General features: G+C 50.3%; 1 protein-coding gene across 1 annotated transcript; it reads left to right on the top strand.

Moving 5' to 3' along the window:
- The first annotated feature begins 20,619 nt into the window (after positions 1 to 20,619).
- On the top strand, positions 20,620 to 30,733 carry LOC121157043 (N-acetylneuraminic acid phosphatase). The gene is made up of 2 exons (XM_040981027.1): positions 20,620 to 20,742; positions 28,654 to 30,733. The coding sequence occupies exons 1-2, from the start codon at positions 20,653 to 20,655 to the stop codon at positions 29,308 to 29,310; spliced, it is 747 nt and encodes a 248-aa protein (XP_040836961.1). The 5' UTR covers positions 20,620 to 20,652; the 3' UTR covers positions 29,311 to 30,733.
- Positions 30,734 to 71,061: the final 40,328 nt, after the last annotated feature.

The following is a 71,061-nucleotide window of genomic DNA, read 5'->3' on the forward strand; positions in this document are numbered from 1 at the left end:
GGAGCTACAGCCTAGCAAGCAAGTTTCTCAATTTCCATAAATTCCTCTATCAAGCCATTCCCCAGCCCAGGATCTCATTTGTGCTGGTGGATGCTACAGCACAGCCTGACATGGCCGGCCCCCAGTCCTGGCACTCACCAGTGACCACTGTGGCCTAGCCTGACTGGTTCACACCTATTCTGGCTCTCACCAGTAGGTATTACAGTATAACACAGCCTGGCCCATCCCAGGTCCAGCAGGTGCCACAGCTCAGGCTTACCTGTTTTACAACCATTCACGTGCTCTCTAGTGCCAACAAGTGCTTAGAGCCTTAGCCCCGTCTGGCCTGCCTCCAAACCAAGCCCACACATAGTACCCGAGATGGCTGCTGCAGCTATGCCAGCCTGGGCTGCCCATAGCCCTGGCTGTCACATTCACCAGTGAAAGTTGCAACACAACAAGGGTATCCCCAAAGTTCCCCTACCGGGCCTATCTCCAGGCCTGCACCTTGTGCATGTTGGCAGATACTTCAACCCATCCTGGCATGGCCCATCTATGGTCTCAGCCCTCACTGGCAGATGCTGTAGCCCAGCCCAGCTGGGCATGGCCCACACCCTGTACTGGCTCTCATGCATGCCAGTGGTTGCTACAGCCTGGCCCACACAAGTGCTGAGGAGTGCTGTAGCCCTACCTAGGCTGGTCTGCCACATTCCTGACTGTTTGGCTCCCCAGTGGAAGTGTGGCCTAGTAGATATCACTCAGGTTCCCCTCCCAAGACCAGTCCCCACCCCAGATCTCATTTGCACTGGTGGGTGGCGTGGCCCTGCTCAGTATACTCAGCCTTCAGCCCTGGCCTCTGTATTGCCAGCGGGTGCTGCAGCCTTGCCCTGCCCAGCCTCTCCCCAACCCCAGCTCCCAGAATGTCAAGTGAGCTCTACAGTCCAGCCTGGCTCAGCCAATCACCACCCTAGCTCTCTGCACAAACTGAGCAATGCCGCAGCCCTCCAGAGGTGAGCCCACAGATCCCTGCACAATGTGCCCCAAGATCCAGTCCTCTCTCAATCTGGTGGGAACTGTGGGCCATCCTGATGTGGCCCTACCCCCTGTTCCCAAACTTGCACAAGGGTACTGCCACCTGCCCCACCAGGCACTCCCTGCAGCACTACAAGGCCACAGGCAATGGTGGATACCCCACCCTGACCCAGACATGCCCTCTTGCCACCCCTTCTGATCCAACCATTCTCAGCTTCCTCATCTACCAGTAAGTTCAGTGGCACAGTCCGTGGAAGATGACAGAAGGCATTCCTCCCCTGTCAAGCATGCCCTCGGCTGCTCCCATTCCAATATGTCCAGAGACCCCATTTCCAAAGTAATCTGCAGCCCACACCCCCCGCATTGGAACTGCAGATGACACGTCCCAGCCAGCGTTCTCCACCCTGCCCACATATCTTAGAATAAGTAACCGTGTGGCACAAATGTGACATTAACCAGACCCAGAACGCCCACCACACACTGGCTGCTTCTCTCCCAGCAGAGTAACACTTGCGAATGTGTGTTGACAACTAGGACCCACTTGCTGTGTGAACAGAGGTTCATCTGGGCCCTACTCTTCCGACCTCCTCTGACATTCCAGTGAATTGGGCGCACCAAGCCAGCTCCAGAGGCTCCTTGTGCCTGCTCTGCCCCTCCTGCCTCCCACACAAATGAAGCTAATTGACAGTGCTGAGATGATCCATAAGTTCCCTCCTGCCCCCTAATGGGCTGCTTTAATTACAGGGAAACTTGGGGTTCCTGCAAAGCCCCCTTCCTAACTCCTGACACTTAGTTTACCCAATGCATGGAAACTGTGGACTACATGGCTCTCAATTTGATTGGAGGATGGGAGCTTAAAAGCTCCCCCGCCCCGACTTGGAGGCTAATATGGTAGCCTAGTAGCTAAGGTTTTTGCCTTGCATGTGCAGGGATCCCATATGGGTGCGGGTTTTAATCCCGGCAGCCCCGCTTCCCATCCAGCTTCCTGCCTGGGAAAGCAATCGAGGACAACCCAAAGCCTTGAGACCCTGCTCCTGCATGGGAGACCTGGAAGAGGCTCCAGGCTCCTGGCTTCGGATTGGTGCCACTCCAGCCGTTGTGGCTGCTTGGGAAGTGAAGATCTTCCTCTCTGTCTGTCCTCCTCTTCTCTGTCTGTCTGGCTCCTGGATGGGGTAGCAGGAGCTGCTGCCACCAAGTGTGGTCAATAACAATGCCTGCTAACACGCTATCCTTGTGTCCAATGTGATCCCCTGTTCTCTGTCGCACAACCTGTAGTCACCTGCAGCAGGGCATGCAAGGATTTTTAAGTTAAACCTTCAGAATTCACTTTATAGTCACTAATTCTAAAAAAAAAAAAAAAATGAAATGTCTCACCCTGGATTTCACAGAGTGAAAACCATAGACAAAAAAGGTCATGTGGTCTCGGTCACTGGGGTTCTTCTCCAAAGGTAGAAGCCCTGCTTTCAAACACAACTCCATCCTAACAATTGCACACATGTTCCAGGTCTGTCAACCAAATTCTCATAGAAAATACCGCCCCGTGTGGGCAGCCTGGCCCAGTCTTTGTCCCAGCCCCCTTGGGGTCCTCCCATCGCATCAGGTACAGGAATAGAAACCCCCAGGACTCAGAGGTCCTGCGGGTGCTTCGGGGCCCACACACCTGAGGGCACACTCAGAAGCAGTTGCTGTAATGACACCCTAGTAGCAGAGGGCAAACGTGAGCGGAGCAAGGATCAGAGGACAGAGGGGCTGGATCTGTCCCCAGCCACACAAACGAGCTTTGTGTACAGCGCTAATGTGACCGTGTGCACATGGCACCTGCGACCCACCTTAGGGAGGGCTTGTCTGAGGCTTGGATGAATTCACTGAAGTCATTTCCTGTTTGACAGCCACCACAAAAGTTCAAACTAACTATTCAGGTTCTGGCGCCGCTGGCTCAGCCAGCCAGGTCAATTGGCCAGAGATTTCTGAGACACAAGAATTCTTGCTATCTCCAACCACCCCAAATCTTAAGCCTCTGGCCATCTCCCCAGTTGGGAGTCTTCTCCAAACTGCAGACCATGGGACATTCCTGGCTACCACTCGCCTGGGTGTCACAGTCAGAGAGAAACAAAAGTTGACATCAGAGCAGGGCAACCTGCACTGGCGTGCCCTGTGGTCCTACTGTGTGTGTTGAGGGTGTGTAACATCTGGGGTCACAGTGCCCCCCCTGAGAAGAGGCAGGTGGTTGGGAGTGCTGGGGCAGCCCCTCTGAGCCTTGTTTGTAACAAACTTCTTGTCTCAGTCTAGAATGACAGTTACACATCCTGGATGACACCAGCAGAGTGGGGACAGTCAGCCGGAACAAAACGTTCAACTCCAGTGAAGCCAGATCCGGCCGAGGCGCCAGCAATGAAGATGGAACCAGGACCCGTCCTAGAGCCAAAGCAGCCAGGAGCCAACTGTGCGTGTGCCCCCATTCTGCTGCTAACGAGCACAGATCCTCCAGGCACCATGGTACTGAAGCTGGTGAATAAGCTGTTGCCTGCCGGGAAGAGAGAGGACCACGGTCCCTATCACCTATCACAGAAGGTGCTGCACCTGCTGTTTGAAAGGTAAGGGGCGCCACCTGCAGGCACGGGGTGATTCGCCACTCTTGGCAGAGATGCAATGATGCCCTAGTCTCTCTCAGAGCCCCAGTTTGATTTCAGAGCATCTCTGTCCTCAGAAGACCTACCCCAACGGGAGAAATGGCTTCCAGGAGCCTGGCCCCAAGGGTAGGCTGCCCAGAACTGGGCGTTTTCGCCCTCCCATAAGACGTTTCTGCATCTCAAGATACACATCCCATGACCAAAGTATCTCTCACATTAAAAAAAAAAAAAAAAAAAAAAAAAACCTTCCAGGTTCCCTACGGTAGAGGCCAAATCCAAAATCCTGAGGGTTTTCGAGGGGACCAGGTTAGTGAAATATTGGGGAGCAGTTGCTTGAGGTCAATCATATACAAACAAAATGGAGTGTGGTGTGCAGGCACTTGTGCAGATGAAGAGCATAACCGGAGACCCCGCCCATTTCCTAGGACTCCTGGCAGGTGGGACACAGGACAGCACAAGTGACACCTCCACTTCTCCTCTGGGTTCCCATTCTTTCAAGCCGGATGTAAGGAAAATGAATTTAAAAAGGAGTGAGTGGGCTTGGAACACAAAGAAGGATCCATTATCCACAGCTGGGACATTGTGGCTGACTATGACCCAGGCACCCAGGCTTGCTCTGATTCCTGCTAGAAGTCTGAAGTTGAGAGTGTTGCCCACATGTGGAGAGAGCGTTGCAGGGGGTGGTTCTGATAATTCAGATTTAGGGTGAAATCCTTCACCACCAAAACCTGTCATGGTCAGGCTGGCCCACGCTGTTCAATCTCAGTGACAAATGGAACACACAAGGGGCAGCTGGCTCAAATGAAGGCCTGCCAACTGCACCTCTGAAGGCAGGCCTGAACATCCTGTTCCCGGAGCCCAAAACCATGGGGCCATGAGAGGGTTGATGGACACCTGTCTGTCCCCGGCACCCTCTTCTTATCCCCAGGATATCGCCAGCATGAACCAGCTGGTGGCATGAGTATGTACCCACATCCCTTACAGTGAGTTAGAATTCCAAGCTGTAGAGCTCCTAACCCAGCTGGAGGATGCAGAGCCCAAAGATAGTGAGGGTGAGCAGGGATGGGCTGGTTATGGATGGGCCCACACTGGGACGAGGCTCCAACGGAGAGGTGTCCATTAGCAGCAAACACCAGGCTCAGAGCCTTTAGGGACTAAGGGACATTGGCTTCACTGGAAGGCATCAGGGCAGCTTCTGTTTTGTCACAGAAAATAGGAAGGACCGTGGAGTTGACGATGTTTTCTGCTCCTGTAGTGACTCATGAACTTCTCTGCTTCCATTAGGTGCCAACCACAGCAGCTGCTCCCTAGCCTGAGGCCTGGGCACCATTTGTGGCGCAGGAGCCCCTGAGTGTACACGTCAGGACCCACACAGGCACTAGAGCATCCATCAGTTGTCATACCTGCACACTGTTTGCCGGTAGTCCGCAAGGTGGGGACCCCAGAGGCCAGGCACAGTGCAGGTAGGTGAATCAGCTGGTACCTGCCCAGCAGAGAGGCAGCATCCATAGGAGGTTCACCAACACCCCTAAGATGCTTTCACCTGTATTTCTGAGCAATAGAGCCCCCAGGTCCACGGTGGAGGAGGGAACAGACCAGGCATCTGATTTAGGTTTTCCTTACCCCATGAAGAGGCCCTGGACCTCAAGCCTCACTTCTCATGTCCTCAAGCAAAGCAGTTTTCCTATTCACAAACACCTTCCCGATTCTGGGGGGCTGGGGGGTAGAAGGGGCCTCTGTCCGATTCTTGACTTGAGACCCCCGAGGCTGGCAGATAGTCTCAGACCTACACAGATACCTGCACAGCAGCTGTCTAAGTTTGCTTACTCAACCAACAGACAGAGGGAAGTGTTCCCCTGTCCAGCCCCTAGCCATCTTCAGTGCATAGCACTGACCAATGTTACCCAGGGGCTACCTCCTGTCCTCCCCTCCTGGGTCCCCATTCTTTGTACCTGTGAGGAGGAAATGCACTAAGCCAGTCAGTGGACATAGGGCATAATGTACACTGCCATCTTCCCAGCTGGGGACTTGGGGTGTGGCTGGGGTCTGGCCATGACCACAACTCTTAAGGAATCTTGTGATTCCTACTCGAAGGCAACTTCAGGGGCATTGTCTTCAGGAGGGAGACAAGATTGTTGGGTCCCCCAGCACAAAGGGGCACACCCTGCAGCACACATTTTCTCTCCCATGATCCCATGTGAGGTGGAGAGCAGCAAGCCCACCTAGATGGCTCCCACTGCCCCCCTGCCCATAAAGCTGAACCTCCTCTGCCCAGACACCAGACCCACTGGGACAAGGGTGGGCTGTGGGCCAGGAGACGTCAGATCTCCAACTCTACTGTCCCCAGAGTCCTCTGCTCCCCCCGGAAACCTTGCAGGCTCAATACCTCCTCCAGACCAAACCAGCTGCTTTCCTATGGCCAGTTAAATATGCTTGTCTCCTGTCACTCCCAGTGTAACCTGCTCTTGAGCCAGCTAGAGGACCCAGGGCCCAAAAAGGCAGAGCTCGAGTATAGGATAAGGAGGGTTGGGTGGATGTGTGGGATGTAGGAGGGGGTTCGGGGCTGCAGCACACACAGTGGAAGCACCAAACCTCTGTTGGCTCAGAGCCCTCATGACAGCAGCCTCCTGCAGCTGCTACTGCTGCAGGTTTTGCTCTGATTTGGTACCAACTCCAGCAGCTGCTCCCCAGCCAGCACTACCAGGACTGCCTCAATCCATGCACATCTCTCCAGCTCAGCCAGGAAGGAGTCAAAACATTCTCACCTTCAGTTCAAGACCCTGCACTGGACCTGGAACCCCCTGAGTATGCGTCAGCTAACCCAGCATCTCCTCAGCTGGGTGTGCACCTGGCCACCTGCTTCTACATCCTTCCCCCTGTGGTGGCAGCAGAACAAGCTCCTGGGTCCTCCCAGGGTCACCTCCAGCCATAGCCGTCCTTCCCTCCCCGCCATAAGGTGCCTGTAGTGCCCTCTCCTTTTCCCTATAATAAGGAACATCATGCCCCTCTGATTTCATAATACAGTGTCGTTGCCTTTATGTTGGATTCCAGTGCTCTGTGCTCCACCTCTGCTCTCTGCTGCACAAGGAAGCCCTCTTCCGCCCCCACCTCAATGAGCACACAGATATCTTAGGGAGCTCTTGGGCTATTCCACAGCATGGAGAGGGAAGCGCTGATTACATGGAAGAATGAAGAATATAGGCAACCAGGGACTCTGCCATGGGCTGGGGCAGTGACCCCTGGTGGCTAAGCACATGAGCTCCAAGGGGCTCCCACGTGGCTGGTATCCCCCACTAGCGTCCCAGGACTCCATGGGGTCCAATGAAGTGAGGCACACTGAGGCACCCTGTAAACTCTGAGTTCCCAGTTCCAAAGCTCCTTGCTCCTGGGTCATGGGTTGTCACTGTCCCATGGGGCTCATCCTCTGCATGTGGCGAATCACGTCACCACCCATCACTTGATTGCAGTTGGGACAGTGTTTGTCCCCACGCCCGTACCTGTGCCTCTAACACCAGAAACCCAGCAGTGGCACAACACAGGAGACACAGTAGGTCAGGCCAGGACCTACCCCAACTGCTGACCACCCAGTATCCAGGCCAGGCAGAGCCAGAAGCCAAGAGCTTCATCTGATCCATCCATGTGGGTACAGGGCCCCAACACTTGGACAATATTAATTTCCTTTCCCACGCATATTAGCAGGGAGCTGGATGGAAAGTAGAGCACTGGAATGAATTTAAAGCAGCACCATTTCAGGCAGTGGCTTCACCATTATATCACAACGCTGTCCCCAGCACTGAGGTTCTTTGGGACCAGACACGAGCCTCGTCCTGCTCACCCATGTGCTGGTCGCCCCCCCACCCCGACTCGGGGGGAGGTGATCAGGACAGAGCCCAGTGTGCAAAATCAGAGAAGGGGTCCTTCCCCTCTCATTTCTTTGGGGGAAAATCATTTATTTGAAAGGCAGAGCTACAGAAACAGGAGAAGGGCCGCAGAGAAGAAATCTTTCATCTGCGTATTCACTCTCCAGATGGTCACTACAAAGGCCAGGGCTAGGTCAGGAATAAAGGAGGTTCAGGAACTTCCTCCATCTCCCACATGAGTGTAGGGGCCCAAGCACTCAGCTCCCACTGCCTTCCCAGGTGCACTAACCGGGAGCTGGTTCCAGTAAGGAGCAGCTCCTGGGGTTGGTATGACCTGAACTAGTGCCCACATGGGATGCCGGCACAACGAAGATCCAATTCGTTCTTCCACAATGCCGACCCCTATTCATTCCTTTCTAGATATGACTTCAGACGAAGCTTTTAGACTCAGTTTCCCCATTTGTTCATCTGCAAAAGATCCAGACCTGGTTGGTGGGTTAGTGGGAGACTTCCCTGAGACGTGGCTGGTGGGATCTCCCTGTATTGTGTACTCCTTAGGGGCCACCTGCCAAGCAGTGCACAGGGCTTTGAGAACCCCCCACACGTGGTCCTCATGCAGCCTGGCCTCATGGCAAGTAGTGCCACTGAGTGGTGAAGAAGGTTCAGCAGTTTAGTCCATCCCAGGGCTCAGCAGAGCAAGGACAGGTGGGTGTGCTCTGTGTTTCCTAAAGGGCCTATGCGAGGACACCCCATCGTCTGTCCACCAAGGTATTTCTTTGATATAATAAACTCATATATGTGGGTATATACCCAGTAGTAGGATTGCTGGATAATACTGAAGTCATTTTATTCATTGTTATGCTTCTAGAAATCTGTAGGACCAGTAGTGTAGCAAGTAAAGCCACAATTTGGGATGCCAGCATACTTTTATGGTCACCAGTTCAAGTCCCAAATGTTCCACTTTCCATCTAACAACCTGTTAATGACCCCCAGAAAATGAAAAAAAAAAAAAAAGAGGGAGGGTTCAGGGGGTTGCAGCCCAATGCTTGGTCCCCCTGCACACACATGAGAAACCTGGAGGAAGCTTCTAGATCCTCGTTTCCGTGTAGTCTACCGCTAGCCGTTGTGGCCTACTGAGGATGACATTTAATGCAGTGTGTCCCCACACTTTCCCTACTTGCTATTCTTTGTCTTTTGGATGAGTCCTTTTAAAGGGGTGACGAAAAACCTCATTGAGGTTTTCATCTGTGTTTGCTTGATGGCCAGTGGCAATGAATAGTTTTTTCAATATTTTTAATTCTTCTTAAATTTATACAAGATGAATAGATCTCACATTTTTCCCAGTACAGATATATAAACAGAGATTCCTCCTGCCTCATCCCTGTTCTGGCTCTGTACTATTTTCCCTAAATTCATATGATAGCGTATTCAGCTTCTTCAAAATAATAAGCTAAACTTTTCTGTATCTAAAGGTGCCACTGACATAATAGTAAACTAAAACGAAAATTCTCTGGACTCTAGACATGCTTTAAGCAGGAGTTAATGCCCCGCCTGTTAATCCCGTAGAGATTATACTTTTTATGCCTTGTCTGCCAGCTGTCACAGATCACAGACATGATACTTGCCTTATTTCAAACTAAGCACAATGGAGCCACAGTTCATGTGTCTATTAGCAATTCATATTTCTTGGGAGAATTGAATATGCAGGCCTTTCGACATTGATTTCTCTGTGGCTGTGATATATTTTGAGGGTTTTTTTTTAATATATTCTGGTTATTAATGCTTTGTCAGAGAAGTAGCTTTCAAATATTTTTTCCCATTCCGAGATGGCTCTTTACCATCTGCTTCCAGTGCTCACCCAGTTTTACTTTGGCTGTCTGCACTGTGGAAGTCTTATCCCATAAACCATTGCCTATAGCACTGTCTTGAAACACTTTTTTTCTCCAAGTAATTTAATAGCTTCAAGTCATATGTGTGACTAAATTTTACCCTCATACATCTTCATTTCTGATTTATGTATACTATCAGGTTTTCCAGAACTCTTTTTTTTTTAATGACAGTCCTTCTAACACGTTCTTGGCAGCATTCTCAATAATCAATTATCTGTATTATATGAATTCATATCTGTGCTGTCCACTCTGTTCCATTGACCAATGGGTCAGTTTTTGTTTTTGCCACCGTCATGCTGTTTTAAATGACTTCTTAGTGTTCTTTGAAATCAAGTATACTGATGGCTTCGTGATAATGAATACTTTTTTCTCAAAATCGCTGTAGTGCAGGAGCTCCTTCTAGGCAGAGCAGGCTCAGATCAGATGGGCCAAAGAAAGGATGTGGGGCACACTGCAGTCTCATGACGTCAGCCAGGAGATGGGCCAATCAGCAGTTACATCAGTTAGGAGGCAGTTAGGGCAGTTAACTGCACCTGATCTTGCCAAACTGGACAGGACTGTCATTGATGATGAGCTGCTGTTCTGCTCCAGCCCTGATTGGCTAAATCCAGGTTTGATTTTTTTCAGAAAGAGGCCAATCAGAGAGCACCACTAAGCATATGAAAGAGCAAAGCACTGGCAAGCTCCTCCCTCAAAGACCCCTCCCCACTGCTGGTTACTTTCAATAAACTTCACTTGATTCAGTGTCCCTGTGTGCATGGCAATGCCCCCGTCCTCTGCTGCCCCAGGGAAGTCAGCTGACAAGGGCTGGCTCACACCTGTGTCCTCTACATATGATAATTCAGAGACTACTCCACATGGGAGGAATGGCTGTGTTCTTATTTTGTTGTGATGTCCTTGTGACGTGTGAATAAACCATGATTTAATTCAACATTGCCCTAATACTGGTAGCATTTCTTCATTTCCTGTTTCTGCAAAAAAAAAAAAAAAACCTGCAATAATTATGAATCATTGCTATAGCTACAAAGACTTGGTCATTTGGACCATCTTCTGCCTTCCAAGCCACCAGGATCAAGCACTGCACCAAAACTGGAGCAGCTGAGACTTCAGTCGATGCTCTATTGATGCTGTTGTCATGGTGGCAATTAACCCACCACTCCGCAGTGCCGGCTCTCAATCACAAATTTTCACAAATTAGAAGACACACAAGAATACATTATTCTTTTCACCTGTTGCTGACAAGAGTATCCCTTCCCTATAGCCTCACATGCCCATCACAACTTGGCCAGAAAATTACAAGAAATATGTTATGAAGCTGTAGGAAAAGCACAAAATCCACATATTTCCTGTGCAGTGGGAGGTTGCCCTCACTGTGGGATGGGGATCCAACTTTAACATTCCCTGTGTTCACCTACAGAACGTACAGGATGCAACTTCTGTTGTCCATGTGTGAGGAATATGAGGAGGAAGTGTGTAAATGTGTTATTGGGTTTTATTGTCCACTGATATCCTTGGGGAAGTTAGCTGATATGCTGGGACTATGACTCCAAAAGGAGGTGCTTTGGATTCAAAAAGAACAATAGCCCCTGACCACAGGCCAGTCAAAGGGGACCCCTAGGAGGAAGGAGAGCTGGGCTGATGTCAAACGTGGTTCGACTACCCTCAGCAAATGCTACACTGAGGGCTGCAACATCAGCTTGTGCACAAAGGAAAGGATTTCTGAGCTCTCAGAGAGGGGACTTTTGGAGACTGGGCCTGGAGGGAAGGGTCCTGTATGTGTCCTTTCCCTCCACATGGCACATCCTACCCATCAATCCAGGCACCCCACACTGGCTTCAGGCTGTATGAGTACATGCCACCCAGGCTTGTACTCTCCCTGCACCACTGCCGCTCACCATCACTGCCTGGGTCCTACCGCTGGAGAGAGACACCTTCTGTAAAAACCATCAGCACCTACATCTTTGCAGGAGTCTGTGTCTGTCTCCTCCCAGCCCTCTGTGTCTGTCAGCTCCCGGCCCTCTGTGTCCGTCACCTCCCGGCCCTCTGTATCCCTCACCTCCCGGCCCTCTGTGTCATCACCTCCCGGCCCTCTGTGTCTGTTACCTCCCAGCCCTCTGTGTCTGTCACCTCCCGGCCCTCTGTGTCTGTCACCTCCTGGCCCTCTGTGTCCATCACCTTCTGGTCCTCTGTGTCCATCACCTCTCGGCCCTCTGTGTCCATCACCTCCTGGCCCTCTGTATCCCTCACCTCCCGGCCCTCTGTGTCATCACCTCCCAGCCCTCTGTGTCCATCACCTCCTGACCCTCTGTGTCCATCACCTCCTGACCCTCTGTGTCCGTCACCTCCTGGCCCTCTGTGTCCATCACCTCCCAGCCCTCTGTGTCCATCACCTCCCGGCCCTCTGTGTCCGTCACCTCCCAGCCCTCTGTGTCTGTCACCTCCCAGCCCTCTGTGTCCATCACCTCCCGGCCCTCTGAGTCTATCACCTCCCGGCCCTCTGTGTCCATCACCTCCCGGCCCTCTGTGTCTGTCACCTCCTGGCCCTCTGTGTCCATCACCTCCCAGCCCTCTGTGTCCATCACCTCCTGGCCCTCTTGTCTGTCACCCTCCTGGCCCTCCATTTCCATCAGCTCTCCTGGTCCTGTGCAGCTGAAGCTCAGGGGAATCCACCCGATGCTGCAGGGTACCCCTCTGCCAGTGCTGTTTGGGTGCAGGTCCTCAGCGCTTTACAGGAGCTATGCCGCACGCGAGTGTCAAATGTGGTGGGCTGATGGCAGAGCGCAGAGCACAGTTAAGGATTCTGAGGCCCAGCTAGGAAGTGAGAAGGTGTGTGTCCTAAATGCATTTTCAGTTTGCAATATTTTCAACTCCCCAGGACGTGACCTCATTGTAAGTCACAAGCATCTGTACTCAGCTGGCAAGATATGCTAATCCCAGGCCCAACTCCCAAAACTCAAGCCTCCCATGTGGCCAGTTGTTTGTTTTTAATAACTACATTATACAAAAAGAGAGTACACATCACAGAAATAATCACCTATTTCTCCACAGTTATTTCAGTCCTCTGCCTGGCATGCGTCCACAGCAAGCATCCTGCCTCCAATGATTTCCCTTGTGCATGCTCTGTGACTGACGTGACATAACTAGCACAGCACATCTCCCAGTCTGCAAGCCTGCTTCTTCCTACACTGTTCTTTCCAAACCTTACACTGTCCCCATTGCACACTGGGGCAAGGTTTCCAAACATTTCACACCGGGATAGAGTGAGATTTAGACACAGTGATTCCATTCCTGGGACTGAGGACTCAGCTGCATAGGCATCCAGGTATTTTGTTTCTAGAAAGACCTTCAGCCAAAAGGGAAGTTGTCTGGGGATGCCATGGCATCAACTGGCTCATCCTCCACCTGCAAGCACCAGCATTCCATCTGGACACCAGTTCATGTTCCACTGCTCCACTTCCCAGGCAGCTCCCTGCTTGTGGCCTTGGAAAGCGCTACAAGATGGCCCAAAGCTTTGGGATCCTGCACCCACAGAGAGATCCAGAAGATGATCCTGGCTCCTGGCTTTGGATCCACTCAACTCCAGTCATTGAGGCCATCTTTAGAATGAGCCAGCAGATGGGAAAGCTTTCTCTCTGTCTCCTCCTTTCTGTAAAATGGCTTTCCAATAAAAATAAATACATATTTAAAAATGACAAAGGTAACAAATAATAAAGAAGTTGCTTCTGGGTTATTTGTGTTAAAGAAATAACGGTGACATAAGCATGTCTTATGTCATGCACTTACACATGATACACACACACAGACACACCCACCTCACATTCACACACATACACCCCACAGCACACACCTCACAGAAACACACAAAGCTCCTCCTGCCCTAACCACACCCACCTCACATTCACACACATACACCACACACCACACACACCTCACAAAAACACACAGGAGGCTCCTCCTACCCTAACCACACCCACCTCACATTCACACACATACACTCCACACCACACACACCTCACAGAAACACACAGAGGAAGGTGTGTGTTTGTGATACAATTGATGCTCCTCTGCAGTTATGTGGCTGCATGGTTTCTTTTCTTTTTTTTTTTTTTTAAGATTTATTTATTGTTTTTATTGGAAAGGCAGATATACAGAGAGGAGGAGAGACAGAGAGGAAGATCTTCCGTCCGATGATTCACTCCCCAAGTGGCCACAATGGCTGGAGCTGAGCTGATCCAAAGCCAGGAGTCCAGAGCCTCTTCCAGGTCTCCCATGTGTGAACAGGGTCCCAAGGCTTTGGGCCGTCCTCGACTGCTTTCCCAGGCCACAGGCAGGAAGCTGGATGGGAAGCGGGGCTGCCGGGATTAGAACCGGCACCCATATAGGATCCTGGCGCATTCAGGGTGAGGACTTTAACCACTATGCTATTGTGCCAGGCCCGGCTGCATGGTTTCTTAACATAAATGAACAAATATTCTTTCCTAAATCAATAAAACAAATATTATTTTCATAAAAATGACATTTTTCTGTCCAAGATTATCAGCCATTAATTTTCCTAATATTACCAGAGTTTGACCTCAGATAAACTGTTCCAACATTTAAACCAATTACTTTAAAATGTGACCTTTAGAACTTATTTATAATCAATAATTCTAAGAAAATGGTTTCTGATTTATTTTTTGAGTACCTTTTACAGCCACCTGTCACCCTGGCTTTCACCAGGAACTCTACAACTTTGACCCTTGGGGACCTATCCCAAAGGGTAGAAGCCCTGCTTTTAAACACATCTACATCATAACAATTGCAGACATGTTCTGAGAAAACCAAGATGGTGAAATGGGGTAAGGACACATTAAAACAGAAAACCATTAGCCAGGATGAAGCAGAGAGGGCGCATTCTAGGAAACAAGGGAGGACAGGCCAGTGGCAGAAAGGCACCTAGGGACTGGTGCACACGGGAAAGCAGAGGAGACAACGGTGTGGTGTTGCAGTGGCAACCAGTGGCAATCAGCAGGTGGTAAACTGAGCTCTACAGGAGGCTGGGAGCTCCACCAAATGCCAGGTGGGAAGGGGAGTTCACCACGAGCTCAGGAGGTGAACCCAAAGAATTGTCTGCCCTGCTGCTTTGCATGATTCAACCAGGAGCAGAGACAGAGCAGCAGACCCAAACAGGCTGTGCGGGAACAGCCCAGACACCCACTAGGGCCGCATCAAGCACCATTTTGTGTAGAGAGGCAAAGGCGGGGCACAGGACTGTGTGTGCACTGACCTTGGAGCAAATTCATTTCTAGCTTACTGCATTGCACTGCCATGGCAAACGACAGGATCCACTCAAAATACGTCTAGGTAGCCCCAGACCAAACAGCCAGCACATCCTGAATTCCACCAGTGGCACATCAGGCAACATTTTGTAGAGTGTGGCAATGCTGTAAGAAGACCGGTGGGACAACAGTGAGCTGCACATGTATTGATCTGACAGCGAACTCACTGAGCTCAGTGCCTTTCACTGGTCCCACAGGAAAATAATACCAAAAATATTTAGCATCCAAAATAGGTCTGTGTGGCCCTCAGATCTAACAGCCAACAGGTTCCAACAAGATCAGCATCAAAAACAATCTAACCATTTAGGATACCTGGTGTCTCCCTGATCCTGGGAACTGCTCAAAGCAGGAGAAAAGTCATACAGACAACGATGCAGCCTCAGCACAGTGTCACAGGAGGTAGAGAGTGGTGAGCCAGGAGCTGGGGCTACAGAGACCAGGGTGGAAATCTAACATGAGAACCCAGACCTGGAACTCACTGGAGGAAGTGGCACACGTGACTGCAAAGAGCCATGTACCAACAACAATAAGTAAAATCGCACTGTAGACCTGCGGGTGACACAGCTTAGAAACCTGCCCCCAGGAGAAGAATCTGATAACCAGAAGTACAATGACCAAGAGCAAAAGAAGAGACAGAGGCACAATGAATATTACTGAAGACTCTCCTGCAAAAGAGCAAAAGCCTTCCCCAACCTCAAAGCTAACTGAGGAAGACGTTGAGAAAACGGGAGATAAAAAACTTAAAACACTTGTTATAAACCCTCTTATTACTTACGGAAAGCACATACAGGAGTTCAAGGAATTTAAGGACTATTTTGTACAGGAAATAGCAGCACTGAAACAAAATCAAGCAAAATTTTTGGAAATGAAAGACACAATACAGCATATAAAAATTCATAATAGATTGACTAGGCAGAAGAAAGAATCTCAGAATTGGAAGATATTTCTTGCCACAATGGTGAAACAATAAAAAAGCTGGAAGCAGAGCTGGATCAAACTTTAAAAAAATCATTTAAGAATTAAGAGACACTATTAAAAGGCCAAATATATAAGTTATGGGAGTTCCAGAAGGTGGAGAAAGAGAAGCATACATGCACCAGGATCCTGGTTCATGTCCCAGCTGCCCCAGTTCCCATCCAGCTCCCTGCTTGTGGCCTGGGAAAACAGTCAAGGACAGTCCAAAGCCTTGGGACCCTGCACCCATGTGGGAGACCCAGAAGAAGCTCCTGGCTCCTGGCTCCAGATCAGCTCAGCTCCAGCCATTGTGGAGATGTGAAGAGTGAACCAGCAAATGGAAGATCTTGCTCTCTGGCTCTCCTTCTCTGTAGATCTCCCTCTCCAGAAAACTCTGTTTTTTAAAAATAAATAATCTGCTTTTTTACTTTTTTATTTTCTTTTTAATATTGTTTACGTAGTTGAAAGGCATACACACCCCCATATAGGCCTCTGATTAGGATGGGGAGGGTCGGGTATCAAGGACGGTGGGTAGGAAAATATTTCAACTTTTTTTCTCCTGTGTGCCCAGGTGTGGAGGGGAAGGCAGCTGGCCCTTGCTGTCAGGCTATATTAACATCAAGAGATAAAGGATGATCCTTTAGTGACTATAGATTCCCATGTGGGGAAGAATGTCCTGCAAGTACTTGAGTGGTTTCATAGTTCTGAGAAGTTGTTGGTTTTGTTGCTCCAGAGTTGAAGAAGTTTCTGCAAGGTCTGTTGGTTGGCAAAGTCCATCTTATAAGGGCTTCCACAGACCCAGGAACACACTGCAAAGTTTGGCCAAAAGAACTGTCCAACCTGTTCTGCTTTCCATCCTTTGAGGAGTCAGTCAACATCCCCTGCTGGCCTGGATGAGCTGGCTATCACCCCGAGTGCATCAGGGCCTGCTGTCCACCATACAGGCATCAGCAACTGAGGAGGCCCAGTCCCGGTATAGGCACTCCAAGGTCAGAAACACATCCTGTGATGTTTCCCTATGGCTAGGGTTTCAGTTCAGTGGCCCAGCTGGGAATCCCCCAAAAAACCTCAGACTTGATTCATGTATGTGCCAGCCAGTGCAGGCTCAGGTTTAGCTAATGCAAATAATTGTAGATATAGCTGTCTGGTCAGTTCTGCCTCAGTCCCATACCTCACACAAACTGTTGAGTGCCGCAGCCCAGTCCAGCCAACCGACCACAGACCTGTTCCTCATGTGTGCCAGTGGGTGTCGCAGCCTGGAAGGAATGACCCCCATAACTCCCACCAGGCCTGCTCCCAGTCCCAGTTTTTGCACATGCCAGCCTGTATCCCATCCAGCTCTCCTTGTACACCTGTGGGTGCTGTGGCTTAGCTCAACGTTCCCTGCCCCAACTCCTGACCCATACAAAGACAGGTGTTGCCACCTTGTTCAGCATGGTCTACCCTAAGTTCTGACTCTTGTGCTCACCAGCGGTAAACATAGCATTCCAGGGGAATGCCCGGAGTTCCCCCTGCCAGGCATGTACCCAGTCCTGGATTTTTGCACCTGCCAGGGAGTACTGTGGATTAGACTGACATGACTTACAACCAGTCTCAGCACTTGCCAGCTGGTGCTGCAGCCTAGCTCAGCTGGATCACAACCATTCCAGGTCTTGTGCATGACAGTGGGTATGGCAGCCTAACCCAATCTGGCCTGCATCCAGACTGGTCCACTCTCAATCACAGCTCTCACAGTCAGCCAGTGGAAGCAGTAGCACAGCATGAGAGATCCCCTGCTCCCAGCCCTGGGTCTTGTACCTAGTTCACCTAGCTGCAGCCTAGCTCAGCTCAGCCCAGCCCAACCCAGCCCAGCCCTAGCTAACCCCCAGTCCAGCTCTGCTTATCGGCTATAACAGCCTAGCCCAACCTGGACCTCTCCCAACATTAGTTTTCCTGTGAACTGGCAGGTATTACAGTCCAACCAGGCCTAGTCTGCACCCTGTCTTGGCTTTCCATCATGCCTGTGTGTGCTGTGAACTGGCCCATTATGACCTGCCCCTGGCCTGGCCCACATAAAAGCCAATGGATCAGCCTGATCTGACCCACCCCTTGTCCTGGCTCTCATGGTCACCAGCAGGAGCCACGGTCTAGCAGGGGAGTTTCCCAAGTTCACTACCAGGCCTGCTCCCAGCAATCAATCTTGTATGTGCCAGTGGGTGTCATTGCCCAGGCTGACATGGCCAGCCCCCAGTCCTGGCATTCACTAGTAGGCATTGCAGCCTAAATTGACTGGCCCAACCCCATTCTGGCTGTCACCAATGGGTGCAACAACTAGCCCAAACTAGCCTCCCCCAAGCCCAGCCCTCATGTAACCCAGTAGGCATAGCCTGACCTGGTCCACACTCATTCTGGAACTCATGAGCACCATCAGGTGCTAGAGCCTAACCTAATTTGGCCTGCCCCCAGACCCACCCTACACACATGCCAATGGGTGCTGCAGCCTTGCTCAGCCTGGGCTGTCTATAGCCCCTGGATCTCATGCCCACCAGTGGGAGCTGCAGCCTGGCAGGGGAGTCTCCAGAGTTCCCCTACCAGGCCTGTTCCCAGCCCTGATTCTTATGCTTGCTAGCAAGTGCTTTGACCCAGTCTGCATGGCTCCTCTGCTGTCTCAGCTCTCAATGGCAGGTGCTGTAGCCTAGCCCGGCCATGCACAGCCCACACCCTGTCCTGGCTCTTATGAGTGCCTAGTGGGTGCTGAAGCCTGGCCCCAGACCCGGTCCACACAAATACTTTATGCATTGCCTGGCCTGGCCTGGCCTGGCTCACTCCCAGTCCTAACTCTTGTGCTCCCCAGCAGAGCTTCCATCCACTGGCTCACTCCCCAAATGGCCGCAATGGTCAAAACTGGGCCAATGTGAAGCCAGGAGCCAGGAGCTTCTTCTGGGTCTGCCACTGCTTCAGGAAGAGAGGGTCCATGAGGCCAGTCCGACTTGCCCCTTTGTAAACATCCCAAAGGAGTCACAGAACAACCACTTTACCTGCCTCCCCGCAGCAATGGACCCCTGGAGCCACCCAAATCATACTCAGCCGACAGCACCAAAGGACACAAGCCCCCTGAGAACTGGAAACAGAAATTGAAGGCGGCCTGCCATTGCAGAAGAAAGCTCTGCTAACACAGAAAGAAGCCGGTGATGTTCCACAAAACATCAGCAGAGGACCAACCCTGCGTTGCAGACTAAGCCATTGACAACAACATCCCACATGAGTGAAGGTTGGAATCCTGGCTGCTCCACTCCCAATCCAGTTCCCTGCTGATGTGCCTGGGAAAGCAGAAGACTGGCCTGTTGCCCCACCCATGTGGGAGCCCTGGATGCATTCCCACTTCCTGGATATGATCTGGCCCAGTCCCAGCCGTTGCAGCCACTCAGAGAGCATGCCAGTGGAAGACCTTTCTGTCTCTCCCAGTCCTTAACTCTGATTTTTAAATAAGTCTCTGAACATAAAAAATAAAGGCCAGTTGTTAGATGCCTCAAGAGCTGGCTTTTTAATTTGTTTTTTCTGATAAGGTAAGGGCAATAAACACTTTGGGCTTTTGGGATCACCCACTATCGCCTGGAACCACCCCACTCTGCCACAGCAAAAGCAGCATGGTGCATACCACGGTTAAAGGAACACCTGAGCTGAGCTAAATGTAGTAACATTTATTTGAGCAAGCAAAAGGTTCTAGGACCAGGCAGTAATCCACACAGAAGTTGGTTCAGAACACACCCTCCCACCTCAGGTGCCAACTGCTCAGGCTCGGGGGGGGGGGGGGGGGGAGTGAGCCATAGAACACACTTGGTGAAGTGTGATTGTCATGTTTTGGCAGTTTCCTGCTTCTAATGGGCGAAGACACACGGCCCTGCTCACAGTTTATCAACACTCTCAGCAGGGAGTCGGTTCACACTGAGTTGGGAGGCTACTCTGGGACAAACTGGATTAGTAGACCAAACTTGACACAATGAAAAACTGAATTTCATCTAATTTTCACATGTGATAAAATACTTTGTATCAATCATTCAGTAAGTGTAAAGTAGCAAAGTGTAAAGTTCTTCTTTTCGTGCAACTAAGGTCTCTTCAGGGTAAGTTTGCTGCATTCAGCCAAAACAGCAGATGCAGCAAGGCACCTAAGGAGATTACAGCAGGGTAGGGACTAGGAACGAGTGTGGAGGCAGAGGAAGGGAAAAGATGGAAAGGGGGGGGGAGGGTGGCTCCTGCCATGGTGGCAGAAGTGGCTGCAAGGCAAAAGGGAGCAAGAAAGGAGGATGGGGAAGGGCCGGACAGGGGAAGGGGAAGCACGCCAAGCAAGGAGAGACCCTGCCAGAGAAATCTGGCTCGGCCCCGACCCTGGGCAGCAGGAGCCCAGCTCAGCCCCGACCCTAAGCAGCAGGAGCCCCGGCTCAGCCCCGACCCTGGGCAGCAGGATTCCCGGCTCGGCCCCGACCCTGGGCAGCAGGATTCCCGGCTCGGCCCCGACCCCGGGCAGCAGGAGCCCGGCTCAGCCCCGACCCTAAGCAGCAGGATTCCCGGCTGGGCCCCGACCCTAAGCAGCAGGAGCCCGGCTCAGCCCCGACCCCGGGCAGCAGGATTCCCGGCTGGGCCCCGACCCCGGGCAGCAGGATTCCTGGCTCGCCCCGACCCCGGGCAGCAGGATTCCCGGCTCAGCCCCGACCCTGGGCAGCAGGATTCCCGGCTCGGCCCCGACCCGGACAGCAGGAGCCCGACTCGGGCGGGTACAGCCAGCACCGGGCGCAGACAGGACATCCGCCCGCCGCCCGCGCGTTCTGCCCGGCCAGCCCTCGGCGTCTCGCGACATCTCGCGGCTCCCAGGCTCGGCAGGGACATCTCGCGGGACCAGCGTCCAGGGAAGCGGCGCGAGGGCCAGGTGACCTCCGACTCCGCCCTGCTGGGCCGGCCGGCCGCCGCTGCGCGCAGGCGCGGGGCGCGTCGCTGGTGTCCGGCTGCGGGCGCGATGGGGCTGAGTCGTGTGCGCGCGGTCTTCTTCGACCTGGACAACACGCTCATCGACACGGCCGGGGCAAGCAGGCTGGGCATGCTGGAGGTAATGTCCCCCGGCCTGTGGGCTCCTCCGCACTGGCCTCCCCGGGGCCTCGCGTGCTCCCTGCCCCCGGCCTGTGCCCTCCTCCGCACGGGCCTCCCCGGGGGCCTCGAGTGCTCCCTGCCCCCGGCCTGTGGGCTCCTCCGCACGGGCCTCCCCGGGGGCCTCGCGTGCTCCCTGCCCCCGGCCTGTGCGCTCCGGCCGGGCTCAGCATGGCAGTCAGGGCCGGGTGAGCGTCTCGGTGCAGGTGCCCGGGACCCGGAAGCGTGCGGCCAGGTGCCATGCTGGCAGGGTCCCCCCGAGAGACAGCCTGCACGGCCCCGACCCTGGAGCGCTCTCTGCAGGACTTTGCCCGGGCCCGGCACTTGAGGACCTCCCTCCTGCTCGTCCAGCCCTGACCCACCCCACTTTGCTCTTTCTGCCTGCAGCTTGGTAGGTGAGCAGAGTGGGAAGAACTTTCAACTCAGCATCCTCCATGTTTCGCTGGACCTTGAGCCTTTGCGTCGTGTTTTGTTTCCTGATGCCTGTTAATGTCTTTATTACCCATACTTTATTACTTACTGGAGAGAGAGAAAGACAGAAATCTCCCGTTCACTGGTTCATGCGATGCCTGGAATAGCTGGGACTGTGCCAGACCAGGGCCGAGAGCTGGGAACTCCGTGCAGGTCTTCCACAGCCACCTGAGCCGCCACCCGTCTGGGAGCCCACCCAGGCACCCCTATACTACACCTTTCGTGTACTTCATCTTTCAGAGAACACCTGCTTGGACTCTTCCTGCAGGGGAGGTCGACAGCCATGCTTTCCAGCATGAGTCCCTTAGCTCCGTGTCTCCCCCTCCTCTATCCGTGAATCTGTCACAGGGTTGCTGCGTGTTCTCTGGAAAGACAGACTTGCCAGGTCGTTGGGTTCCCCCAAAGCACTGGAACCGGTGGACATTTTCATTCTGCTGGCGTGTGTTCTCAGCTTGACCTCAGCCTCAGGCACGCGCTGTGCTGAACGGCTGTCTTTACTTTATGAATGGGGTTAAAGATAGCTAACTGACTAGCAGATTATAACAAAGAGGAGATGGTTGATTTTACAAAGTTAGAGGATTGAGTGATTTTTTTGAGGATGAGAAAGCTAACCCCGCTGTATTGCAATTAAAACCTTGGCTCAGTCTTAGGCGTAGGCCAAAAGCTCGTGTTTCTCCAAGCTGTAATTAGTCCAAAGACAGAATTATAGGTAAGGGAGACAGAGAATTTTCCACCTGTTGGTTCACTCCCTAGATGACCACAGTGGGCAGCACTGGGCTGGGCTGAAGCGGGGGGCTTCATTTGGGTCTCCCATATAGGCGGTGCACCCAAACACTTGGAGCATCTTCTGCCACTTTCCCAGGTACATCAGCCGGGCCTGGAACCTGCACACATGGGATGCAGGTTTGCAGTGGTTTAACTCAGCGTGCCACAGCGCTGGCCCACCGAGTTCAGACTTCACAGTCACATCCATGGCTGGTGTACAGCACCACAGGTGGATGCCAGTCCATGCCCACCTGCTCCGGTTCCTGTGCAGTTGCCTGTTGGGGCCTGGGAGCATCAGGAGAGACTGGCTTGTTTGCACCTCTGCCACCCACATGGGAGGCTTTAGCCTGGCCCAGTATCGGACACTGTGACCAACCAGGGAATGAGCCAGCAGGTGACACGTCTCTCCCTGTCTCTCCCTCTCTCGGTCACTCCAGTTTTCAAAATAAATGCATCATTTTTTTTTTTTTAATTCAGGCATCTAGACCTGAAACCCAGCTCCCCTAACATCTAGCATGAAAGCACCTTGTTATTTGACACAAGTGATGTGACACTCGAAGCCACAACCCTTCATCGTAAAATTTGAGCACGGTTGTTAGTCCTTAAGGCCTGTTGGAGGGGTTTGCCACCATGGAAAGGTTCACTCAGGGAGCACCCGCCTTGTCCCCAGCCTCTCCCAGAGCACAGCCCCCCCCCCCCCCCCCGTTTTTGTTACCTCTGGTTGGTCTCTAGTTGGAGCTGCTGCTGTGGTCTTGTCTCCAGACTTGCCGGGTCCCCCTCCGCACGCTCCACAGTGAGATTGCTGCTGGGAGAGTGCGCTTCTGTTTTCTCTTTACACTCTCAGTTGGCACTAGTGTCCACCTACCTTCCTTGCTGCTTTCTGCTTTTTAAGACTTACTTCCTATTTTTATCGGGAAGGCAGATCAGATTTTATAGAGAGAAGGAGCAATAGAAAGATCCTCCATCTGCTGGTTTGCTCCCCCAATGGCTGCAATGGCCAAAGTTGAGCCCATCTGAGGCCGGAGCCTCTTCGGGGTCTCCCACGTGGGTGCAGCGTTCCAAGGCTTTGGGCCGTCCTCACCTGCCTTCCCCCAGGCCCCAGGCCGGGAGCTGGATGGGGAGTGGAGCTGCCGGGACATGAATCGGCTTGGATCGCAGCACTTGAGGACTTAGCCATTGCTCTGGCCCCACATATCTGCTTTCTAACTTGCTAAAAGGCCATTGCCATAGATTTTGGTAACATAGAACCATTCAGCCAAGTTTTGAGCTTTGGGAGAGGAAATGTGTGTGTGTGTGTGTGTGTGTGTGTGTGTGTGTGTGTGTGTGTGTGTGTTGGGGGGGGTGTGATACATAGTAAATGTGGAAAGAATGTGGGATAGGTAAATAAAAAATCTGACCTCAAAACTCGGTTCTAATACCGTCTTTATTAATAACATACAGAGTGAGCAGAATTGAATTCTGCTTTTAGCTCTACAAGGAATACCTTACCAGATAAGGATACAACTGCCAGTCCTAAATATTGACTTATTAAGGACCACTGTGGCACAGTGGGCTAAGCCACCACTTGTGGTGCCTGCATCCTGTATCTGTATGTCTTTTAAGTCCAGGCTGTTAACATGTCTGATCCAGCTTTCCATCAGTGTGCCTGGGAAGACAGCAGTGCTCAAGTGCTTGGGCCCCTCTTGCCCTTGTGGAACACAGCGTAGGGTTCCTGGCTTCTGGCTACTGCATGGCCCAACCCTGGGGGTTGCAGCCATTTGAATGCTTTAACCAGTGGATGGAAGATGTTGACCCCTCTCTCTACCTTTCAAATAATAAATCTTCTTTAAAATGACTTATTTAAAAGTAATGTCAGGGCCCAGTGTGATAGCCTAGTGGCCAAATCCTCACCTTGTAAGCGCCGGGATCCCATATAGGCACTAGTTCATATCCCAGCTACTCCGCTTCCCATCCAGCTCCCTGCTGGTGGTCTGGGAAAGCAGTCAAGGATGGCCCTAAACCTTGGCACGCTGCACTCTTGGACTCCTGGCATCTGATTGGCTTAGATCCAGCCATTGCAGCCACTTGGGAAGTGAACCAGCAGATGGGATATTTTTCTCTCTGTATATCTGCTTGAATTTCTAGGATTTTTGCAGGCAGTCATACTGTGTTAACATGTTGGTTTATTTTATTTAATCCATTTTTCACTTTTACCAGAAAGCCAGCAATCTTCCATCTGCTGGTTCACTTCCCAGCTGCCCACAGCAGCCAAGGTCATCAGGCCAGGGAACCCAGAGCCCAGTGTAACTCTCCCAAGCTGTGCTGACACCTGCTGCTTCCCATGATGCACATCGGCAGGAAGCGGTTACAGGTGGAGACGGAACTCACATCAGGCACTCCACTGTGAGATGTGTGTATCCCAAATGGCGTCTTTACCTTTGAGCCAATGTTCATACTGTCAGCGTGTGTGTGTGTGTGTGTGTGTGTGTGTGTGTTTAAGGTTTATTCATTTTTGTTGGAAAGACAGCTTAACAGAGGAGCGACAGAGCTTCCATCTGCTGGTTTGCTCTCCACTGTAGAGCGGCTGGAGTTGAGCCCATTCAAAGCCAGGAGCCAGGAGCTATTTTTGGGTCTCCCACATGGGAGACCTAAGGGTCCTAAGGCTTTGGGCCATCTTCGACTGCTTCCCCAGGCCATAAGCAGGGAGCTGGATGGAAAGTGGAGCAGCCAGGACACAAACTGGCACCCGTATGAGAACTTGGTGCTTGCAAGGTGAGGATCAGCCAGTTGAGCCATCTCACTGGGGCAGAGCTTAGGATTTTAAATAAGTTATATTTGGAATTCAGCTCCTTTATATGTACTGCTATTTGGGAAATGCTTTTCTGAAAGTGCTGTTCAGTATCACATGGTTTCCAAACCAGCCTCCATGGTTATTTAGGACAGACATTGGGCTTTGGGTTAGGGTTTGTTTGGTTTGGTTTTGGCTTTGAGTGGCGTGGGCGTCTGGCATCGTGGTTAGGATGGCCGCTTAGATTAGGATATGCATCCTGGTGGTCTCCAGCACACTGCAGTGTAGGAGTGTTCTGTGAGCAGGTCCTGGTGGTCTCCAGCACACTGGAGTTTGGGAGTGTTTTTCTGTGAGCAGGTCCTGGTGGTCTCTAGCACACTGGAGTGTGGGAGTGTTTTTCTGTGAGCAGGCCCTGATAGTCTCCAGTGCACTGGAGTTTAACTTTTCTTATGTAGCAGCATGTCTGTCGGCCCCGAGTGCCCCTCAGTCACAGCAAAGAGTAATTCTGGGGATGTCGCCACAGAAGATGGTGACATCACCTGGGAGCTGAAATTTCTTGGTTCGTTGATTAAGACTTAACTTGATAAAACAAAATTTGCCAGTATTTTGCCTTCCCTCCAAATTCTGAACTGAGGGCCTGCACGGGGCTGATTCAGCCCGCAGCACTGGCAGTCCATCTCGGTACCAGTTCTCATCCCAGCTGCTCCCGTTCTGCACCGGCTCCCTGCTAATGCGCCTGAGAAAGCACCAGAACGTGGTCCAGGTGCTTGGGCCATTGCAGCCATGTGGGACACGTGGGAGGTCTTTCAGGCTTCTGGTTTGGGCAGGACCAAGACCTCACTGTCACGGCCACGGGAGAGTGAAGCTGCGGGGGAGGCTCTCTCCCTCCTTCACTTCCCTTCCTCCCTCTCCTTTTCCCACTCCCTCTCGCTCTGTAACTCTTTCAAGTAAAACAAATTGATCTTTAAAAGAAAAAGAAAAATTCTTGCAATTGGTACTTGTTTTGCACTCTTACTTTTCTTAATTATTTTATATGTTAATTAGCACATAGAGTGTGAAAAAATCCCTTTTCCTTTGTAAAAATCACTTTCTTTTGATTCTTCCACTCTGATGGAGAAATGACTTTCCCCTTTGAGTGAGTGAGTGGGGTTTCTGGTCCGAGTGGTGTAGCATTTATTTCATCCCGGTGTAGTTTAGCTCAACACAGTTTCACTTGTTTGACCACTTTGCAGCAACAGATGACAATTGGGATTTTTTTCAGTTGATTATTTCAGAGGTAGAAACATACAGAGAGACAGAGCTTGCGTGCAATGGGTTGCGCCCCGAGGCCCAGGCCAGACCAAAGCCAGGAGCCAGGATCAGTCAGTCCCAGTCTCCAAACACTTCCCCAGGAAGCCAGGAACCCACTACCTCCCAAGGACACGTTAGCAGGAGAGTGGACCTGGAAGCGCAGCCAGGACTCAAACCCAAGCCCCACCGTCCAGGAAGCGAACAGCCTGACCAGTGTGCTGACTGCCTGGCCAGATGCCCAGCCCGGCCCACTCGTGGGCGACCGGGCACATTGACTGCACACATCTACAGAGTGCCTGGGCTCCCCTTGGAGGCACACGCAGGCTCTGCCCGTGGGAGGGGAGCCCTGGGAAGCACGGTAGAGGTGTGGGGAGGCAGGACAGAGGCCAGCAGGGTGATTGGTGAGCTGGGGTAAGCAGCCGAGGAGCTCTGGGAGACTGCAGAACCTGTCGCAGCGGAGCTGTGGCCTGTTCCTGCCACCTCTGCCCCGTGTGGATGGCTGCTCCCAGGGCAGCACATTGGCCCCAGACTGTGCGTGTCGGTGCTCCTGACGCCCGCAGGCACGCAGGGTTCAGGACCTGCCTGTGTGGGGCTGTGGGCACCAGGGAGCTTTGGGCAGCTGTGCACGCAGGTTCAGAGGTCAGGCCGTTTTCACACTTCCTTCCAGTGGCCGCTCCAGCTCATCTCTTCACCCACATGCCTTCCATGTTGGCTCAGCTTGACGTCCTGTCTTCTCCAGGTCACAACATTTCGAGTTCTTGGCCTTTGTCCGTGCTGTTTTTAATCTTGTCCTCCTCCTCCCCATTCATCAACTTGGTAACTGCATGGTTTCAGTGTGGTTGCCGTACCAGACCTTACCCAGCTGCCCTCCAGGTTAACTGCCATTTTGTATCTGTAATTCTTGTCCCCCGAACTGTGAGGGCGCTTACCTCCTCCGCTTGTGTCCACGGTGACCCCAGAATTGTCGGGGTGCTTACCTCCTCTGCTTGTCTCCATGGTGTCCCTGCCTCTTCCCACTAGTGAAGTTCCCCAGGACAGGTGTCTCTGTCCGCTGCCCACCGTGCAGTGTAAAGACTTTGAAAGTGTTGGCCGTGCAAGTAGGCAAAAACGGATTCAGATCTCAGATCAGGCTGACTCATGTCGAAAAGTGAATTCCATTGTGGAGCTGTGAAGAAGAATTGGAAATGATGTTGTGTGCATTTGGTACAGTCCTTGGCCACGCTGGACTTTTTACTAAATGTTAGTAGATCAGTAATCTAGCACGTAAGATTAATTCATATGGGAACACAGGAGCACAGCAGGTTTCACCCGGCACAGGAGAGCAGATGGCTTGAAACACTGGAAGTTTCTATCTGGAAAATGGGATTGAGGCAGCACTGAGTCATCAGAACTGAAACTGTAGCTCTCTCTTTTTTTTTTTTTTTTTTTTTTTGAGTATAGGATTGGGTACCCTTCTATGTGATGGTTATTTAGACTTGGCAGATGTGAAGCGGAGGGTCTGATGCAGTAGCCTGATGGTTAAAGTCCTTGCCTTGCATGCACCAGGATCCCATATGGGCACTGGTTCATATCCTGGCTGCTCTACTTCCCTTCCAAATTCCTGCCTGTGGCCTGGGAAAGCAGTCAAGGATGGCCCAAAGCCTTGGGACCCTGCACCCATGTGGGAGACCTGGAGGAGGCTCCTGGCTCCCCGCTTCAGATCAGTTCGGCTCCAGTGAACCAGCGGATGGAAGATTTTTCTCTCTGTCACTCCTTCTCTCTGTAAATCTGACTTTCCAATTAAAAAAATAAAATAAATCCTTAGTTTTAAAAAATGTGAAATGGATTTAGTGATAAAGGTTAGATGAAGTAGCATTAGTTTTCCTGGGAGAATGTCAGAAGTTTAAGATGTTTCACTAAATGAAAGTATAAGTTCTATTTTCCTTTCTTTTTTTTTTTCTTTTTAAGATTTCTTTTTTTTTATTGGAAAGTCAGATATACGGAGAGAAGGAGAAACCGAAAGGAAGATCTTCCATCCGATGGTTCATTCCCCAAGTGGCCAGGAGTTCTTCTAGGTCTCCCACGCCGGTGCAGGCTCCCAAAGCTTTGGGCCGTCCTCGACTGCTTTCCCAGGCCACAAGCAGGGAGCTGGATGGGAAGTGGGCTGCCGGGATTAGAACCGGCGCCCATATGGCATCCCAGCATGTACAAGGTGAGGACTTTAGCCACTAGGCTACTGGGCCAGGCCCCCCCAAGTTCTGTTTTCATATATGAATTAAAGGTGGTGGACTACCAAATGAAGGGTGGTTACCGACTAAAGAATCTGCTTAAAAGAGGAACTGATTTTAAAAATATATATGAAGGAGTTGTCTGGAGAATGGGAAACCTTCATTTTGGTGTCTTTCAGAATATAACCAGTCCCCAGCAGACGGGGCATGGAGACTGACCTACTGTAAGACAGAAGAGTTTTTTGTTTTTGTTTTCTTTAAAAAGAAAAAAAAAATAGGAAGTGGAATCCCTCAGGCAGCAGGCAGAACGCAGCTTCTCAGCATAGCCACAAAAGGCATGAAGTCTTAATGGATTTTTTTCCCCCTCATGTAGGTGATAAAACTCTTGCAATCAAAATACCATTATGAAGAAGAGGCTGAAGTCATCTGTGATAAAGTTCAAGTGAAGCTCAGCAAGGAGTGTTTTCACCCTTACAACACGTGCATCACGGAGCTGAGGACCTCCCACTGGGAGGAAGCCATCCGCGAGACCAGAGGGGGGACCGGCAACAGGAAGCTGGCCGAGGAGTGTTACTTCCTGTGGAAGTCGGCCCGTTTGCAGCACATGACGCTGGCAGAGGACGTCAAGGCCATGCTCACTGAACTCCGGAAGGAAGTGCGCCTGCTCTTGCTGACCAACGGGGACCGGCAGACGCAGAGGGAGAAGATCGAGGCATGCGCCTGTGCTTCCTACTTCGATGCCATCGTGATCGGCGGGGAGCACCGGGAGGAGAAGCCGGCGCCCTCCATATTCTACCACTGCTGCGACCTGCTGGGAGTGCAGCCTGCAGACTGTGTGATGGTCGGCGACACGTTAGAAACGGACATACAAGGAGGCCTCAACGCGGGACTGAAAGCAACCGTGTGGGTCAACAGGAGCGGCAGCGTGCCGCTCAAGTCGGCGCCCGTGCCCCATTACGTGGTTTCCTCCGTGCTGGAGCTGCCCGCTCTCCTACCCAGCATAGACTGTAAAGGCAGCAGGTCAGCCTGAAGCACGGCCGGGGCCACAATGGGGGGCCCTGGGCTCCATGCAACACGTGCCAGGGCGCCCTGGCTCCTGGGGTGCAGTGCTAGGATGGGCTGCTCTGCAGTGTAGGCCACTGCCGAGTGGCCTCGGACAGCCAGCCGGCCGCCGGCGTGCATCTGCGTTAAGGAAAGATGCTTTTGGTAGAATAGCTCAGGAAACTTGAGGAAATACATGATTTGTGAGTCTGTGAGTTAAGATTTTGTTTTGAAAATTAATTTATTAATCTTTTAGTATCTTGACTCTGACGCTGAGCGGAGTAACTTGCATATGAATGCATAGGTATAGATTTTTATGGCTTAAAATTACCATTTAGGATAGATCACATGTAAGGAGAGAAGCAGAAGAACAATTGGATCAAGCTAATACAAGATAAGTATGAAATCATCTGGGCGATTTATGGTGAAATTGTCTGGCATATTTCGCGTCTTATGTAAGTCACGTGTTTGCCTACTTGTTTCCTGTCGTGGCCCTCGTCTCTGTGTGACCTCTCACGGGGCTGGGGCCAGTGTTTGCACGCTGTGTACATGACCGATACATTCCCCAAGGGAAAAGTGTCTCAACCACCTTCTGGTTCTGCTGCTCCACAAACTCACAGCTCCTGGCGGGAGCTCACAGCTTCCGTTTATGGCAATACGTTCGTTTACGTCTCTCCGCAGGCGCACAGTGGGGTTTAGGAGACTGAGCTGCTCAGCCATGGTACCGGACATCGTGTGTCCTACGCAGATCGGAAAGAGGAGCGAGGCCCCCCACAGCCTCACCAGGCAGCTCCATGTCTTCCATAGCCCATCCTGACGCCATCAGAAGATGCGGCTTTGCTGGGAGCTGTTTCCAGAGTGCCATTCTAATACTGAAGTGACTCCTGAGAGTCCTCTTCTGCCTTAACTCTTTCTTGAGTATGTCACTTCACAAATGTCTACAGCCAATCCAGGGTTCGCCTGCAGCTTATTTAGAAGCTCTGGGAGCTGGCACCATGGCGTAGTAGGCGAAGCCTCAGCCTGTGGTGCTGGCGTCTCATTTGGCCCCCAGTTCATGTTCGGCTGCTCTGCATCCGGCCCAGTTCCTTGGTTCAAGTCACTGGGGCTGTGCATCCACCATGGGAGACCCAGAAGAGGCTCCTGGCTGCTGGCTTCGGATTGGCCCACCTGCAGCTGTTGCGGCCGTGTGGGAGTGAACCAGCCAGGTGAAGATCTCTCTCTGTAACGCTGCCTTTCAGATAAAAATAAGTCTTTTAAAAAGTAGAGACTCTGCAAATGTGGCCCAGGCTATTTGTTGATAGGATCCCCTGACTGCACTCCCCAGACTTGGAACAAAGTGGTTATTTATGTAGGAAACATGAGTTAGATTGGCTGTTTTGTTTTGATGGATTTAAAAAGACAAGAAAGTGTTGGGACACGTTGAACTATAGCTCTAAGAGTATACTCACCTTGAACTTACTTAGACAATTTTCTGGCTACCTCCAAGAATAGAATACTCTTATATATATATATATATATATATATATATATTTTTTTTTTTTTAATTTGAAGGGCAGAGTTACAAGGAGAGAAGGAAAGACGGAGAGCTCTTCCATCTGCTGCTGCTGGACTCTGACACCAAGAGCCAGGAGCTCCTTCCCGGTCTCCATTTGGGTACAGAGGCCTAAGCACTTGGTACACCTATGCTGGTTTCTCAGGCCATAAACAGGGAGCTGGATCGGAAGTAGAGCAGCCAGGACTCAAACATGTGCCCACAGGGGATGTCAGCGCTGCCGGCAGTGGCTTAACCCACTGCAGCACAGCACCAGTCCCTAATTCTCTTCTTGATACAGATTTCCTCTTGTGTTTATTTCGTGATTTTTGCAAATCTGGTTGTGTCTGTACATGTCCCAGAGGGCTGTTGCTGTGAGGCTGGACATCTGTGGACAGGGTGTGTCTGTAGCTTCAGCTCTGCTGGCCACATGACTTTGATTCTATCTCAACAATTTCGAAATTGTTCAGGATTGGGCAAAGAGTGATGGACATGCCTTGTCTGGTGGAGTGATACGTGATGCTGAGGGCTTGTCCTTTAGCTCCAGGGTAGATACAGGCGGCAGCGGGTTTGTTACGCTGTCAGCATCATGGGGCCAGTCTCCACAGCAGAGCTCCCAGGTGTTCACTGAGGGGTCTCTGCAACAGTGATGGCGGGGAGTCTAGGGAGCATCTGACTTTCCCCGTCTTCACAGTTTGCATTCTGTATGGTACAGCAACGCAGTCTAACATCCCATGCGCACCTACCTGCAGGAAGAGCTTTGTGGTCTTCTACCTTCTGAGTGGAATGTTACAGAAGATATTTTAAATTACTGAGATAGACCTATGATTTTTTTATTTTTGCTTTAGAAAAATATCCCTTAAAATTAAAGAGTTCTGTAACAGCACTGTTTCGTCATTTGTGTTTTTTCCTAATTCCCTCACAGTGGCTGGTGCAGGGCCAGCAGCTCTTGGTGTCTGGAACCTCAGGCACGGGGGACGCTACGAGGAAGGCTGGTGGCGATGGGTGTGCTGGGGTTCTAGGTGTCCGGGACCTCAGGCGGGCACGGGGGATGCTGCAAGGAAGGCTGGTGGGGATGGGTGTTTTGAGGTTCTAAGTGACCGGGATCTCAGGCATGGGGACGCTGCGTGGAAGGCCTGTAGGGATGGGTGTGCTGGGGTTCTAGGTGTCCGGGACCTCAGGCATGGGGGACGCTACTTGGAAGGCCTGTGCGGATGGGTGTGTTGGGGTTCTTGGTGTCTAAGACCACAGGCGGGCACAGGTGACACAGCAAGGAAGGCTAGTGGCGATGGGTGTGCTGGGGTTCTAGGTTTCCGGGACCTTAGGCAAAGGGGACACTGCGTGGAAGGCTGGTGGCAGTGGGTGTGCTGGGGTTCCACATAGGCATCCACAGGTGACCCAGAGCCAGTGAGCTCGTTGCTGGAGGAGAGCACGTTAGGCTCACAGGAGGGCTTGCTTCACTACCTTCAGACTTCACAGCCCGTGAAAAGAAACGCTTTCCAGCATAACCCCTTAAACGTTTATTTATAGAATGTTAATACATGTGTATTAGATGGTTTATACAAGCCTACCATGCTCTCCATATGATGCAGGAATATTTTTCATTCGTTTTTATGTAATGAAGGAATATGCTTCTGTCTGAACCGGCACACCTGCAGCACCTGCAGGAGTCGGATCAAGGGGTAAGTGGCAGAAAGTCGGCTCGTGTCTCGCAGGGACCCACAGGCTGCACAAGGGCCCTGCTGTTGGCTGGCCCCTGTGTGTGTCTGCATGCTACGTGTGTGACTTAGGCGTCCTGGAATTCAGCGAGATCGTGTGTATATCACAGCTTTAGCAGGCAGCGTTCCTGAGGAGCAGCAATGCTTGTGTGTAAGCCAGTCTGTGTTAGAGACACCTTGGTACTCTTCTCTGCCAAGCACCAAACCCTTACGGATGCCCCCGAGAAGGGTGCTGCTTTCGTCTCGGGAGGGCAGCACAGCTGTGGGGCCCAGGCCCTGCCCTGCCTCCCGATGCCTCGCAGCTTGCGGTCCCTGCTCTGCGTCTCAACTGTTGCTTTTATTACCTTTTTTCTGTCACTGCTGGGTTCACTGTGAGACTTTGATGCTCAGAGTGTCTGAAAGTATCATTGATAGTGCCTATGTGGGGATCATTTTTATTTGGAATTTTGAGTCTTCCAGAGCAATTCATATGAAGAACCTTCATAGAGTCCATAGGAAATGAGTCTTAGGGGGCCCGGCACAGTAGCCTAGTGGCTAAAGTCCTCATCTTGCATGCGCTGGGATTCTATATGGGCATTGGTTCATATCCCAGCTGCTCCACTTCCCTTTCATTTCCTACTTGTGGTCTGGGAAAGCAGTCAAAGGACAGCCCGAAGCCTTGGGACTCTGCACTTGTGTGGGAGACCAGGAAGAAGCTCCTGGCTCCTGGCTTTGGATTGGCACAGCTCCAGGGATTGCAGCTACTTGGGGAGTGAACCAGTGGATGGAAGATCTTTTTCTATCTCTCAGTCTCTAAATCTGACTTTCCAATAAATTTTTTTTAAGTGGGCCTGGCCTGGTAGCCTAACAGCTAGTCTTTGCCTTGCATGCACCAGGATCCCATATGGGCACCAGTTTGTGTCCTGGTTGCTCCATTTCCCATCCAGCTCCCTGCTTGTGGCCTGGGAAAACAGCAGATAACGGCCCAAAGGTTTGGGACTCTGCACTTGTGTGGGAGACCAGGAAGAAGCTCCTGGCTCCTGACTTCAGATTGGCACAGCTCCAGTGATTGCAGCCGCTTGGGGAGTGAACCAGTGCATGGAAGATCTTCCTCTCTGACTCTCCTTATATATCTGACTTTCCAATAAAGATAATTAAATCTTTTTTTTAAAAAGTATTAGGAAAAGCTGCATGGATTTCAACCTTTTTATTAACACCAAAATAAACTGACCTTTGAATTCCATTTCCCCCACGCTGCCTGTGCCTGCCCTGTGCCTGCCCTGTGCCTGCCCTGTGCCTGCCCTGTGCCCCTCAGAACCTTGTTTTCCCTCCAGGCATCCACAGTCCGTTACTGTGGGGAGTGCATCTTCATCCTGTGTGCTTGGCGCTCTCAGCGCCGTGCAAACCCGAGTTCTGCAAGCTCTGGGCCATCTCTCACACTTACAGGGAACGCAGGAAAGGAACAGGGACCCCAGCCTAAGACGGGAGAGCCAGCAGGCTGATGTAAGCACAGCCAGGGCAGCTCTCCCCAAAGGCCCCGCTCTTGCCGAGTTCCTGGGGACCCTGTGCTCGGTGCTCGTCTCCATGACAGCAGAAACATGACTTCACTGCTGTTGCCTGCACTCAAGATGTTCTTATCAGACACTCGACGCGCACTTCATGGATTGAAGAAGTGACTGACGTGCTGTGAAAGTTATTGCAAATTACACTCTTCCCAAGAAATAACAATTCATCAACTAGTTGGTATGTATTAGAATTTTACTTTTTTGGGCCTGGCGTGGTGGCCTAGCAGCTAAAGTCGTTGCCTCACACATGCTGGGATCCCATATGGGCGCCAGTTCTAACCCCGGCAGCTCCACTTCCGTCCAGCTCCCTGCTTGTGGCCTGGGAAAGCAGTCGCAGACAACCCAAAGCCTTGGGACCCTGCACCTGTGTGGGAGACCCGGGTGAAGCTCCTGGCTCCTGGCTTTGGATCAGCGCAGCACCGGTCATTGCGATCACTTGGGGAGTGAATCATCGGACAGCAGATCTTCCTCTCTGTCTATATGACTTTGCAATAAAAATAAAATATTTTTTTTAAATTACTTTTTCTCCCTCAGACATGTCAAGTTAATGATGCTGCTTCACTTCCCGTAATAGGCCTGTGTCCAGGTCCCTGTGCCATCTTGCTCATGCAGAGTTCAAAGTTGATTGCAAATTCTCATTTATTTGGCAGGTCTGTATAATGAGGGGACCCTGCTGGAGTGCATTTACAAAAGACAGCAGTGAGTGTCATGATGGAAATATTCTTAATGCAACTTGAAACATGCCTTTATTTTAAAGCAATTTTTAAAATAAATGTTGTAGGGCCCGGCGCGGTGGCGCAAGTGGTTAAAGGTCCTCACCTTGCCGCCCAGGATCCCATATGGGCGCCGGTTCTAATCCCGGCAGCCCCGCTTCCCTTCCAGCTCCCTGCCTGTGGCCTGGGAAAGCAGCAGAGGACGGCCCAAAGCTTTGGGAACCTGCACCCGCGTGGGAGACCCGGAAGAGGCTCCTGGCTTCGGATCGGCATAGTATCGGCCCGTTGCGCTCACTTGGGGAGTGAATCATCGGACGGAAGATCTTCCTCTCTGTCTCTCCTCTCTGTATATCTGCCTTTCCAATGAAAAAATAATAAAAATAAATCTTTAAAAAAAAAATAAATAAATAAAAAAAAATAAAATAAATGTTGTAGGTTATTCAATAAGTACAGCACTTAAAGCATCTGAGATGGAGAAAGAGAACAAAAATAGCTGGGCTTGGGTGGAAATGAGCTGTGAGCCCTGAAAAATGACTCTTCATCCACCTGTTGTGAAACACACACACACACACACACACACACACACACACACACACACACACTTCACGGATTCATACAACAGTCGCTTGTGACATCAGCTTGGATGTTGCGTATCCTTGAAGGTCCAAGATGTGCCACCGAGGCACCTGTGGCATTCCTGCAGACTGCCAGCCAGGGGCTCAGCTGGCACCCCCATGTATCCATGAGTGTTCCCTTCTGCAGATTTGGTGTTTTCTGCATCTCGTTGCAAAGCTCATCCAGTAAGTGTTGCAGCCTTTGCTAGAGCTGTGTGCTGGGCAGGACAGAGTCCTGGCGAGGCCAGAGGGAAGAAGAGACACGCAGTGCTTCCTCGGAGGGGGCACAGAAGCTGTGTCCTGGCACACCCCTGCGTGCCCCTGCATCTCTGCTTTCCCATTCACCTTCATGACGGCTGTGAGAGAAACCAGCTTCACTTTCTTGTCAAATAAACTGCTGCTAGATTCAGTGTATTTCCTCGCCAGCCTTATTAAGTTCTGATAGGTAGATTTTTTTTTTTAAAGATGTACGTATTTATTTAAAGAAGTTACAGAGACGGGAAGAACAGAGAAAGAGACCTTCCTTCTTGTTCACTCCCCAGGTGGCCACAATGAGCTGGCTGAGCCAAGGCCTCCTGCAGGAACCATCTTCCGTTGCTTTTCCCAGCCGTTAACAGGGAGCTGGATTGGAAGTGCAGCAGCTGGGCATGAACCAGCACCCACACAGGATGCTGCTTCCATCTCTTCATTTTTTCTGAAAAGTCAAAAAAGTGAATGACGCTTTTTCCTCCGAGTATAATATAGTCACACACACAGTGTACTTATTGGGGAGTGGGCATTTCTCCTGGCAGGGCACATACCCCTCAGGAATCCTGCATCCCACATCGGAGCCCCTGGGTCTCAGTCCTGGCTCCATTCCCAGTTCCAGGTTCCTGCTGCTCAGGCCCTGGACATCAGCAGCTGGTGGCTCGCATCACTGGCTGTGTGACACCCACATGGAGACCTGGATGGAATGACAGGCTGCTGGCCAGCCTCAGCCGCTGTGGGCGTTTAGGTCATGAACTAAGGTCAAGGGCTTGGGGGAGCTCTTTCTGTTCTGTATCTCTCTCAAATTAAAAATAAATAAGTCAAAATACATGAGATGCACTCACTGTGTATAAATAAATAAGTTGTTTTCTATTTTTAAAAAGATTTATTTATTTTTATTATAAAGTCAGATATACAGAGAGGAGGAGAGATAGAGAGGAAGATCTTCCATCCGATGGTTCACTCCCCAAGTGGCCACAACGACTGGTGCTGCGCCGATTCGAAGCCAGGAGCCAGGAACTTCATCCGGGTCTCCCATACAGGTGCAGGGTCCCAAGGCTTTGGGTTGTCTTCGACTGCTTTCCCAGGCCACAAGCAGGGAGCAGGATGGGAAGTGGAGCTGCCAGGACTAGAACCGGCACCCATATGGGATCCTGGGGCATTCAAGGTGAGGACTTTAGCAGCTAGGTCACGCCACTGGGCCCATAAATTGTTTTGTAAAGCCTGCATATGGTTTCAAGGGACCACAGAAACCCCTGTAACGCACACGTTTATCCGTTTACCTGCCATATGATAGACTCTTAGCTAATTGCTTGGTGTCTGTCACTGTTATTACACCGAGCTTCTCATAATTAGGAATGTCAATTTAATCCTACTTTGCCCAACTCCAAGCTTGAAATCTGTGCTTGGAATTGTAAGTCGATAAAATCATAGTTAATCAAATACACTTTGAGAACCAAAGGCAAGACTCTGAGTGTCCAAGAGAAGTATTTAAGATAAGATACTTGATACCACTCCCCGAAACAGCTGTTTTTACATTTCCTCTCTCAGAATGAGCAGGCTTTGTGTGGATAGGTGGGTGTCAGAAATGACCGCAGGAACAGCGGCAGCAGGCACAAAGGTTCCTGTGCTGATTGGACACACACCCATCCCCTATCAGTGTCCCTGCTCCATTCTGAGGTCCAGCTCCCCCATGTGCACTCCAAGGGCAGCACGCAATGGCTCAGATCCTGGGGGCTGCGCCTGGCAGCGGGCAGCAGCTCAGGTCATGGGGGCTGGGGCTGCGCCTGGCAGCGGGCAGTGGCTCGGGTCCTGGGGACTATGTCTGGCAGCAGGCAGTGGCTCAGTTCCTGGGGGCTGCACCCAGATGGCTGAGGTCCTGGGGGCTGTGCCTGGCAGCGGGCAGTGGCTCGGGTCCTGAGGTAGATGGCTCAGGTCCTGGGGACTGCGCCTGGCAACGGGCAGTGGCTCGGGTCCTGGGGTAGATGGCTCAGGTCCTGGGGGCTACGCCCGGCAGCGAGCAGTGGCTCGGGTCCTGGGGGCTGTGCCCAGATGGCTGAGGTCCTGGGGGCTGCGCCTGGCAGTGGCCAGTGGCTTGGGTCCTGGGGGCTGCGCCCTGATGGCTGAGGTCCTGGGGGCTGCACTTGGCAGCAGGCAGTGGCTCGGGTCCTGGGGGCTATGCCCAGATGGCTCAGGTCCTGGGGGCTGCGCCTGGCAGCGGGCAGCAGCTAAAGTCCTGGGGGCTGTGCCCGGCAGTGGGCAGTGGCTCAGGTCCCGGGGTGGATGGCTCAGGTCCTGGGGTCCATGCCCGGCATGACAGGCTTGGGTTAGGTTCCATGCTCCTACCGGTACCCTGGCTTAGCCCTGCATATAAAATAGGTGTTGCAAGTGCGGGCCAGCAGTTCTCTCTGTTACTTTGCTTTTCAAATGTATTTGCAAAATAAGATGGCATGGTCTTAAACAAGGACACTGGAGATTACCTAGGCAGGGTGCCCCCACTGGAGGCTGCACTGCCAGGCCGCAGTGCTCACACCAAAAGCATAAGATAACCATCCCCGTGCCAGCTCATCGGGGACGTCCAGATGACGTCAGATGTAACGTGCAGAGCACCCCGGGAAACCTGCCAGTTCCTCTCCTCCCCTCTGAGAAGGGAAAGTGGAAACAAAAACACAAAGGACCAGGCCTCAAAGAAAGCACTCTGGCTCAAGGAACGAAATTCCCCATATGTGCTTTATGTCCGTGACATTTAAAAAATAGGATGCTGGTTCACAAATGGACATTCAAAAGGACAAAATAACAGCAGAACAGGAAAAGAGAAAGTAAACCAAAGACCACAGCCAGACCACTGCCAAAGTCTTCAATAAGTTAAAAACAAATATTTCTCAAAATTTTATTTATTACATAATTAAAAGGCAGAGTTCCAGGGTCAGCATCTTCCACCCACTGGTTCACACCCACCCACTGCAGTGGTCCAGTGGCTAAGAGTGGACCATATGGAAACCAGGAGTTATTATTGGGCCCCTTTGCCTCTGGACTATCTGCTTCCTGGGATGCATTAAGCAGAGAGCTGCAAGGGACATAGCCCAGCTGGGACTCTACCCATGGCCCATGTGGGATGCAGGCAGCCACTTTAGGCTGTGCCACACAGCACAGACCCCTGAGAACAAATCTTGCATAAAATGTAGAGGCAAAACTCGTAGCCAGGGAAACCAGAGTGTGAGCAGGTCTGAGCGTGCTGACCAAGGCTCAGAGAGCAGGATGGAATGGTCCAGAAGACCCCATCACTCACAAAGGGCTCCATCTAGATCCCGGAGAAGGAAGCAGTCAAGATAGAGGAAAGGAAGCAGAGAAAGAAAAGTGCAGCCTCGGGGGAGCCCCGTGGAGGTGCTCACAGGATGAGGAATGCAGAGGGCAGGCCTGAGGGGCTGCTGGCTCTTCCTCCGGGCCAGTTCCCCTGAGGTGTGGGAGGGAGCGCAGCCTGTGAGGTCAGCGAGGCCACTGTGCGGGCTTCAAGATGGAGGGCTGGCAGGAGCAGATGACCATGGCCACCCCAGTCGGGGAGCAGGGACTCTCCGGGTCTCGGCTCAGGGGCCAGCCAACCACAGCGCAGGATCCCGGCGTGTTGCTTAACCTCCTGAGCTGCATCTCTTGCTTTGTAAAATGTCAGTAGCACCCTTGTGAGCTGGGGTTGTCAGAAGGGTCATTCACGGAAGGGGGAACCGCTGTCCCTCGGGAGTCACCGTGGCCTCCTCTCCCTGCGTCTAACCCATCATCCGCCTCCAATCGGAAAGTGCATCCTGCCTGCTCCTCTTAAGGCCTACAGATCCCCACTCTGTCCAGCTCGCCTCTGCAACCCCAAATCCCCCACCGTCCAGCCAAGCCGTCCAGCTGTCACTCCCCGAGGCTTGCACCTCTCCTGCCCGGCCTCAGTCCCTTAGAGATCAGGGTGGAAGGCAGGTCGGTCCGCAGCAGGGCAGGTCTCATACCGCTCGGAGCTGGCTCCAGCCGCACACCTAGCACCCTCCCCCTGCCGCAGGCTCCCTGGTCTGTCTCCTTCCCGCCTCGCTTTACAGGCCGTCCGCATTGGGATCCCCGGCCGGACCGGGAGGACCTGGGCCGGCCAGCCCCGGCCTCGCTCCCCGCCCACCCCGGGCCGGCCCCGCCTCTCCCTCCGGGCCGACGCCACCGGGACGAGGGGAGGCGCCTGGAGAGCGCGCCGAGGCGCGCGGCGAGCCGGGCGGCCAGACACAAAAGAGGCCGGCGCGCCGTCGGAGACGAGACGCAGCTTTCCACCAGGTGAGCCGGGCCTGTGGCCTGCGCGCCGCGGAGCCGTCCCGCCGCACGCCTGGGCGTCCCCGGGCCTCCTCGGGAGCGGGCGCGGAGCGGGCCAACCCGGCACGGTGAGCAGGAGCGCGGGCTCGGGCGCCCTCCCGGGGGAGGCGGCGGCCACAGAGTCCCCAGCGCCGGTCCGCTGCTTGGCTGGGTGGCCTGAGGGGTTTGCTCCACTGCACGGGTTGGCCTCTGGCCTCGAACTCTCTCCGCAGAAGTGCCCTCGCGTGGTGCGTTCCCGCAGCAACGGCACGCTGGAGCAACGGCAGGCTGCGGACTGCGCTTGCATGCAAGTCACTTGGCGGGAGCCTGGTGGGCTGCCTTCCTTGGGACCCTGGAGGTCTCTGGGCCCTGCCTTGGTGATGTCGTGGGGGTCCAGCTAGGCTGAGGCCGTGGCTGGCCCCGGGGGTCATGACTGCTGGAAGCTTCCTCTCTCAGGGGCCTTGACTGTGGTGGCCAGGCTTCCCCGCGGGGGACAGCAAGGTGTGCACCTGGGCGGCAGCCTGGCAGGTGCGGGTGTGGGGGAGCATCTGAAAGGCTTCCTGCTGCCATAGCAGGTCATGGGCAGGGGAGGGTGGGCCTCGTGGGGCCAGGGGCGACAGGAATGAGAAGGTAAACGTGTTTGGGGGTTTTATTTGAGAAGGAGAAATGAGCAAGGCCTCTCTGAGAACCTGAACTTGAGACAAGTTTACCCCCACTGTCCTCACGCCCGCTGAGACCCAGAGCTGCGAGAGTGTAGTCGGCTGGCAGTGTACTGTGGCCCCTTAGTGTTAGCCCGTGCTTTGCTCTGCTTCCTGTGTACAGGTGTTAGACTCACTCATCCCCCTTAGATGCTGGCTCGTATTTACTTGTATTTGAAAGGCAGAGTTACAGAGAGAGAGAGAAGAGACAGATCTTCCATCTGCTGGTTCACTTCCCAAAAGGCCGCAACAGCTGAAACTGGGTCAACCCGAAACCTGGAGCCAGGAATTCCTTTGGGTCTCCCACGTGGAAACAGGGGCCCAAGCACTGGAACTGTTCTCCACTGCTTTCCCAGACTATTGGCAGGGAGCCAAATGAGGTGGAATAGCAGGGACTAGAACCAGCACCCATATGGGATGCCCTAGCCCTGAACGGAGCCTTAGTTTGCTAGGCCAACATGGCTGTCCCAGTGGATGGTTAATCTCAAAGACAGCATCCCTCTGAACACAGGCTTCTAGGAAACCCTTGCAGACATAGGGACCGTGTGCTGGAAGCCTGGGAGATGTGGGCAGGGCTGTGGCCAGGCTCCCTGGCGGAGAGAGGCCCCCCTCGGGAGGGCTGCATTGCTGTCTCATGGCTCGGTTTTTCCATAAGCAGTGAGTGTGTGAGACGGGACTGTAGGTTTGGGCTTGGCACTCCTCGGCTTTAAGTACAAATCAGGAATTCCGGCTCAGGGCCAGAAGTTTGCTTCATCCCATGCAGGAGGCCCCAGCCAGAGCTGTTGGTGGGGTGGCTTGCAATGGGAAGCTTTCCTACTGTCACAGTTGGGGTAACCTCGAGCCCCCTGCCTTAGGGCACCCATCATTTGTGTGCTGCCGGGGCTTCCATAGGGGCACAGGGGTCCTTTGGTGTGAGTTGTGGGTTTTCTCTCTGGGAGTGCCCCCTTGGGGGGTCGATCCGGGTGGCTCCCACAGACGGGAGGATAGGAGGCCTGCTGGGAAGGAAGTCCTGTCCCTTCTCTCAGAGGCCTGGGCAGTGCAGGTTTTGTAGCATTGGCTGTTGCTTTGTATCAATTTTATCTTTCCCAATGTGACACATCCTCTTGGAACCCATTTGCCTTATTTTGGCATCTGCTGTGTTGACTTTTGGTGACTTGCAGTTTCTCATTTAGGTCATTATTTATTGTTATTGTTAAAGATACAAGATAATGGTTCTTCAACGTCTCTAGGGTTTTTTTTTTTTTTAAGATTTTTTTTTAATAGGTTACAGTGCATTGTCTTATTGCATTGGATACTTGTTGTCAGAGGTTGCAATAGTGTTACAATGTATTGGTATTATTTTCCAGATTCACAACCTTTCATCTCAGATTAAGGCAAACATGTGGTATTTAATCTTTTGGGATTGGTTCATTTCTCTTAGCATAATGGATTCCAATTGGGCCCATTTGGCCACAAAGAACTGTATTTCGTTTTTTTTTTTTGATAGCTGAGTAGTATTCCATGGAGTATATGAACCATAGCTTTCCTATCCAGTCCTCTGTTGATGGGCATTTCGGTTGCTTCCGATTTATTTTTTTTCATTGGAAAGGCAGGTATACAGAGAGGAGGAGAGACAGAGAGGAGGATCTTCGGTCCAATGATTCACTCCCCAAGCAGCTGCAACAGTTACACCTGAGCCAATCCGAAGCCAGGAGCCAGGAGCCTCTTCCGGGTTTCCCACATGGGTGCAGGGTCCCAAAGCTTTGGGCCATCCTCGACTGCTTTCCCAGGTCACAGGCAGGGAGCTGGATGGGAAGCAGGGCTGCCGGGATTATAACCAGCGACCATATGGGATCCCAGGCGTGCAAGGCAAGGACTTTAACCACTAAGCTATCGCACTGGGCCCAGTCTCTAGGGTTTTAAGGCCTTAGGAGCGAATTTCACACTCCTAAATGGGCATCGGTTGGGGTATTGAAGCTGCCAGTGCTGGAACCCAGCTCAGTCTGACTCACACAGAAGCCACAATAAAAAGTGCAAGGGCCTCAGGATGACCTGCTTTGTCCCAGAGCCAGCCATTTGACACAAGTCACGCTTCCGTGTCACATTGGTTGTCATGCTGCCTCATGTCTGGCTCTGAGAATGGGAATCGACACACATGCAATGCCTCTGGCCAGGCCAGGTGGAGTCACATGCCATTTGAGCCAGTCGCAGGCAAGGAGGTGGCTTCCCCTGTGGTGTGCAGCAAGCCAGGGACTGGGCCAGGACAGGCTTTGGGGGCCTAGTGCCAGCGGGCCTGTGGGTCCTCCCCTCCCAGATAACCTGCCCACCAGGGCCCTGGTGCCATTGGGCCTATGGGTTCTCCGCTCCCAGGTAGCCTGCCCCGTACCAGGGCCCTGGTCCCAGTGGGCCTGTGGCTCATGCCCTGGACGACAAGCTGTCAGCAATGGAGTCCAGTCGTGGTGTTTTCTTTTTAAATTTTGAGCAAGGATTTGTTGCGTGCCAGGCCTTGTTCTCAGTACTGGTGGTCACTCACAGCAGTTGGTGGGCTAGGACAAGCTGTTGCCTGTCTCACAGCCAGCGATTCTAAGTTTCAGGATGGCTAATGATTGCCCAAGGTCACGTGGAAGTCCCTGCAAATTCCAGCTCCCCCAGCGTGGGGTGTCCTGTTGTCTCTCAGCACCGTGGGGTTCCCGCCATCCTTCCTCGCCTCTGAGCGACTGCATTCCTGGACCTGAAAAAGAAAATTGTATTTTCAGTGCCGATGACCAGCTGTGACGGGACTCTTGCCTGTGCAGCTTGCTAGGTGGGGGGCCGTGCCGGAGCTAGTCGCTCAGATTCCATTTGTGAATTGGGCTTTGCTTTCTGTAGACTACGTGTGCCCTGGAAAGGAGGTTTCAAAAGCAGAATCTAATGCCTCCAGCAGCCTCCTCTGAGCCGTGCCCACCTTGGTGCCACAGAGGGCCTCCTCTGAGCTGCGCCTACCTCGGTGCCACAGAGGGGCCTCCCCTGAGCCGCACCCACCTCGGTGCCACAGAGGGGCCTCCTCTGAGTCCTGCCTCCTCTGAGCCCCGCCCACCTCAGTGCCACAGAGGGGCTTCCTCTGAGCCGCGCCCACCCTAGGGTCTCCCCCAGGGCCACAGAGGGGCCTCCCCTGAGCCCCACCCACCCTCGGGTCTCCCTCAGTGCCACAGAGGGTGTCAAACCACAGGTGAAACAGCCCTGCCCATGGAGCTAGCTTTCAAGGGCGCAGGGATTTACTAAACAGCTACAAATAATTAGTTCACTGTAGATCTTGAGGAACAGGTTGCCAGGAAGAACACTTTTAAAAAATCTTCAATTTATTTACTTATTTTAAGTGTTTATTACATAGGGGAGAAGCTGTGAGGGAAAAGGCCGCGCCTACCCTCCTGTGACTGTGGGGGCGGGGAGCAGGGGTGGGGTGCTGCCAGATCACATCAGGGGACAGAGATGGTCCCCCAAGGCCAGTGAGGGGAAGAGGGTCCTGAAGGTGTTGCTGGAGTATTCTCGATTGTTCTGAGTATTACCATGCCCTGCTTGCCAGCTGTCTATGTCTGTTTTGGGATTGCCATCGTCTCTGTTTGGCCTGTGGTGTTCAGTCAGCTCCTCCTTCCGTCTTTTGGTGAGACACTCAAGGCCCTTTGTTGAGGGACCAGCTGTCCTGTCTTCTGTGTGTATCACAGAGTCAGCAACAGGGGTGCTCCAAGCACAGACCAGTCATCTATGTGGTATTCCCTGAGGCTGGGGAACAGGTGGAGTGCACCCATTGAGCTGACTCTGAAGAGCCCCTAATGAGTTGGTCCTCAGATCCGGCTCTCATGTGCACCAGCAGGTGCTGTAGTCCAGCCCAGCCTGGCCCATCCCCAGACCCAGCTTTGCATGCGCCAGTGGGGACTACAGCTTGGTTGGGACAACCCCCCAACATTCCCAACAGCACATGCCAGCAGTGCTGGGGCCAGACTGGCTAGCTCCCAACTCTGCCCTTACTGGAAGGTGTTGTGGCTTAGTCATGAGACCTGAGGAATCTTTCTAGGCCTGCCCCCAGTCTGGCTCATGTGCACCAGTGAGCACAGCAGTACAGCCTGTGGAGGCCAGCCCCCAGCCCCAGTTCCCTCATAAACCTGCAGGTGCTATGTCCCTGCCCTTGCTGCACCCAGCTCCAGCACTTATTTGTACCAGTGGATACTGTAGCCTAGTGGGGTAGACCCCCCTCCCCCGAGGACTTCTTCCAGGTACATCCTGCGACCCAGCCTTGCATGCTACAGCAGGTGCTTTGGTCTGGTCAGGGTGACCCCCAGGAACCCCAGTCAGGCCCCAACCCTCCCTCATACCCAGCTCTAACCTGTACTGATGGGTACTAGGGGCTAGTCTGGAGTCCCTTGTGGAATCTCTCCAGGTCTTACGCCAGACCTGGCTCTCACATGTGCCAGTAAGTGTGGGAAGACCATTTTTATGACTTCTCCACCTGCTCAGGTGACATGCAAGAAGGGATGAGGAGGCTTTGGCCTCATGTCCTTGTGGCTTCCAGTCACGTGCTACAGGTAAGCAAAACCAGGCATGCAAAAATGAGCCACGTCACCAGGTCCCCAAGGTGAGAAGAGTAGCTAATCCTTGTATAGGTTTGTGGGGTGCGTGAATCTTCTGCCTCCTAAATCCCTAAGGTCAGGCTGCAGGCACTCCCTGGGTCAGCTCGGTTACTATTGGCCCTCACTAAGGATCCAAGGGAAGGGAAATGATGGGGCAGGTGTATGGATGCCCAGGTCCCGGGCAGAGTGCCTCCAGCAGGATGTGCGCATGGCTCCTGCCTGACACAGGCCGGTCAGCTGCCTGTGTGAGCCAGGACCAGCCCAGCCTTGCTCCATGGCAGAAGTCTAAGACAGAGTTACCCTGCTCGCTGCTATGCAGCTTTAGAATTGATCAGTTCTCGATGCTTTTTAAAATCTCCAAGAACTGTCATGATTCCACATGGTATACATACAATAAGATTCTTTGTAGATCTTATGTCATAAAGCTTTTTTTATATGTGATTTATTTTTTTATTTGAAAGGAAGTTACACACAGAGAGAGAGAGAATTTTCTATCTACTGGTTCATTCGTGAAATGTCTGCAGATGGCCGAAACTGTATGGTCCAAAGCCAGGAGCCAGGAGACTCTTGCGGGTCGCTCATGTGAGTGCACGGACCCAAGCCATCATCTTCTGCTTTTCCAGGCACATTAGCAGGGAGCTGGATCAGAAGTGGAGCAGCTGGGAATCAAACTGGCACTCAGCAGAGGCTTAGCTTCAAACACCGTGGTGCCAGCCCCATGGTGAAGTTCTCACCATTCAGATTCATACACCGTATAAATTTTAAAAGAGATACAATGAACTTGAAATTAAAAAAAAAAAAAGATGACCATCCTGTTGTGGAACCCATCTGGACAAGGTGATGGAAGCTAGTCTCTCCAGCGAGGAGGTACAGCAGGCTGCCCTGGGGTCGGGGAGTCCCACCACATCCACCGTAACCTGCATTGACCGGACACAGCTACTTCCATTTCTGGGAGATTCTACAAAGTGCCTGGCCTGTGTACTCTTCAAAGTGTTCCACATTGAAGAAGCCCGGTGAAGGGGTGAAGAGCTGTTCTAAGAGGGGTGTAACAGGACAGGACGATGGCATATGGTGGGGAAAGACAGAAAAAACGGCTGTGGGACAGCGGGCACACCTGGCTGTGAATGGCAGGGGGGCCAGTCGTGCTGTGTCCTCACCCGGAGGTTGGTCATGGTGCAGGTGTGTCCCTGAGCTCAGCACATGCGTACTGAAGTGGTGAGGGGTTGTGGGGCACCGAGCCTGAGCCTAATCTCCCGTGGAAGCCAGGAAATGATCCAGTGATCACCGTCAGTGGGGCAGGGGGACAGAGCTGGGTGGGCAGAATCCCTTTTGCTTGTACTTACAATGGTTTCAGATATTTGCAATGATGTCTTTCTGCCTCCTGGCTGTGTCTCCTTGGGAAGCTGGGGGATTTCCTTCTGCCTCGTGGAAGCTCTTATGGAGGGCGGTCTTGTGTGGTTTCCCCTTGTTTCTTTACACAACATTGGCAAATTGAACTGCTTTTATATTATTTCCCTTTTTGGAATAAATTAGTTCTTTGGGGATCCAGTTATTTCTTTCTCCCTTCCCTCACCGCCCCGGGATGTGGAAAGGATCTGGCACTTTGCTCCCCTGACTGAAGGGGGATGCTCAGGGAAGCCGTCTTAGAATCATGCCTGTGGTGATCTGATGAAATGCAGGGTTGTGCGGGCTCTGTTCTCTAAGGAGGCGGGAGAGAGCAGAGTCCTTCTGGCTGCTGCACAGAGCTGGTTCTGGTCCTGCCCCAGCTGTCCTTCCCCATGCCCTGCTGCCTCCCTGGTACTGCACACTCTCACCTCTGCCACCCCCAGGAGGCTCTGCATCTGTGCCTCCTGCCTCAGGGAGAAGATGCTTGCCATTTTTAAAAAAGATTAATTTGTTTAGAAGGCAGAGAGAATCTTTCATCTGCTGTTTGTTCCCCAGTTGATGGCACCAAGACAGGCTAAGACCCAGCACTGCCTGCAGGTCTCACACTTGGTAGCAGGGACCCAAATACTGGCCTGTCATGTAGAAGGATCTAGACTGGAAGCAGAGCCACAACACAGGCCCTAGAAACTAGGTTTTTATGATTATGATTAACATTATTTTTAAAGGTTTATTTTATACATTTGAAAGGCAGAGTAAGGGGGAGAGAGATCCTCCATCTACCGGTTCACTCCCCAGCTAGCCTTGCGGTCCAGGCTGGGCCAGACTGAAGCCAAGAACCTAGGACTTTGTGCTAGCCTCCCGTGGGATGGCAGGGACCTGGGGCTCTGGGCCACCTGCTGCTTTCTCAGGTGCGTTTGCAGAGAGCTGAGTGAGGAGCAGAGCAGCCGGACTCACTGACACTCCACGTGCCATCCCAGAATCGTACATGGTGACAGTCTATGCCAACGCCAGAAACAGGATTAAAAAAAAAAGATGTATTTATTTTTTTTGGAAAGGTAGATCAGATTTATGGAGAGAAGGAGAGACAGAGGGAAAGACTGTCCATCTCCTGGTTCATTCCCAAATGGCTATAATAGCCAGAGCCGAGCAGATCCGAAGCCAGGAGCTTCTTCTGGGTCTCCCATACTGGTACAGGATCCCAAAGCTTTGGGCCGTCTTCCTCTGCTTTCCCAGGATATAAGCAAGGAACTGGATGGGGAATGGAGCAGCCAGGACATAAACCAGTGCCCATATGGGATCCTGGTGCTTGCAAAGTGAGGATTTAGGCATTGAGACATTGTGCCAGGCCCCAGAAATTTGCTTTTTAAAATCAGCAGAGATCCTAGGATGTCCAAGGGCATTGGGTAGAGGACTTCCTAGCTGTGCAGACAGCCGAGGTGGACTGCTTTCCACTTTACTTGTTTCAGAAAGTACCTTGGGGATCTGGAGGTCTGTGGACATACTTCCATGTGTCCAAGGAGGGTGATTTTTCCCCATCTGGTTCAGATAACAGAGAAGGTACCAAAAAGTGATGAAATTCTGCGACCTAAAATAAGGAAATCTTAAAGAAAAAAAGCTTTGATGCTGGAAAGCTTGTCTTCCAGATACACATTAAGCAAGCAGCTGGCTGTGCTCAGGTGTGTGGCAGCGTGCCACTGCTTTCTCATTCCCAGCCCTTCCCCCCAGGTTTCTTGCCTGCTCTGTTCCTTGTTCCTGAGGCGGAAGGGGGGCGGGTCACACTGGATCCTATTAGGAAGTATACTCCTCACCACCAGAAATAGGCTCAGCGTACAGGGTTTGCAACAGCCTGCTGTCCAGACTCCTGTCCACTCTGCCGGGGCCCTGCCATCCTGACAGTGGTAGTCAGCTGGGTAGCACTGCCTTTCATCAGACCCCATCTGTGGTAGACCAGCAGGGCCTTCATCTGCTTTCTCAGCATTCCCTAATCCTGTTGGACCCAAGAACCTTTACATCAATTCCGGGCTGTGGTGGTTATATTTTAGTTTGTTTTTCTTTGGCGGAACTCAAATAATTGCAACAGCCAAATGCAGTGGTTACTTTATCTCCTGGTGTCTCAGGCTGCTCTTTCTTATCTACAATTAGAGTGACTAATTCTTGGCTAGAAAGGCCTTTGAATTGTCTGTGTTTATCCTGAGCCTCCCAGCAGAATCATTCTTTAGTGGTAGTAACCAGAAGTGTTGAGTCACAGGTCAGTTTCTGTGGGCTGTTAAATACGTGTAGGGAGATGGGCATTGGCACATGGTAATGCCGGGTTCAAATCCCAGCTCCATATCCAATTCTGCTTTGTTGCAGTAGGCTCCCTGGGAACAGCAAGGGTAGCTCATGTGTTCTCGTGTGAAGCCAGATGGAGTTCCAGGCTCCTAACTTTGGCTGCTCCCACACCTCTTGTTGAGAGCATTTGGGAAGTGAATTAGCACATAGAAGATCTCGTTCAGTTACTCTGCATTTCAAATAAATAAAAATTAATAAGTAAAAACTGTAAAAATTTGGGTCCAACGCAGTAGCCTAGTGGCTCAAGTCCTTGCCTTGCACGCGCCAGGATCCCATATGGGCACCAGTTCGTGTCCCTGCAACCTCGTTTCCTATAGAGCTGCCTGCTTGTGGCCTGGGAAAGCAGTCAAGGACGGCCCAAAGCCTTGAGACCCTGCACCTGCGCGGGAGACCTGGAAGAGGCTCCAGGCTCCTGACTTTGGTTCTGCTCAGCTCCAGCCATTGTGGCCACTTGGGGAGCAAACTATCAGAAGGAAGATCTTCCTCTCTGTCTCTCTTTCTCTCTATATATCTAACTTTCCAATAAAAAATGAATCTTTTAAAAAGTTGTAAAAACACACAGAGGGCATGGAAGAGCAGTAGGGTACAGCACACCTTGAAGCTTCTGACCGCCCAGCTGGAATTTCAGATCTGGAAGTTGGGACAGTCTTGAGAAGTGGGGTGCCTTGTGCTTGGGGTTCCTAACAGGTTTAGTGGGCTGTATTGTTCTATTGTCTTGCTTGTTTTATAGCCAGTAGAGAACTGGAAAGCTGGCTGTGGTGGGGCGGAAGTGCCTGCTGTTGCATAACGTGGGGAGAGGGCACTGGCTGTGACATGCATGGTTGCAGTACGGCTTTTAGTTCTGGGGACCATTCAAATTATTCTCTCCTCTTATGATTACATTTGCTAAAAAGATTCGTGGAAGATGTTAGGATTTTCCAGTTTGGTTCGGAGCTGTAAGAGGCTTTTTTTTTTTTTTTCTCGTATATTCTCGATATCAAGTTCTTGTACTTGTTTCCTAAAGAAAAATTTCACAAATATTTTGTGTGTTTGTGCGGTATTAGTACTCATGAGGAAACTTTGAAAAGTCCATGGAAATGGAATTTTCAAAATAAGTTTATCTTGTTGCAAAAAAATTACATGAAAAAAATTTTGATGAGATATAGATTATGAAAATCCATGCATGAAATTTAGAAATTTTTTTGCAGCAAAATCAATGTATCTCTTAAAAAAAAAGATTTATTTTATTTATTTGAAAGATAGAGTTACAGTGAGCGAAAGAGAGTTCTGCTGGTTCGTTCCTGAAATGGCCACCATGACCAGGGCTAGGCCAGGCTGAACCCAGAGCCAGGAACTACTTCTGGGTCTCCCGCGTGGGTGAAGGGGTCCAAGACCTCAGGCTGTTCCCTGCTCCCAGGCGTGTTAACAGGGAGCTAGACCAGAAGTGGAGCAGCTGGGACTCCAGAAGGCACCGTGTAGGATGCTGGCATTGGCAGGTGGGTAGTAGCTCTACCCGCTGCCCCACAGCACCAGCCTGTAACAGTGTCTTCATTCCATGTTTTTCACAAGCCTTTGGAAGTCCTCTCATGTGTGAAGGCTGATGTTGTGGTTCTGCTCGTTTCCTAGCTCTGTGACCTTGAGCAGCTATTCAGCCTGTCTGCGCTCCCTGTAGCATGGGAATGATAACAGCACCTCCCAAGTTCCTTAGAGATGTGCCCAGCACACAGGTGCTCAAGGAATTCTGCTATGTTCACAGGTTCAGGAATACAGGCAGGCACCCAGTCCAGGGACAGCCTGACTGTCTGCGGAAACTGGGGGAAAGGAATGGTAAGAAAGTCTCCTGGGAAAAAAAGAAGAAAGAAAATTTGGGGAGATTTATTTTTTTTATTGACTTGAGGTCCCTGAACAGAATCAATGGCATCAGCTGTCCCACATACAATTCCTGCTCAGAATGGCAAACCTTAGGCAGCTGCCCTAAGCCACACCTCTGCAGCCCCCGTCTGGCCCCCGGGACCGGTGTATGCGCCGCGTGTGTCTGGGCAGGGCTGGAGGCTGTGTGCTGGAGCCCGCTTCATTCTACGTTTGTATTTGGGTTTGTCTTTTGTTAGCCTAAAGTTTTCTGAGCAGTTAGGGATTTTCGAAGTAGCTTCTATGGGGGTTACGCCAATCTTTCTTTTCCCTTCCCTGCAGCCTGCCTCCTTGTATTGTAACTGCCCATGGCCTTGGGGAAGGGAAAAGCTTCCTGCAGGCTTCCGTTCATGCACGTATGCTGGGGACGTCTGGGCTGGCCCTGATCACGCAGGCTCACACTGAACCCTACCGTGCCAACTACAAAATCCTGCGACTTGGCCCCACTGTGGGAAGAGACAGGGCTCTCCCCTCGGCTGTCCCTCACAGGTCTGCGCTTCCTTTGCCTTGAGAATCAAGATCACACCCTTCAGTAGCCAGCCCTTATTGATGGGAGGTGCAGGGGGCTTGGTGTGATGGCCCAGTTCTTCCACAAGTTGCCTGGTCTTGCTTGTAGGAGCCTTCTCTCAGAGAGCAGGCCTCACCCTCCAGATGCTAAGAGCCACGAGGTTAGCAGATGACATTGAAAGGAGGAAGAAATCCAGGCTGTGTTTCAGTAAGTTCTCCCCTGCATCTTAGGTTTGACCATCAGAAGCGCCCCCCTGGCTGAGTAATGGTGCCCTGGGTGGCTCTGGCCATGACATTGCAGTGACATCATGGTTGTCACCTGGCAGCTTTCAGGGCCCTCACCAAGTCTCCTTGTTGCGAGTTGGCTGCTTTGTCCCATGTGAACCCTGGCCTTCCATTTCAAAGAGAAAAATCTAGGTTACAAACCCTTGGCCTGGGCGTCTCTGGCATCTGTCGGTATGCATCTGCACTCAACATCTCACCTGTGTCCTGCAAGTGACTTCCCGAGAGACAGTGGTCCACACACTTCCTTTCTTTTTTTTTTTTTAAAGATTTATTTTTATTATTTTTTCATTGGAAAGGCGGATATACAGAGAGGAGAGACAGAGAGGAAGATCTTCCGTCCGATGGTTCACTCCCCAAGTGAGCGCAACGGGCCGATACTATGCCGATCTGAAGCCAGGAGCCTCCTCCGGGTCTCCCACGCGGGTGTAGGTTCCCAAAGCTTTGGGCTGTCCTTGACTGCTTTCCCAGGCCACAGGCAGGGAGCTGGAAGGGAAGCGGGGCTGCCGGGATTAGAACCGGCGCCCATATGGGATCCCGGGCGTGCAAGGCGAGGACCTTTAGCCACTTGCGCCACCGCACCGGGCCCACACACTTCCTTTCTAACGGGGTGATTCTGTCCTCTCCTGCCCCAGGACTTTGGTGGGGGCCACTGCTGTGGGCTGTGGGGTGCAGGGTGGCCTCTGGGATCAGTACCTGCACCATCACTGCTCCAGATCCACTTGGGTTAAGAACCCTTTGGAAACTAGTGATCACAGATCTCCCAAGGTAGATATAAATCATTTGGCTTAATAAAACTAGATATGAAAACCTTAGCATGAATGAATCAGCCAGCAGTATAATTTACTGAAGTTTAATATGGGAGCTGGTGCCATGGCATAGCACGCTAAACCTCCAACTGTGATGCTAGCATCCTGTATGAGCGCCGGTTTGAGTCTTGGCTGCTCTGCTTCCCTTCCAGCTCTCTGCTAATGTGCCTGACAAAGAAGTGGAAGATGACGCAAGTGTCTGATTCCTTGCCCTGATGTGGGAGACCCAGGAGATACTCTTGGCTGCTGGCTTTGGACCAGCCTGGCTCTGGCCATTGCGGTCATTCAGAGAGTGAAGCAGCAGATGGAAAATCTCTCTCTCTCTCGCTCTCTCTGCAACTCTGCAGTTCAAATTAAAAAAAAAAAAAGATGAATCTTTTTCAAAGTATTGTAGTATGTATCTTACTTTGCTTTTTCCTATCCCAAGCAAGCAAGTAGAACTTTTGCTTCTGGGAAGTCAATGAAACAGGTTGAAGGCAGAGGGCTCAGAAGTGAAGCTCCCTTCCTTTTTTGGGGAAAAAAAAAATTGCATCACCTGTAATTGGCTTACGTGTGCTCGTGCGCACAGTTCAGAGTGGTGACTTCAGAACAGGTGTATGTGTCACCACAAGGAAAACACCCTTGTTCTGTCCCACCCCCCACCGCCTTTGAGGCGCTAACCTTGGCCCATGAAGTTTGCCTTTTGCAGCGTGTCATTTAAATGGAATCTTAGGCATGTGGCCTTCCGGGCTGGCTGCTTCCCCCAGCGCTTAGCATGTTGTGTGTGTGGCCTGCTGACTTTCTCTGTGTGTCTAGTGGATGGCATCCAGTGAGGGCATCCTGTGAACCTGCTGCAGGACCAAGGGTGTGTTAGAAAGCCTGTGCCAGCTCTTTGGCATTGCTTCTGCAGCTTTGTCAAGGCCCGGGTGCCCCTGTTTGTGGGTCTGTTCTGTATTCTCTTCCACGATGGAATCTGCAGCTCTCCCTTCATCAGCACCCTGCTGTTTCACTATTGCGATTATAAAGTCAGTCTCAGGGCCAGCAGTGTGACATAGCAGCCTGCTCTACCTGCATCCCGTAGGTGTGCGGGCTTTAAATCCTGGTTGTCCCACTTTCTTATCCAGTTCCCTGCTGGTGCGCCTGTGAAAACAGAGGAGGATGGGCTGAGCTCCTACATGGACACCCTGCTGGAGCTCCAGGCTCCTGGCTTTGTCCTGTGCCAGCCCTTGCCATTCGTGGAGTGAGTCAAAGGATGGAAGATTCCTTTCTCTGTGTCTCTCTGTGTGACTCGGACTTTCAAATAGATAAATGAATCTTTTTAAAAGAAAATCTTTTAAAAAGAGAATATAGATCCGGGCCCGGTGGCGTGGCCTAGCGGCTAAAATCCTCGCCTTGAATGCCCCGGGATCCCATATGGGTGCCAGTTTAATCCCGGCAGCTCTACTTCCCATGCAGCTCCCTGCTGGTGGCCTGGGAAAGCAGTCAAGGACGACCCAAGGCTTTGGGACCCTGCACCTGTATGGGATACCCAGAAGAAGTTCCTGGATCCTGGCTTCAGATCGGCATAGCATCAGCCATTGCGCTCACTTGGGGAGTGAATCATCAGACGGAAGATCTTCCTCTCTGTCTCTCCTCCTCTCTGTATATCTGACTTTCCAATAAATAAATAAATCTTTAAAAAAAAGAGAGAGAGAGAATATAGGTCCTTCAAATTTATTCCTTTATTTAAAAAAATTAGTTTCCACTATTCTGGTTTCTTTCTCTGATGTGGTTTAAGATCATCTTCTCTGTATCCTTAAAAAATTTTTTTTTTGTATTCTCTGTTGTGTGACACCTATAGCTCAGTTTGGGGAAAGTGACACTTTATCTGTATGTTACCTGCTCCCCATATGCCTCTCCCCTTCACTCAGTCAGATTGAGCCTTCCATCACCCATTCTGCTTTGTCTCTTGTCACAGCACTTCACAGAGGTACTCGTGCCTGGCGACAGGGTGCTGCCAGTCCCTCCCTCTCACTCCTATGGCACTGCTGAGTTCACTCATTTACACACCATAGTTACACATTGCAGCATTACCGTGTTACCGTCATTATTTTTAACAGTTGTCTATTAGACCAATTAACAATAGGAGAAATGGAGGTGGAGTTTAACCTGGTGTTAGGATGCTTCTGTCCCATATTCATGCCTGGGTTTAATTTCCAGGTGAGTGTCCTGAATCCAGCCTGCTGCTAATCCAATTACTTACTTGCTTGAGTAATACGATTCCTGCCACCCACGTGCGACACTGGACTGTGTTGCTGGCTTAGGCCCTAACCTAGCCCAGCTTTTGTTGAGATCTGGGGAGTGAACACGCAGGTGGGGCCTCTCTCTCTCTGTCTCTACTACCTCGCAAAGTGAAAAGCCACAGAAGGTATTATTTTGCATCCATTCTTTCTCTACTGCTTTCCCTTTATATTGATCTGAGTTTCTGACACCGTATATGTTACTTTCCTTTTTCTCTGAAGACTAGTTTGCTTTGGTTTTGTTTTGGCATTTTTAAAGATTTATTTGGGCCCGGCGCGGTGGCGCAGTGGTTAAGGTCCTCGCCTTGCACGCCCAGGATCCGATATGGGCGCCAGTTCTATCCCGGCAGCCCCACTTCCCTTCCAGCTCCCTTCCTGTGGCCCGGGAAGGCAGTCGAGGACAGCCCAAGGCTTTGGGACCCTGCACCCGAGTGGGAGACCCGGAACAGGCTCCTGGCTTCGGATCGGCATAGTATCGGCCGTTGCACTCACTTGGGGAGTGAATCATCGGACGGAAGATCTTCCTCTCTGTCTCTCCTCTCTGTATATCCGCCTTTCCAATAAAAAAATAATAAAAATAAATCTTTAAAAAAAAGATTTGTTTATTAAACTTGAAAAAATTACAGAAAGGAGAGAGAGAAAGGAAGAGAAAAAGAAAGGTCTTTTATCTGCTGAATCACTCCGCAAATGGTGTCAATGGCCAGAGCTGAGCTGATCTGAAGTCAGGAGCCAGGAGCTTCTTCCAGGTCTCCAGTGTGGGCGCAGGGGCCCAAGTCCTTGGCCATGCTCTGCAGCTTCCCAGGCCATCAGCAGAGAGCTGGATTGGAAGTGAAGTAACCTGGACTAAGACTGTTGCCCATAAGGATACTGGCTCTGCCGGCACAGGTAGCATGGTGTGCCGCTGTGCACTGTTTCAACGCATGTGCACAGTGTGAATTTGATTAATTAGGAAATTACATTTGTATTTCTGGTTTTTTTAAAGCATCTCAGTTAAATGTAAAAAAGTTTATTTGGGAAAAGAAATTTACAGAGAGAAGGAGAGACAGAGAAAGATCTTTCATCTGCTGCTTCACTCCCCAAATGGCCACAGAGGGGTAACTGATCTGAAGCCAGGGGCTTCTTCCAGATAGCCTGTGTGTGTGCAGAGGTCCCAAGGCTTTGGGCCCATCTTCCACTGCTTTCCCAGGCCACTAGTAGGGAGCTGGATGGGAAGTGGAACAGCTGGGACATGAACCAGCGTCCAAATGGGATGCTGGTGCTTGCACGGGGTGTTTGGCTAAAGTTGAGCTAAAGTGCCAGCCTCGGTTGACTGCTGTTTTAAGACATTTTATTTATTTTTAATTGTTAATGTGAGAGACAGAGATGAAAGGACACACACACACACACACACACACATTGGGAGAGCAAGGGAGAGGACTCCCATCCTTTGATGGGCTTCCCAAATACCCACAGCGGCTGCAGCTGGGCTGGGCCTGGGTCAGAGCAAGAGCCAGGAACCAGGATGTTCAGAGTGTTAAGAGCTTCATTGCTTGAGGTGTCACTCTTCCCTCCCATGGATGCAGGTGGCGGGAAGCTGGGAAGTTGACTCAGGTACTCTGATGGAGGATGCCGTAGCCAGGCGAGGCAGGTGCTCCTTCCTTCTGTCTACTCCAGGAATGGGCACCACAGATGTTCCACTATGCTGTGGACGCTAAATCCCTTACTTCTCACTGTTTGGCATCTCTTCTGTTCCTTTGAGGAGTAAGTTGATGCTGCCATCCTCTTGTGGTGTGATGGTGTGCGTGCATCTGGTACCTCCCTCTTTTTGTTGCTCTCTCTGCAGTTTTAACCTCTACATTCCTTTCGCTCCGAGTCCAGCAGACGGCTGGTGATCCTGCTGTGATCTGACACAGGACCTTGAGTGAGAGATGAAGCACCTGCTAGCCTTGCTTTGTTAACATTGGTAAAGCCCCCTGGGTGTACAGATGATTTATTCTCTGTTTTTCTTACCTGATGAGGCTCTGTGTGGGTCATTATTAGTTGAACAAGTTTATGCAAACCTCTTGAGACAGATTGCAGCTTGCAGCTAACTGTGGCATGCTGCAAAACATGTGAAACTCTGGAGAATATTCCAAGGCCAAACAGCAGAAGGCTGTTTTTTCTGGAAACAGCAGAAAAGGTAATCCTGCGTTGCTTCTGCTGCTCAATGTTGAGGATGGACATTTGACTCTCCAGGTGTCTGCATCTGGATGGCTATCTCCACTTCTTACTGTTCTGTTCTCAGTTCTGAAAACATACTATGCCAGGCTCAAAAGTTTGTTAAGCAGAAGCCATTGGTGCAAATTACCATGGTCAGCTTTTTCTAGAAAACATGATCAATACAAAGCCTTCTAAGTTCCAAGGAAATAAATTATTTTTATTAATTTATTAATTGCTGCTGACTCTACTCAGCATCTTTATTGATTCCTTTTAAAGGTCTAATTCCATCAGTTGCCAAGAAACCACAGTTAGTTTTAAGCTCGGTTTGTGGAATGATCTGTTTCATCAGTTTTTGCTCTTTGTATTTTGAGCCTATTGTTAGGTACATATGTGTTTATGTTAAGTCTTTGTGTGAATCGTCAGTATTGTGAACAGTTTTAGTAAGGGCTGCTGCAGCATGCCAAGTATTTCTAAAAGATAATAACTGTACTGAGCTATAACTCAAATATCCTACAGTTCAGCTTTCTTTTAATTCATGTTCTCAGAATTCTGCTGCCAGGATCAGGACAGATTAGTGTCCTCATGCTCTGAAGAAGCCCTGTCCCATCCACAGTCACTCTCCATTTCCCTCTCATCCGCTAGCTTCCTGCAGCACTAAGCAACCACCCATCTACCCTCTGTCTCTAGATTTGATGGTTTTGATCACAGAGGCCAAGATTAGCAATGCAGCTGTGAACCAGGGAAAGGCTTCCCAGAAAACAAGAGAGGCAAGGAACAGATGCCCTCCTGGAATCTACAAAGAAAGTAGCCCTGTCAACGCCTTGGTGTTGGGTTTCTGGTCTCTTTAACTGTAAGAGTATGCTGTTTTAAGCCACTTTGTTTGAAATAGTTTATTGCAGCAGCTCTACAAACATAAAACACTATCCCATATGTTGCCTAAGTGATGAACAGACTCAATGCAGTCTGCGGCCATCCCAGCTGCTGCTTTTAAAAAGCTGACCAGCAGGGCGATGTTGTAGTACAGTCAGGGAAGCTGACCGGCAGGGTGACGTCGTAGAACAGCTAGGGAGGCCACTGCCTGTGACGCCTGCATGCCTTATCAGAATCTATGTATTTAGTTGAAATGCACAGTGACGGAGAGAGAGAGAGGAGAATGAGAGCTAGATTCTGTCCATTGTGGTCATTACCACTACGGCAGGAGCTGGGAACTCCAGCTGGGTCTCCCACATGGATAACAAGAGCCTAAGCTGGATTGGAAATGGGGCAGTTGAATTTAAAGTGACACACGGACAGGGATGCTGGCTTGGCAGGTGGTCACTTAATCCAATGACCCACAGTGGTTGTCCCCTGCAGCAGCCAGGACTGAGCCAGGAGCCTGGATCTCCATGTAGATTGTCAGGGATCCAGGCACTTACGCCATCACCTGCTGCTTCGCAGGGTTAGTGAACTGAAGGCAGAGGAACTGAGATGCAGGTGTCCCAGGGCAACTTGGTAGGCCAGATGCCCGCCCCCTTGGTTGACTTCTGTATTTTAGGAGTTTTCTCTGGAGGCAGCAATACAGATTCTTACCTTTCAGTCTTTAAAGTTAGCATTCTGTGTGTGTTCATCCAGTACACCTGTGATACAGCTGCCATATACACATCACCACCATCCCAAAACACTGGAATGCATTTGACTTTAGCAGGTATTTGTGCTTTTGCAAACATAAACCTTGTTTCTTGGATTTTTCTAAGAGTTTTGTTGACCTGTTTGGATGCTCTTCATTGTTCATGAACGCCTGCATTTGTATCTGGCGTAACTTGTCAGCCTGAAGATCTGTGAGCGCTACCCCAACTCCCGACCCCAGGGCTCTTCATCCCTAAAAGCTCCCGCTCTCCCTGGTACAGTTGGATGGCTGCTATTCTTGTGTTTTTCAGTTCCTGACCCTCTTTCTCTGTCAGTTCCATTCTGCTGTCATGCCTTGCCTTTGCATTTTTAAGTGACTTTGTTTTTCAGCACTGAAATTTTCACCTGACATTTTAGTTTGTTTCTCTGCTGGTATCAATATGGGTGGTTTCCCTAAAAACATCCTTTCCCTTTGCATGCATAGTGTTGTCACGGGTGGAGGGCTGGGCTCTTGAAATAGCTGATGCCCTCTGAATCATCTGGTGATTGGTCTGTTGGGTGCTCTCTGGAGAAGAGCTTCTTTTTTCCCCGATCTTTGATTTGTGGGAGCAGCTTTATGTTGCAGGCTGCATGCTGTGACCATGTGTTGTGGGGGAATATGGGTTCCTGCACCGAAGAGCACTGGGTTTTGTTTGTTTAGTAAGCAGTGGAGCTGATTGGATCAAATTGAAAACCCTGCGTGCTGTACAGCAGCTCAGAAAGCTCGTTTCTTTTCTTTCTGGTTGAGTTGTTGGAAGCTGCTCGACACAGGCCTCATTTGGTAAAGACACAGGCAGAATTTATGCAGGCTTTGGTGCTTTTTCTCCTTGCTCCTTCTCTCCCAGGATCCCTCCCTCGTTTTTCACCTGTCTTAGCCTCCTGTGCTTGGTTTCTCCAACATCGGAATGGTGCTTTCCCACTGAGACTTGGCGGCTCCCCCTGTTGTGCCTGGGAAGCTGTGATGGTGTAAGTGCCCTTCCCCCAGGCACCCTCTTTCCTGACCCCACGGCTGCTCTCAGCATGTTTTTTTTTAAAGATTTATTTTTATTTTTATTGGAAAGGCAGATATACAGAGAGGAGAGACAGAGAGGAAGATCTTCCGTCCGATGATTCACTCCCCAAGTGAGCACAACGGCCGATGCTGTGCCAATCCGAAGCCAGGAGCCTCTTCCGGGTCTCCCACGCGGGTGCAGGGTCCCTAAGCTTTGGGCCGTCCTCGACTGCTTTCTCAGGCTACAAGCAGGGAGCTGGAAGGGAAGCGGGGCCGCCGGGATTAGAACCGACGCCCATATGGGATCCCAGGCGTACAAGGCGAGGACCTTGACCACTGCGCCACCGTGCCAGGCCCTCTTAGCATGTTTTGAGGTGATTATTCTTACCCACAGTTTACAGTTGTGATGGGGAAGAGTCAGGTTTGAAGGATTAATGGCCCCCTATTGATTTTAAATCGGTAAAAAAAAAATTCATGTTACATGCAAGGTTTAAGTCAGATACTGACATATGATAATAATGTTTGTGACATAGTTTTAATATGAAATGACATTTTAAGCCATATCTATGATTTGTATGAAACTGAAGTCCTGTATGAATTTTTAGATGGCAGACATGGAGACAGAAAGCAGGGGACAGGCAGAGCTCTTCTGTCTGCTAGTTCACTTCTCAGAGGCGCATGACAGGCTGAGCTGGGCAGACCACAGCCAGGAGCCCCGGACTCATTGCGGGCCTCCCATATGGGCAACAGGGAGCCAGCCCTGAACCATCAGCTGCTTCCTCCCAGGTGCACACACCTTACAGGATGCTGGCATCAGCAGAGCTGGGAGTCAGGCCCAGTACGGGCATCCCAAGTGGCCTCCGAGCCACCGAGCCCCACATCTGCTCCCTGAAGAGCCCTGGTTAAACTTCTCATCCCAGTAGCACAAGAACTGAATGCGAGAGATGAGCCATAGGTCAGTGAGTTCTGTGGTTCCTGAGAGAAATGGAACGCTCCCAAGAGATCCATTCAAACACCTGTAAGAATCTTTTTTTTTTTTTAAAGATTTATTTTTATTATTTTTTCATTGGAAAGGCGGATATACAGAGAGAGGAGAGACAGAGAGGAAGATCTTCCGTCCGATGATTCACTCCCCAAGTGAGCGCAACGGGCCGATACTATGCCGATCCGAAGCCAGGAGCCTCTTCCAGGTCTCCCGCACGGGTGCAGGTTCCCAAAGCTTTGGGCCGTCCTCGACTGCTTTCCCAGGCCACAAGCAGGGAGCTGCATGGGAAGCGGGGCTGCCGGGATTAGAACCGGCGCCCATATGGGATCCCGGGGTTGCAAGGTGAGGACTTAACCACTTGCGCCACCGCGCCGGGCCCCATCCTGTAAGAATCTTATGGTGTGTAGCTCATGCCTCAGTGAGATGCTGAAGAACCACACGTGTGATGTCCTTTTGATGCCTTACTCTGTCGAGTAGCTTCCTTGGGCAGAAAGCTCATTATCTGTGTATTTCAAATATAAATTCTTTTCAAAATCTTATACATATATAATATGTAATATAATATATATATATTGAATTTTTGAATTATGTGGTACAATGTTGTATAGACTGGGATTTTCCCCCAAACTCCCACCCCCCGACAGATTTTCCCCATGTTACTACAGTGGTATAGTCCTTCATAAGGAGTCACAATTCCATCAGTCGCTTATTTAAGTGTACCCCGACATTGCTGGTACAGACAGTGTCAGACAGTCTAGCATCCCATTGTCTACACATGTCCAACAGTTTCATTGGGAATCGTCCTTCATCAGGAAGCAGGGATGCATGTTGCATTATACCTCCACATCTGGATATGGTAGACCCCAGTACACATCCTTATACATTTCCATAATTGAGAAGCATGAGACAAGGTCAACAACTGGTATGAATTAGAAGAACAGCCTCAGCAACAACAACAAGAACAAATTTCAGCACCATGAAAAAACAGGCCACTGAGTAACCAACACATGGGTGTCAAAAAGGAAATACAAAAGTCTCTAGGGAAAAACGATGCCACTGTGTAATCCATGAGCCAGCAATGAATTCAACAAGAGAAAAGAAAGTATTTGGAATAAATAAAACTGAAATCAAAAGCATCAAAACACATGGGGTGCAGCCAAAAATAAAAGTATGAATCGGGTTATTGAAGTTACACTTTCCATGTTGGTTTCCTTATATAAGAGAGAATATATGGTGGTTTTTGTTCTTTTGTGGTTGACTCACTTCACTGAGCAAAACGGTCTCTAATTGGGACCATCTAGTTGCAAATTTTATAATTCCGTTCCTTTTTATGGCTGAATAATATTCCATGGAGTAGATGTACCACAGTTTCTTTAACCACTCTTCTTTGGATGCGCATCTGGATTGTTTCCATGTCTTCACTATTGTGGATTGTGCTGCTGCAAATATAGGATTAAAGATGCCCTTCTCATATGCAGATTTCACTTCTATTGGGTATATTGCTAGGAGCAGGATAGCTGGGTCATATGGCAGGTTCATTTGCAATTTTCCAAGCACTCTTCATACTGATTTCCATACTGTTTGTACTAGCCTGCACTCCCAGCAGCAGTGAAGGAGGGTGCCTTTCTTTCCACATCCATGCCAGGAAGTGTTGTTAGTTGAGTTCTGAATGTAGGCCAGTCTCACTGGAGTTAGGCGGTACCTCAACGTGGTTTTCATTTGTATCTCAAATGGCTAGGAACACTGAGCATCTTTTTCTATGTCTATTGGCCATTTGAATCTGTTCTTTTGAAAAATGTCTGTTCATTTCCTTTGCCCATTTTGTTACAGGGCAGATGTTTGTTTTGTTTGTTTGTTTGTTTTTGCTGTCCCTGGGTTTCTGAAGCTCTTTGTAAATCCTGGATGTTAGTCCCCTATCACTTGTGTATTGTGCAAAAATTTTCTCCCATTCTGTTGGTTGCTTCTTCACTTTGTTAATTGTTTCCTTTGCTGTACAGAAGCTTTTTAGTTTGTTGTAGTCCCATTTGTTCATTTTGGCTTTGTTTGCCTGTGCTTTTGGCGTCTTTTCTAAGAAGTCTTTCCCTGTTCCTATATCTTGGAGTGTGCTTCCTATGTTTTCCTTTAATCATTTGATGGTTTCTGGGTATAGATTTAAGTCCTTGCTCCATGTAGAGATGATTTTCGTATAATGTGACAGGTTTGGACAGCTTTTTTATTCTGCAAGCTGCTATCCAGTTGTCCCAACAATATTTGTTGAATAGACCACGCTTTTTGCCTGGATTGTTTTCACTTTTCTTGTCAAAGGTTAGTTGGCTGTACATGTGCGGGCTCCCTTCTGGTGTTTCTATTCTGTTCCATTGATCTTCTTCTCTGTTTCTGTACCAGTACCAGACTGTTTTGATAACCACTGCTCTGTAGTATGTCTTGGGGTCTGGCATTTTGATTTCTCCAGCTTGATTTTTATTCTTTTTTTTTTTTAAGATTTATTTATTTTTATTACAAAGTCAGATATACAGAGAGGAGGAGAGACAGAGAGAAAGATCTTTCATCTGATGAGTCACTCCCCAAGTGACCACAATGGCTGGTACTGCACTGATCCTAAGCCAGGAGCCAGGAACCTCTTCCAGGTCTCCCATGCGTGAACAGGGTCCCAAGGCTTTGGGCCATCCTTGACTGCTTTCCCAGGCCACAAGCAGGGAGCTGGACAGGAAGTGGAGCTGCCGGGATTAGAACTGGCACCCATATGGGATCCTGGCACGTTCAAGGCAAGGACTTTAGCTGCTAGGCCACCACGCCAGGCCTAATTTTTCTTCTTCAGGATAGCTTTGACTACTCGTGGTCTTTTGTGATTCCAGATGAACTTTGTATCATCTTTTCTATTTCTGAGAAGAATGTAGTTGGGACTTTGATTGGGATTGCGTTGAATCTGTGTATTACTTTTGGTAATATGTTTTTTTGATGATATTGATTCTGCCAATCCAGGAACATGGTACATTTCTCCATTTTTCAAGGGCTTCTTCTATTTCCTTTTTTTTTTTTTTAATGTTTCATAGTTTTTATCATAGAGGTCTTCTACATATTTAGTTAGCTTAATTCCTCGATATTTAAGATTCCTCTCTGCTTTTTAAAAACTGATTATGCTTACAATTTCTATCTCAGCCATGGAATTATTTGTGTGCACTAGCGCTATCAACTAATGTTCATTAATTTTGTATCCTGCTGCCCTGCCAAAGTCTCTTATGAGTTCCAGTAGTCTCTTGACTGAGTCTTTTGGTTCTCCTATGTAGAGAATCATGTTGTCTGCAAATAGAGATAATTTCATTTCCTCTTTTCCAATTTGGATCCATTTAATTCTTTTTTCTAGCCTAATAGCTCTGGCAAGGATTTCCAATACTATATTGAAGAGTAGTGGTGACAGTGGACATCCCTGTCTAGTTTCAGATCTTAGTGGGAAGGCTTCCAGTCTTTCTGCATTTAGTATGATGCTGGCATTGGGTTTTTCATAAATCGCTTTGATTGTGTTGTAGCATGTTCCTTCTATGCCTATCTTGCTTAGGGTTTTCAGCATGAAATGGTGTTGGATTTTATCAAATGCCTTTTTTGCATCTATTGAGAGGATCATATAGTTTTTATTTTTCAATTTGTTAATGTCATGTATCACATTTATTGTTGTGCGAATGTTGAACCATCCATGCATGCCTGGGATGAATCCCACCTGGTCTGGGTGAATGATCTGCCTGATGTGTAGTTGGATCCTGTTGGCTTATATTTTATTGAGGATCTTTGCATCTATGTTCATCAAGGATATTGGTCTGTAGTTCTCTTTTTCTGTTGTTTCTCTATCTGGCTTTGGTATTAAGGTGATATTAGTTTCATAGAAAGAGTTTGGAAGGATTGCCTCTCTTACTATTGTGTGGAAAAGTTTCTGTAGGATTGGGGCAAGTTCCTCTTGAAACATTTGGTGCAATTCAGCAGTGAAGCCATCTGGTCCAGGACTTTTCTTGGTTGGTAGAGCTTTAATTACTGATTCCATCTCAGTGCATGTTATTGGGCTGCTTAGCTTGCTAATTGCTTTTTGATTCAATGTTGATGGATTGTATGTATCCAAAAATCTGCCCATCTCCTCTAGGTCTTCTGATTTGTTCGCATTTAGTTGCTTGTAATAGTTCCTGCTGATTCTTTGTATTTCCGAGGTGTCTGTTGTTATATCTCCTTTCTCATCTCTGATACTATTGATGTGTATTTTCTCCCTCCCTCTTTTGGTTAGTCGAGCTAGTGGGGAATCTATTTTGTTGATTTTCTCAAAGAACCAGCTCTTTGATTCATTGATCTTATGTACAGTTCTCTTTGTTGTCGCGCCCACGTGTCTTACCGCCCAGCAATAAGACGCAGACGCGAGTGAAGCCTTCTGCGGTAAAATTTATTGTGCACAGCAACATGAGGAGGAAAGAGGCGCTCTGACCCCGGCAGGCTTTCTGCTCTTATGTGCTGTCTGGCCCCGCCTCCGCCGATGATAGGTCGGCGTCATGATTACGCAGGGTTCTGGGTGACTGGATTCGTCAGTCCCAGTGTTTACGTGCCTGCCGCGCCGCAGCTCACTGCGCATGCGCTAGGCGTCTGCGCAGTACTGCGAAATCTACGTGACTCTCCACCAAACACCAAGATGTGGCTTCTCTGGCCGGTGCCATTTTGGGTACGGCATGTGGCCAGTACGTACAGAGGCGGCTGGCAACATCTCCCTCCTTCTTATACAATAGAAAAATAAGCTGGTATGGGCCTGTCTTAGGTTGTAGACTCAAGGCGCACGATCCGTCATAGGGAGGCTGCGTGGCTTGACGTAGTCCCTGTCTTAGACCGATAATTGTCTGGGTCTATCTTACCCGTCATGGGCTACAACCGCGGTGGTTGTAAAGAGCAATGTCTCGACAAGTTAGTTATAAGATTGACTACCCTCTCGCGTGCAATGGATAAGTCCTGCGAGGTGCAAGGGCTAGTCAGGTGCATTATGCATCATGCTCGAACTCAGTGCAATGCCATAATGACCTGAGGTGCAGGAGCCATGATGTCCATGCTCTTAACTAAGCCTGTTGAAGCATGCTCAACCATACCATGGGGGAGTCACCATACTGCATGGCTAGTAGGGCTTGATGTATTGCCACACGATCTCGCTGAGCGCGGTGTCTCAGACGACACAGGCAATAAAGGCATAAGGCACAGCCTGCACACAAGAGCAGAATCAGCACAACCACTCCCACCCATTCCTTAATATGGGGAGTGATGTTCCAAATCCAAGTGGCCAGGGTTTCAGCAACAACAGGCTCCACCCGTGTAGAATTAATCTGGACAATGGCAATTCACAACTCAGACTGTGGAATATCAAATTCTCTCGTCCAATTTCCTAAAAGATAAGAAGAAAGCTGGCGAGAAAGATTAGCAGCTGTTGAAACATTTTGAAAAGGAATAGAAGTAACACATAAACCTTGACACTAAAATTCTCAGGAGACGTTTGAAAACAAAGCGTATCCTGTAGGGGGAATAAAAAATTACTCATATTCTCCTTAATATCATCATAAGGGAGAAAAGGTAAATCCAAAGAAGAAAAAATCAAGGAAACACTCGGGCTGAGTGGGCGACCGGTAAGGGTTGTGGAAAAACACTCAGAACCCCTCATCGTGGATCAGCAATCACAGTCCTCACAAGCGCCATACAGACCATTAGTTGCACCATCAGCCGTGTTTGCACTGGGTGGGGCACCATTGTCCTGTGGGATTGTAGGAGGAGTTTCTGATTGCGGGGTTGCATGAATCTTCCCCAAGTCAGATCCTCGTGCAAGTGCTCCAGCAGTTGCAGAAACGTCAGAAGGCGGTGATGGACAGGAACGAGTCAATCGAGCTGGAACCCAAACCGGAACTGGGGCGTCCTGTGGAAACACACAAATGGCTCCTCGAGCCTGCCTAATAACTGGGTCTGGGCCCTTCCATTTGGACTCCAGAACATCCTTCCACTTGACCCAAGATTGTTCTTGCGCTGTGTTGAGGGAATGACGATCTGCAGCATTGAGGCCTTGCTCATCCAGCTGTAAAAAATTGATGGTGAAGAGAGCCAGGGCTAGAGTGGCCCGAGGGCTCTGACTGGCGAGACCAAGTGATTCCCAGGTGGTTTTTTGTTTTTGTAACAATTCCTTAATAGAGCGATGAGCACGTTCAATTATCCCCTGACCTTGTGGATTATAAGGGATGCCAGTCACTAATTTGACACTCATTTTCTGCATTACACGTGCCACAAAATCACCAAAGGGCTCATCCGGCTCCTGCTTAACCTGTGTAACGCCCAGTTTCTCTTGCCCTTTAAGTGAAAGGGCCTTCCATGCCTTTATAGCTGCAGTAGAGATCTGGGTATACACTGGCCATGGATAGCTATTTTGATTATCAGAGTATTGGCCTTGTCCAGAAAGCATATTATAAGTCCAAGTCAAAGGTTCGCCGCCGCGCTGTTGATTTGCGCGGGCGGTCTCAGCCAAAAGCTCTTGCCATAGGCCCTTCCAATTTAGATATGATCCCATATTAGGGAGAACAGCCTTCACCACAAATTGCCAATCAGAGGGAGTCATATTCATTCCCCCCATACGTTCTAACAGGGACAAAGTATAATTGGCATGAAGACCGTATTGCTTTACAGACATGGCCAATTCTCGCACTAATGATGCATCTACCTGTCTGTAAACTCTTTCCCTTTCTTCTTCTAAGATGGGGAACATATTTTGAAGTTCCCGGCGCGCGGCTGCATCGATGAAGGAAGAGCCGGCACCATAACTCATAGGCGGGGCAGATGGCGTCACAGGAGGAGGAGCCATTGATGAAATGGCTCCAGAGTCCTGAGGCCATGGGCCGCGCGTGGCCGGCGCAGTAGCACCGCCATTATCTTTCTTCTCCTTTTCTAATCCTCGTCTGTTTCCTGCAGGTTTACGTTCTAAGCGCCTATCCCACTTGTACCCTTCCTCAGCATCGGAAGTCTCCGAACTTGATGAGGAAGATCCCGCTTTCAGTTTCACCTTTATTTTTTGCTTCAAACCGGTTCTCCTCTCCCGCTCTGTTTCTGAGAGACTATCCTGGGCAGACTGAAGGGCTTTGTCACTCTCTCTGACCGCTCCCTTATGGGGGGCATAAACCATCTGCAAAAATTTCACCAGAGAGACTTGTGCGCCCATGTCTATAACCAGGAGCGGTGGCTCATATACCTCCGATTTATGCTCCTAGTCACCCGAAAGTTCTCCCTCTCAGAGCTCCTTACCTGTCTTTTGGCCGCAGTTCTGACTTCGTCCCGTTCAAAACGGGAGGCCCCCTCCAAGTCCTGGGTTTCCGGCACCAGTTGCCGCGCCCACGTGTCTTACCGCCCAGCAATAAGACGCAGACGCGAGTGAAGCCTTCTGCGGTAAAATTTATTGTGCACAGCAACATGAGGAGGAAAGAGGCGCTCTGACCCCGGCAGGCTTTCTGCTCTTATGTGCTGTCTGGCCCCGCCTCCGCCGATGATAGGTCGGCGTCATGATTACGCAGGGTTCTGGGTGACTGGATTCGTCAGTCCCAGTGTTTACGTGCCTGCCGCGCCGCAGCTCACTGCGCATGCGCTAGGCGTCTGCGCAGTACTGCGAAATCTACGTGACTCTCCACCAAACACCAAGATGTGGCTTCTCTGGCCGGTGCCATTTTGGGTACGGCATGTGGCCAGTACGTACAGAGGCAGCTGGCAACACTTTGTCTCTATTTGGTTCCTCCCTTATTTAGATGATTTCTTTTTTCCTACTGATCTTGGGATTGCTTTGCTGTTCCTTTTCTAGTTCCTTCAGCTGTAAGGTTAGCTGATTTACTTGGTGCCTTTCTAATTTCTTAACATAAGCACTGATTGAAATGAACTTTCCTCTTATCACTGCCTGGATTGTGTCCTGTAAGTTTTGATATGTTGTGTTGATGCCTTCACTTGTTTCAAGCAAATTTTAAATTTCCCCTCTAATTAATTGCTCATTTAGTAACATATTATTCAGTCTCTATGTGTTTGCAAGTCTTGTTGGGTTTTTTGACTTCTTGGTCTCTAACTTCACTCCATGATGGTCTGAGAATATGCATGGTATAATTTCAATTTTTAAAAATTTGCTGAGGCTTGTTTTGTGGCAATTCTGGAGAAGTTTCCATGCACTGATAAAAAAAAAAGTATATTCTCTATCTGTAGGATAAAGGATTCGGCAGATATCAACTAAGCTCATTTGCTCTAGAGTTTGGGTGAGGTCTGTTGTTTCTTTGCTGAGTTTCTGTCACTTTGATCTGCCCATTGATGTTAAAAGGGTATTAAGTTCACCCACTAAAATTGTAGTGGAATCTATTTCTCCCTTTAAGTCCATTAATGTTTGGTTCACGTAGCTAGGTGCCTTAACATTTGGCGCATATATGTTTATTATGGTGATCTCTTCTTGCTGAATGGATGGATCCCTTGATCATTATATGGTATTCTTCATCTCTCTCTCTCTTTTTTTTATTTCATTTTATGACACAGTTTCATAGGCTCTTGGATTCCCCCAACCCCTCCCCATGCTCTCCCCCCATGTCGGATTCCTCCACATTGTTGCAGTATACAGTTCAAATTCAGTCAAGATTCTTTTTTTGCAAGCATGTACAATACGTAGATTCCAGCATCTTATTGTCCAGATAAATTCAACAATTTCTTGGGGAGACGATCCCTAGTCTGGAAGTAGAGCTGGCTGAATATCATCCTGTCCAATGAAAAGCCACAACATAACATCAACAACAATTTACAACATTATGGATTTAATTGACATGGTATTGAGTGACCAATATGTTAGAAAATGCAAGTTCTTAACCACATCCTGTTACTACTTCATTGACTTTTTAATTTTAGTTTATGCACAACTGACTGCTATACACCTTAAAATGGCTATAGAGTACTATTCACCTGTCTCGTGTCTATTTTCATTTTTATATTTAGCAGTTTAGAGCATTGAAGCATAATTTTTACTGGACTTGGTGAATTTTAGGATAGTCCAAACCAGCTTATAACTCTAACAAGGCAAATGTTAACAATTGTGGCACAGTACTGTTTTAGGAGGGGTGTGCAGAGAAATCTTTAGTACCTTAGTGAGGAGTAACTAATCTTTGTGTCCTACCTACTAAGGTATATGTGAGTCCAAGCTGTCTGTTTCCTGTCTGGTTCTAAGCTTTCCTTATTGATCTCTGTCTATCTGATCTAATTGGGGGTGGGGAGGCTCTGGCATGACCCTGATGGTCATTGCAAGAAAGGGTGGGGATCCAAAATTGGAACTAAGTAAGGACCAGAGAAAGCTCCCCTCCCGAGTCCTGAAGGAAGTTTACTGTTCTTCTGTGTCTGAGGACCGCAGAGGGCTCCCAGCTGTTGTTCCGATGACATTAGATCCTGTGAGGAGGGATCTGGGCTTCTTCCATGCTGTGTGATAGGGAATGGATGACCTCAGAGTTCTTGGCCTACAAGGGCACTCCAGTTCCCCGTGGTCTCCTTGGCAGTTGGGATATAGTCCTTGGCCTGCATACTGATATTCCTTAGTGAGGACCCGGGAGTCTCTTTTAATGTTTTCCACATCAATGTCTGTATCATCTGATATAAGAATGGCTACCCCCTCATGTTTTTCCTTACCATTCTCTTGGAATAACTTTTTCCATCCTTTCACTTCAGTTTCCTTGGATCTTTGTTGTTGAGATGTGTCTCTTGTAAGCAGCAGATAGATGGGTTTTGTTTTTTGATCCAGTCCTCTAATCTGTGGTGTTTGATAAATGAATTTAAACCATTTACATTCAGTGTTAATATGGATAGGTGGCAGTTTGGTTCTGTCATTTTAGTAATGTGGTGTTCTTTGATTGAGTGTTCTGTTGGCCTTTTACTGGGATGTTCTCCACATTCGCCTGTGGCTTTGGTAGCTGCCATTCCTTTTCTTTCACTAGAATATCTTTGAGTGTCATCTGTAGGGCTGGTTTGGAGGACACAAATTCTTGGAGTTTTTCTTTATTGTGGAAGAATTTTATTTCATTTTCAAAGACAAGGGAGAGCTTTGCGGGATACATTATTCCGCGCTGGAAATTTTTCCCTTTTAGAGTCTAGACTATGTCACTCCATTTTCTCCTGACTTGCAGTGTTTCCTTTGAGAGGTCCACTGTGAGTTTGATTGCGGTTCCTCTATAGGTCACTTGATTTTTGTCACATGCACATTAAAGGATTTTTTCATTATGTTTCACTGAGGCGAGCTTGATTATCATGTGTCTTGGTGAAGATCGCTTTTGGTCAACCCTGTTGGGAGTCCTGTGCCCCTCCTGGATGTTGTTTCCCAATTTTTTCTCTAAATTAGGGAAGTTTTCGTGCATTATTTCATTGAATACGGCTTTAGTCCCAGTTGCTCTTTCTGCGCCTTCTAGAATTCTAGAACATAATTCTTATATTGGTCCTTTTAATTGTATCTTTTAATTCCTGGGTACTTTTTTTTAGCTT

Source organism: Ochotona curzoniae, unplaced genomic scaffold, assembly GCF_017591425.1.
Source record: "Ochotona curzoniae isolate NIBS_2020 unplaced genomic scaffold, NIBS_Ocur_1.0 contig_3520, whole genome shotgun sequence".
Lineage (NCBI taxonomy): Eukaryota > Metazoa > Chordata > Mammalia > Lagomorpha > Ochotonidae > Ochotona > Ochotona curzoniae.

Coding starts and splice junctions, on each gene's coding strand:
- LOC121157043 (XM_040981027.1), top strand. CDS start 20,653: ATGGGGCTGAGTCGTGTGCGCGCGGTCTTCTTCGACCTGGACAACACG. Junction 20,743..28,653: donor GCAGGCTGGGCATGCTGGAG/GTAATGTCCCCC, acceptor CCCCTCATGTAG/GTGATAAAACTCTTGCAATC.